General features: G+C 40.5%; 1 long non-coding RNA gene and 1 pseudogene across 1 annotated transcript; both read right to left on the bottom strand.

Annotated features, from left to right (window-relative positions):
- Window positions 1-17,333: 17,333 nt before the first annotated feature.
- LOC141332885 (uncharacterized) lies at window positions 17,334-44,507 on the bottom strand (annotated as a pseudogene).
- Window positions 44,508-53,106: 8,599 nt separating this feature from the next.
- On the bottom strand, window positions 53,107-56,171 carry LOC141333903 (uncharacterized). Its single transcript, XR_012355439.1, has 3 exons — window positions 56,013-56,171; window positions 55,559-55,662; window positions 53,107-53,557 (listed from the first exon to the last, which is right to left on the bottom strand). It is a non-coding gene; the product is annotated as an uncharacterized lncRNA (long non-coding RNA).
- Window positions 56,172-72,089: the final 15,918 nt, after the last annotated feature.

Genomic DNA, 72,089 nt, shown 5'->3' with positions numbered 1-72,089 from the left:
CTAGTTAACAGTAGAATACCATCGATTCAGTGAAGATAGCAGTAATGTAAGAAGTACTGTGAGTGTCAGTAATCAGCATTGTCTTGTAGAAAATTACAGTAACTTCCAATGTATTGTAGAAAAAACAATAACTAGTTACTGTAGAAAATCACAGTAATTACCAATGTATTGTAGAAAACAAAATAAGCAATTATGTACTGTAGAAAGTTACAGTAACAAACAATGTGCTGTAAAAAACAAAACAAAAGAAAAAATCAGTAACCTCCAGCTTACTTTTCACAAGAGAGCAGGCATTATCATTTGTACCTTAAATGTGTTTGGCTTCTAGTGTCATTCGCTTACCAACCTGTACAAAACCAGCTCATTATACTCCTTTAAACAAAACTTAAAATATTATCATATTATTTTGACTTCATTGTTATAATCATAAATACACCCCAGAACACGATTTCACCACATTGCCATACACTAAAACACTGCAACTGGGATAGAGATGTCACGAGCCGGGTTTGACTCTCATCTAGCCTTTTCTATCTGTGTCATCTCTCTCTCTTCCCAAGCTGTCAGCTATCGCAATCTGGGTTCGCGCTGATTGCTTCGGCACCTGATACCCTCTCTACTTCTACCTGTTCGTTTCTGGGCTTTACTGCCAGATTATTGCTCTTTATGTCTAGATGCTGTTCTACGAAGACCTCTTCCTAGTATATGTTTCTGTTCGAGTAAATTTGAGTCCTGTTCAGTCTAGTCTAGTGCTATCGTGTTTAATGTCTGTGTCACCGTCCCGGTTAGTCTCACCATTTCTGGCAACCATCAAGATACTATTTCCTTTTTAGTTTTTCGTTCCCCTCACACCCCTATAGTCTTGGGTCACCCATGGTTAACTCAGCATAATCCTCAGATTAATTGGGTTAAGGGAACCATTCTGACTTGGGATTTGTCTTGTCATGTCAAGTGTTTTGTCTCGGCTGTTCCTGCTGTGTCTTCTGTTTCTGTGTTACAGGAGGAACTTGACGATCTTTCTGGTGTCCCGAAGGAAAATCACGAACTGCGAGCTGTGTTCAGCCGGTCCCGGGCCGCTTCTCTCCCTCCTCATCGACCATACGATTGCAGTATTGATCTCATTCCTGGCAGCATACCTCCGCGAGGTAAATTGTATTCCCTGTCCATCCCTGAACGTGAAGCGTTAGAGAAGTACCTCACCGAATCGCTTGCCGCTGGTACGATCGTTCCCTCTTCATCTCCCACCGGCGCAGGGTTCTTTTATGTTGCCAAAAAGGATGGCTCCCTGCATTGATTATCGGGGCTTGAACGACATAACTGTCAAGAACCGTTACCCTTTGCCACTTACGTCGTCGGCCTTTGAGATCTTGCAGGGAGCAAAGATCTTTACTAAGCTAGACCTCCGTAATGCTTACCATCTAGTACGCATAAAAGAGGGTGACGAATGGAAGACGGCATTCAACACCCCGCTCGGTCACTTTGAATACCGGGTTCTTCCCTTCGGTTTGGCAAACGCGCCCTCTGTCTTTCAAGCGCTCGTAAATGATGTCCTGAGGGATATGCTTAATATTTTCGTCTTTGTCTATTTGGACGACATACTGATTTTCTCGTCTTCCGTCTCTGATCATGTCCAGCATGTGCGTCGTGTATTACAACGTCTGCTGGAAAATCGCCTTTTTGTCAAGGCAGAGAAATGTGCCTTTCATGTCAAGTTGGTAACTTTTTTGGGTCATGTAGTGTCCGCCGATGGCATTAGTATGTATTCGGCGAAGGTGCGTGCCGTGATTGATTGGCCCGTTCCTGATTCCCGAACTGCCCTCCAGAGATTTCTGGGATTTGCCCATTTTTACCGGCGCTTTATACAAAACTTCAGTCAAGTAGCCGCACCCCTGACCGCCCTCATCTCGACTCTGACTCGGTTTGTCTGGTCCGAATCGGCCCAGGAGGCCTATTCAATAAACTCATCCGCACCTATCCTGATAACTCCTGACACTACACGTCAGTTTATTGTCGAAGTCGACGCGTCTAGTGTCGGTGTGGGCGCCGTGTTGTCCCAGCGTTCTCTGCTGGACAACCAGGTTCATCCGTGCGTGTTTTTCTCCCATCGTCTCTCGCCAGCCGAGCGCAATTATGATGTTGGCAACCGCGAACTCCTAGCCATCTGTTTAGCACTCGGTGAATGGCGACATTGGCTAGAAGGAGCGGCTCTCCCTTTTTTGGTTTGGACTGATCATCACAACCTCGCCTATATCCGCTCGGTGAAGAGATTAAACGCCAGACAGGCACACTGGGCCCTGTTTTTCGATCGGTTCTATTTTACCATTTCTTATAGACCCGGTTCTAAGAACACTAAACCCAACGCGCTCTCCCGTCAGTTCGAATCACCAGACGACCTCCCACCCTCTGAGTCTATCCTGCCTAAGGGCCGTGTGGTTGGGGCTGTGGTCTGGGGAATCGAGCAACAGGTCAAAAGAGCTCTCTCTCACGTCACGATTCCTCGAGGTTGCCCAGAGGGCAAGTTATTCGTTCCCGAGTCCGTGCGTTCAGCGGTACTTCGTTGGAGTCATGCTTCTCGGCTAGCCGTTCACCCCGGAGTTAGGGGTACCCTGGCCACAGTCCGGCAACGTTTTTGGTGGCCTGCCATCGTCCGTGATGTACGCCATTACGTTGCGTCATGTCCAGTCTGCGCTCAGTCTAAGTCTAGTAATTCTCCTCCTGCCGGTCTGCTCCGCCCCCTACCCGTTCCGTCCCATCCGTGGTCTCACATCGCGCATTGATTTCGTTACAGGGCTGCCTTCCTCCGCTGGCAATACGGTAATTCTTACCGTTATTGACCACTTTTCGAAAGCAGCCCATTTTATTCCTCTACCTAAACTCCCGTCAGCTAAGGAGACTGCACTTGCAGTCTTTGACCATGTCTTTAAGATTCATGGCTTACCCGCCGATATTGTCTCGGACAGAGGTCTGCAATTTATCTCTCAATTTTGGAGGGAATTCTGCCGACAGATTGGGGCTACGGTCAGTCTGTCGTCAGGCTTTCACCCACAAACCAATGGTCAAGCCAAACGCGCCAATCAAATTCTCGGGCGTCTGCTCCGTACACTCGCAGCCCATAACCCCGCCTCTTGGTGTGAAAATCTTCGATGGGCCGAATATGCTTATAACTCCTTGCCGGCATCCGCTACTGGCCTCACCCCCTTTCATGCGTGTCTCAGTTATCAACCTCCGGTATTCTCCTCTCAGGAGAAGGAGGCTTCCGTTCAAGCCCTAATCCGTCGTTGTCGGCGTACTTGGAGGAAGGTACGGCAGGCTTTATGTCAAACTAGAGAGCGCACTTGCCGTGCCGCCAACCGCCGCCGTTCCCGTGCCCCTCGTTATGTCTGTGGACGGAAAGTCTGGTTGTCCACTCGAAATTTGCTTCTTCAACCGCCGTCGCGCAAACTGGCACCTAAGTTTATCGGTTCACTTTCTATTGTCAAGGTCCTTAATCCTGTAGTGGTGCGTCTAAGACTTCCCAATTATTTACGTCGAGTTCACCCGGTTTTCCACGTCTCTTTTATCAAACCGGTCATCCGCCCTCCCTCCTGTCCTTCCCCTCCCTCCCCCCCCATCATTGTCGACAACCCCTCTATCTTTAAGGTCACGAAGTTATTGGCTGTCCGCCCTCGGGGAAGGGGCTTTCAGTATTTGGTCGATTGGGAGGGATACGGTCCGGAGGAGAGAAGCTGGATTCCGGCCCGGGATATCCTGGACCGCGCGCTCATCGATGATTTCCTTCGCTCACGTCAGTCCTCTGACGGCGCTCCTCGGGGGAGGGGTACTGTCACCTAGCCTTTTCTATCTATGGCTGTGTCCAAATTCAGGGTCTACATCCTTCGGAGGACTCATTTGAAGGATGTTACGTAACAGCGCCGCGACGAAGGCTGTCCAAATTCATAGGATCCTTCAAATGCGGCCCACAAATACGTCCTCCTTTTCCCCGAATTTGAAGGATGGGTCTGGTGGATCCTTTTCCGTCCTACCTATCCCACAATTCCTTTCGGCAGAGCGCTTCCAGAATTTTCAAATAATGGCGGACGAATCAAGCGGTAGTAATGATGGAAGTTTAAAAAAAACTGGCATTTCAAAAAATATTTTTTTACAGCGGTTGTCTAGTTAGGCCTTTGGTTTTTTGCGTTAAGCTTTTTTTTTTACATTTGTATGTATATATGTTAAAAAACATCACTTTCGTAAACTAGCTTCTTTCTTACTGCCTGTGTGTATATCCCCTTACACACAGCTAATTTCTTGTTAGTGATTGAAGATGTTTTTAACACTTTTAGGGATGAAAGAGTAGTTATTTTGTTTTGTGCAGTACAGATAACCTTACTTCTTGCTTAGCGCTGTCACGGTTGCTAGGCGACAGGATATGAGCAACGGGGAATGGAGGGAACTGAAAGAAGTGTAGGCTGTCCAAATTCACTGACACCTACTTCCAGGTTTTGCGGTCTTCGGAGGACCCCTCCTCCTTCAACCTGGTAGGAAGGATCCTAAGGAGGATGCAGATCCTGAATTTGGACACAGCCTATGTCATCTCTTTCACTCTCTCTCTCTTCCCCAGCTGTCAGCTATCGCAAACTGGGTTCGCGCTGATTGCTTCGGCACCTGATCCCCACTATGCCCTGATTACGCTCTCTGTTTCTACCTGTTTGTTTCTGGGCTTTACTGCCAGATTATTGCTCTTTATGTCCAGATGCTGTTCTACAAAGACCTCTTCCTAGTATATGTGTCTGTTCGAGTAAAGTTGAGTCCTGTTCAGTCTAGTCTAGTGCTATCGTGTTTAATGTGCTACCTGTCGTTTTCCAAGTAACTGTCTGGAGTCTTCTGTGTCTGCCCAGTCTTCCTGTTTTGCGACTAACCAGTCCCTGGACACTCACTGCTGGTTCTCCCGTGCCTGCTGAGGAATTCCTCCATGCCGCGCCACCGGGGTCTGCGTGCACCTGCTATTCAGTGACTCTCTGTTCAAGTTTTTTCCTTAAGCGTTTTCGCCCTGTCTGCGCTACAACTGGATGTGGACGGGAGACAGCCTGAGTTAATATTGTGTCATTTCAAGACCAAATAAAGACTTTGTTTGTTTTTTCCCCGGCCTTCGCCTCTGGGTCCTTTCCTCATCTCATAACAAGAGAAGGAAATCACAGTACACTGGCAGCTGGGTTTCTAGCCAACGACTGCAATTAATTTTACCTCACTGTAAATTATTACATTTTCAGTTTGAATACAGCAAACAGGAAGCAAATGTATTCTTTAACAAAAATTATAATAAAAAAGTGTAAAAAATTATGATGGTCATCAAGATTTTACTGTTTTCAACACATCTAGCAATAGCTGAAGAATGAGTAGAAAAGTGTGTTATAATGGTGTTACATGGTTGCTACTCTAAATAAAAACACTGACAATATAGTTAATTATTATACAATAAGTTACTTTACAATTGGTGCTAGTAAATTACTGTAAATATTTTCACAGCAATTTACTTGTCACTTGCTGCCAGTTAATTACTGTGAATTCCACAGTTTCTTACCGTGTATTTAAAATTATAACTTTTAATCCAGTGAGAGATATTATGCTAATGGAGACACAGGGATGCATCTTAAATAGTGTTTTGGGATGCAGAAACATGCTATTTGATTTTGAACCCTGTTGAAAAAACCAGCATATGCTGGTTAGGTAGGTTTTGATGCTGGGATGCTGGTTAGGTAGGTTTTGTTGCTGGTTTAAGATGGTCATTTGCTGATTTATGCTGGTCCTTTTGCTGGTTTATGCTGGTCCTTGACCATAAACTAGCTAAGGACCATCTTAAACCAGCATCAAACCATACATAACCAGCATCAAAACTACCTAACCAGTATTTGCTGTTTATTTCACCAGGGATAGTATCAAGGGTGAAAGAACAATAATCAAATAATATGCAAATCCTGAGGTTGATTTTTCCTGTGAAGCAGCAAAGGAAATACTATATATGTACAGACCCCCCATTCTGTAGCACATTTAAATGAACGTGAAAAAAGGTTTTTGTTTAGAGCAGTATTTCCCAACTCCAATCCTCGCACATTGAAGTGTGCGTGATATTAAAATTTTAATTGTATTTATTTACAGAGGTATATGATGTCACACTTCTCTAGTACCTTTCGTGTGGGAAGACGCTGCAGGCATCGGCACAGTGCAAATTCATTGATGAATGTTCCAAAGTGCAGTAAACTTAAATAGATTTCCTCTTTTCAGTAGTAGGAAGCAATGAATACTGTGTAGGGATCATATCAATCGGAATTGTCTAAACTGGTTATCTAAATCAGGTGTGTAAAACTAGTTTGCGTAAATAAAATGATCCTGCCAGAAGAATTGTGTGAAAACGTATGTCTGTTCCGTCTGTGTAATCTCAGTTTTTGGATGCTTTAAGCATGCGCAGTAAGGCAAATCTAACGTTTTCCTACATTTTTGGAAAACACTTGGAAACGCTTGTGTGGGATACATTAAAAAATGTATTTTAATGTATCTGGATTAACCCTTTGAGCAGTACGGTCCCACATATGGGATTCTAATTTCTGTGTCCCTGAGAGTACGGTCCCACATATGGGATTTAGAACGTTCGGTGACGTCACGCAGCTGACAAATTCAAACTGCGCTTTGGCGCGATGGCTGGCGCTGAGCCAGAGACCGCGGAGCTCTGCACTTGTCATACAAGTTGTGTTTTTAACCACATAACGCTTATTTTAGGTTTCAGACATTTAAATACACATAAGTACTAGTAAAACGAGACATTAAGAGTTTGTAAAATACAAACATAGGTCTATGGAAGCAGCAAATAACCATCTATTCAAATATAATTTGCCGATGTGTTTTATTTCTATCACATACACATAGGCAAAGTAACTAAAAGGTTCACTCTACTCCTCTTCTAGTTCACCAGCCACTTACTTGCATGTATTTCGGGAGAAACGGATGAATGTATGTGATGTAAATGCGGCTGACAGGACTCTCTGAACTGCAGCGCGAACAAACATGGCCGCGGCCATCTCACGTTTCAAATCACGATCCAGATCATTTACATAGGGTTTTAAACGACGAATCATACTAATTCACACATATTTGTGAATCGGAATATTAGATAGTTCATGGCATGGTAAGCAAGTGTGTGAGTATTCTGGATAAAAAAGGAAAAACTAAATTAAAGCGATCTATCTGTCATACAGTGTTATTGTGGCTGTGTTGTGTCACGTGACAAGCATGGCGCGTCGCCATGGAAACAACAAGGACGAACGTTCTAAAATAACGGTCGCTTAAAAAAAACTCACTCTCGGGGGTCCACTAGAATATTTTAAACTCACCACTGAAAGGGTTAATGTACATGTAGCCTCAGGCAAGTTTATCAATAGTAATCTCAAACACAATGTTTGAAACTTTCTCATGTTATTGCCCCCTTAATGAATCGCTAGTTGATTTCCTCATTTGTAATTCCCTTTGGATGAAAGTGTATGATAATAATAGGCCAGGCCTAAGATACTCATCTTGTGGGTGTCAGGCAATTTCTGAAAGCATGGGTAATGTACGGTGGCCGAGAAGTGCAAAACACAACAACAAATTGCAACAAAACAAATCTAAAAAGGAAATAACAAATCCAGAATCAAAATAACAAATTAGAAAACGTAATATCAAATCTAAAAACAAAAAGGCAAACCATAAAACACAATAACAACTCCGGAAACAAAATAGCAAGTCGGAAATCACAACGACAAACAAAAAAAACAAAACGACAAGTCAGAAAACACAATGACAAGTCAGAAAACACAACGACAAATCCGTCAAAACGGAAAAGGTAGGTATTTTGTGTGACCGGCGTAGTCGCTGCTGATTGGACGGAACTCCTGTCAATCAAGACATACAGGAAGTACAGTTCTAGAAGAGATGCAGCAGAAGAGACCGCTGCGATCAACTTTTAAATGGTAAGACATTTATAAAACAGAACTGTATACTATCAGCACAGCTAATCAATTTAACTTGTGCATTAAAACAGATTATTAATAGATTATTTTGCACTTAATTAGTATATTTATGGTATGTTATGCATTCTCTTCCTTCCGTTTCATCCATCGTTGTGTTATTAAGGGTTTTAAACAGGATTTTTTGCGGGTAGGGAGTTATTTAATAGATCTGGATTTATTGATTGACCTAAGTGAGAATGAAAATGTTAAAATAGGCGAGCAGTTTTCATTTCAGAATTATGGTAGGCCAATTTTTCCAAAAATGTATACTGTGTATATTGTATTATAGCAGTAATCATTGTAAACACATTATTACTATATTTATTATATTTTTTATAGCCACTAAAGAACTATTGTGTGAAGGATCAGTGATGCCACAGGACTGAATTGTAATGGAGCATCACTTAACCATTTCTCCTGTTATTCTCCTTCTCTATCCTGCTTTCAGAACAAGAACCACAGTGCCAGCTCCTAAGTATGATTTCATCACAATTTGTTAATGTAATCTATAGATTGCTCCTGCTGAATATATCCAGTTTTTCTATGAAGACTTCAGATGACCAGCACCTGTGAAGAGATGACGCCAACCCTTGAGAGGACTTCAGATGAAGCAGACTCTAAATAAACATACAAAATTGATAAGTTTTCCTTGCATTGTAATCATCATGATCACATCATGCTTTAATTTGTTCATTGTTTCTGATTACATAACGTTAATTAACTGCATGATTTGTATAGCTTAATTTCAGAAAATTTCTGCCATATTAACATAATTTAAAAACGATACACTTGTTAACAGAACTCTTATTTGTAATGTAGATACATTCATTTTCTGTAAAGCTGCTAGAAACAATGTGTATACTAAAAAGTGCCATACAAATAAATGTAAATTGAACAAAACTTGATGCATCTTTCCTGTTTTCTCCTCTGCTTTATGTGACTGGAGCACAGCAAACTGTAGTGGAGACTGTTCAAGGACAACATACTTTATAGTTTATTATAAATGTCTAAATTGATTGCTGTAAATGAGTGCATAACAAAAGTCAACATACATAAAAACTATGATAAAATGTATAAAAATGTTTTAAGTTGTTTTCAATTAAAATATACCACAAATATATATTTTAGATATTAATAATTTAGGGGTGCACAAGATTAAAAACATTAAACAAGATTCATTTTCACTCAATCTTAAAATATTTATAGTTGTAAGACAACAAACTTAACATTTACCATGAGATCAGTAAAACGACAATGAACATTAAGATGTCATTGCACTTGACTAACGTAAAAGTTGTAAGAACACCCACGCGCACACGCACATATATATTTATATCATATTTATATAATTATATTTATATAGTGAGGCTGAAGTTACCTAAGTAACAGAACACAATGTTGTTTACATAGCAAAATCGGACTTTTACCATGGTAACTTCAGCCTAAAATATGTTAACAAGGCAGGTGAGGATAGCTGACCACATTAATCCTCAGATATTAGCGGATTTTATCTTTTAAAAACAACACTTATACAACTAAATATGTATATTACGTATACATGTATACATTATTTTATAAATGATGTCAATAAATTTTATCGTCACTAAATACCAAAAAATCGCAGTTCTGTCTCTCTTACTCAATGTATTCCATCCGCTATGAACTTCCTTGAACTATTTATTTGAGGCTTTGTGAATCACCTGACAATCGAGCTTTGTCTTGATTGACAGGAGTTCCGTCCAATCAGCAGCGACTACGCCGGTCACACAAAATACCTACCTTTTCCGTTTTGACGGATTTGTCGTTGTGTTTTCTGACTTGTCGTTTTGTTTTTTTGTTTGTCGTTGTGATTTCTGACTTGCTATTTTGTTTCCGGAGTTGTTATTGTGTTTTATGGTTTGCCGTTTTGTTTTTAGATTTGATATTGCGTTTTCTAATTTGTAATTTTGATTCTGGATTTGTTATTTGGTTTTCAGATTTGTATTTTGTGTTGCGATTTGTTGTTGTGTTTTGCACTTCTCGGCCACCGTAGTAATGATTGTTTTCCGCAGTGTTGTCCCACATAACTGTCACAACTTTCAAATAGATGACGCACACACAGGTCCGGTTCTACGGGGCTGCTTGAGGGTGTTAAGCACCCTCAAACAAAATCAATAGCACCCTCAGTTAAAGCTGTAATAATGGCATTTTATTGCAGATTTAGATAACAATTCAGTGTGTTATGGTTTGCGCTCTGGAGGTCGGTTTCTGTTATGTTTTTGCAGTGTAGCCAACCATGTATATATCTGTTGACTTTCAATCAGAGGCGTTAAAATCCACTCATCGTTCAAATCGTCAGAGTTTTTGTTAAGGTAATGTTATTGTGTTAAGCACTAATCATGTAATTATAACAAAGTAGACATGATCTAAATAAGAGATATTCAAACTTTTTTTGTTTATAACCAATCTTTGTGAGATCGCACTATACATACGTATAAGCACGGGGGACATTTGACTCTTGAGTCGGGGGGAACATAGTTCAGACGAGGGCGGGCATCGGTTTTATCTGTTTTAGACTTCTCCTTATTTTTATATTTTATACATCCATCACTTATGGTGAAGAAAAAAATACCACGCTGGTGGAAAAAACAGGAGACTTCACTTTTGAGACCGGCTCGGATGGAAGCGCAACTGGAACAGATCCGTGTTCAAGTGTACACAATATGCTGAAACTTGCCATAAATGTAAATAAATAACACAAATAAATAAAAATGAATGTGTCGAGGCAGAAAGAGTAAGGCTACTTTGAATTATTTATTAATAAACTATGTATTCTGAGTCAATGTAGCAAAGATCCTGACTCTCAATCTCCTTTTTGGATGTGCCTTTAGAGAGAAATACATCTTTACTGATTCCATAATGAAAGAGTTTTTTGTTATATATTTGTTTTATTTCATTAAGTAATAATTTAAAACAATTTTATACGTTTTGTTTAGTGCACACAAATAAAAGTACACCCTTTACAGTTTCAAATGATGTATTACTCTTACCTTTGTGAGTAAAAATGATGGATAATTTTAAATTGCGTGATCCGTAATTAAGTGATCGCGCTGGCGCCTCATGTTCGTGCAAAGATGCTTTAGCTTCCACTCTGCACATACTATTGGATATGCGCCTAATACCGCACATTTATCTAGGTTTAACATTTAAACTAACATTGTTTTATACTTGAACTGTTTCATATCTATAGATTTTAGAATTGATCAAACGGACTCTGGTCAGTCTTCAGTTGGGCACTGTTCGTTTAAAAAAAAAAAATCAATTATTATAGATAATTATAAATCTTTGAATATTGCACTTTATATAAATTTGCACATTATTTCTATGTTACATTTACAGTGTGAAAGATGTTTGATCATTGAAAAATTAAAGGAAGAATGTACTACTGTGTGTCATTTGCTTTTTTATATAGTATTATGATGTTGATATGGTTAAACGTCAAGTAAAATTATGATTTATGTGGTAATAAGCCTTGTAATATTTTGTTTTTCACTTTTGACAGGTAGGAAACTTGGTGACTTGAATTAACGTATAGTTTTGCCTTCCCACCCTTCGGTTGAACTAGAATAATTCTTGCATACTACATTATAAAGACAAAATTATTTTTTCTAGTTTCTTCTGACATATGCAGATATGATCCAAAACTGACTGCAGTTTGACAGAGCACACAGGGCCTGAGCTATACACTTTCAAATACAGGGTTTAGAGAAAAAAAAAACCTAAAAACTAAAAGTGCTTTGTGTTGAGGTGTTCATCATAGGACAGACAAAATACTCTATTTAATAATGTATATCACTTACAGCAGTTTTTTATGTAATTTTCTGTAAAATGACATAAAGATACTGCATTTATTCCACTGTATGTGGGTATGGGGAGACTTCAAAGTTAGGTAGGCGGAAATAAAAAAAAGAGTATTTTTCCTCCCTACAGTTGGAATAGAATAACTCTTGCATAGAGACAAATTTCCTTTTTCCTGTGTTTGCTGTATGTGCTATAAACAAATAAAATTGTTTGCAGGGAGCTGGAGCACTTTAAACTTTAGTTTACTATAGTTTATTATAACACAGACAATATATAAAATATTTTTAATCAATTTCAACATGTAACGTGTATTATGAAAATTAAAAGGGTTTCAAACTTCTGTATTTACACCTCTGCATGTGGGTATGGGAAGCTTTTTAATTTGGAAGGCCAAATTCAGGTGGAATTCCCCAAAATAGCCCCAGAGCGTTAAGAGGTAAAAAATGTACACCCTGACAAAGCTTCTCGACTTTTTTTCAAGCAGTCAATTTCAAAAATCTGCTTCTAACACACAAAGATTTGAATGGCTGAAATTCCTCAGTACTTAAGAAACCTTCCACGGTGTTAAAATCCATTATTTTATTTTATTTTTTTATCAGAGTCACAAATTCTGGCTTAATTTTTTTTTCTTTAATAGCCTTCATTGTCTAAGACTCAGGCTCTCTCAGTTTAAGTCTACACTTATTATTTAAGACTTATTTTTGGCATTTTTGCCTTTCAGGATAGGAGTATTGTAGTATTGTAGACAGATAGTGAAGCAGGAGAGAGGACGGTGGGATTGGGAAATGTCCGCAAACAGGGACTCGAACAGGGTTTCTGCAGATATGAACAAGTGAAATTTAAGACTTTAATGCCACCTTATATGAACTTTAAGACCTAAACCTGTAATGGAAATACACATTTTATTACATACATTTATGTAATATTTAAATTTTACATTTTTTATGTAAAAAATGAAGAAAATTTTATGGTTGTCATAAAATATATGCATTACTACGATATGCAGTGAACTTTTCATATCAGCAGATACTATTCCACATAAAACATCCCCATAAAAGTACCACTTACCACTTTTTTGTTGGTGTAAACAATTTATTCTGAAGCAATATTTTCATCAGTGCTCTATCAGCTTTTATATACTTAAATCTGCATATTTTCTTTTTCAACTTTTGAAATGTATGCAACACCAAAATTATTTCAATTATATAAATAAATTCTATAGGGCCTGTTAGCAGTCAGATTACATAATTTACACTGCAAAATTAAAAGTGCAATAATGAAAAATGATGTTATGAGATTAATGTTTTAAATACATTTATAAATATACAAATAAGAAATGTTGGGGGGGAAATGCAAACTTTTAAACATACTATATCAGTCATTGGCGGAAAGTCACTTAATGGGTGAGTTATTGAGCTATTTCAACTGATTCGTGCAAAATGCTGAATCATTTAGTAGTAAAACTTTGCTTGGAGAATGTGCTATACTTCTGCTGTGATCCATGTTTGGAACCATTTTCGTTGGTGAAACAGAACAAAACAGTAAATATTTTGTCTAAACTGTAAGTAACTTAATAACTACTTGACTAACTACATGTTTATTGAGCTAAAATCGATGTAACATTTGCAATCGTGAGAATATTTAGCAAAAGCTCCCTTGGTGTATTACTGAACTATATCATCTTATAAATAAACTATTAGTGGTGGGCCGTTATCGGCGTTAACGTGCTGCGTTAACGTGAGACTCTTATCGGGCGATAAAAAAAAATATCGCCGTTAATCTATTCTCAAAGTTAGGTTGGGAGCTGGGTCTAAACTACGCAAGATATGATGACTTTCACCTTGATATTTTAGCGCGGATGATGTATACCTAGTCGAATTGCACTGTAGGGGGCGAGAACGAGTCCAACTTGTGAAATTACCACATCAAATGAGACGTGCAAAGTCTGCAATGGATGCAGTTATGAAGCCGCTTCAGGGCAGGTGCGTGCGTTGCTAGACCCTTTTTACTGGGGCACGCGCCCCAGTGAAAATCTGCTGTGCCCCAGTAAAATCTCAAATTTGAGTTATAATTTACTTTGATAATCCCGAAATAAAGACATTAAACTATATGCAACAACTGAATTGACGCTTCTAAAAGCAACGCAGTTTAATCGAAGACTATGCACGCAGATAGGCTATTCCAGTGTTTTTCAACCTTTTTTGAGCCAACGTACATTTTTATTGGAAAAAAAATGACAAGGCACACCAACAATCGAAACTGTAAATAAATTAAACTCTGTAGCCTATATTAACAATATACAGTTATTCTTAGCAAAGTGTCTTGAATAGGAATCAAATAAACACAATGAAAACAGTATTTTTTGATCTTTCATATTTCTAACTTCTTAGTGTGAAAGCCTGACATGATTACTCTGCCGCAGACACTCGACAATGGCATATTATTCGCAGTAGAGCATGTGTGCGGATGTGGAGCAGTAACAATTTCCCCTCCGTGCATTTAATAATCGCTCCGCTCCAGCTCCACTCCGGGTTCACAATTTTCCACTCCTGCTCCACTCCTCGCTCACTGATATAAGAAACACTGCTCCGCCTTTGCTCCGCGTCAAAAAAAATAAATAAATATATAGGCCTATATATAACGGTCCTGTTCATAACACATATTAAAATAAAAAATACTAAAATAGAATAACAGGAGAGTTTGGAACATAGTGTTCAAACTTTGTTCCTACCACATACCAAGCTAATTGTCAACATTTTTCATTAAAAGAGTATAATTGCTGCTTTATGCAGTGCAAAGTTTGTAATGAAAATGATACGTTTTCGTGAATAAGTGTTGTAACGTTACCTGTTTAAATCATGCTTTCACCTGAAAATATTTAGTATCTAGAAGGAACGGACTAATTCCTTGTGAACTATAGTTTACCGCTCATCCATTGCCGTCATCATAGCCTTCATATTCTTTCTGATTTGAGTGATCCATCTCTATCAAGCTAACTAAACATGTTTAACATGTGAATTCTTGCTTAATATGCAGTTATATTACGGACCGTTGGCATGAATTGTAGGCTACTTATGATGGAGCGGTGGTGGAGCGCTCTTGGAGCGAGTGAAAACCATGACGCTCTGATTTTTCAAAAACCCTCCGCTCCGCTCACATACGCTGATTCGCACATAATAAATTATTACTTTTCAAAAAATGTTTTAGACCAATTAGGTGAAATTGAATAATTTCCCACGGCACACCTGACGATCTCTCACGGCACACTAGTGTACCGCGGCACAGTGGTTGAAAAACACTGGGCTGTTCTTTCCCGTGCGCGTCTGTGTATTTAACGGCAACGCGTACGTCGTGCAGCCTTTTTTGCAGAAGTACTTGGTTACACAAGTTTGTATAGGTACTTATGTTGTAAATGCAATTGTCAAGCAGTTTGTGATGCATTTTGGAAACAGGAGATGAGCGCCTGGTCTAATGCGCCACCTGGCCCGTTCTCGAAGACTTACTTTTAGTCATTATTTGGGTAGCACGCATATTCTGAATGCCTTCACCAGAATTCAAATTAGCCATTTTAATCTAGATTAATCTAGATTAATTCCAAGATTTAATCTAGATTAATCTAGATTAAAAAAATTAATCTATGCCCACCCCTATAAACTATACATTTTGAATTTTTATCTCAGTGTGTTTCTTCAGTTTTTCTTTATGTATGCGGTTCTCTCACAAAGATGAGCAGCGCGATTTTGATACCAGAAATACACACTGTAAAAAATTTACTGTAAAATTTACAGCAAGTTACTGGCAACTTTGGTTGCCAGCAATACTGTAAATCTTTACAAGTGCACTGTAAACCATTAACTACAGTTTTACTGTAAAAAATACAGCAATTTTGTATATATACAAGCAACGATGTATACATTTCTTTTTACAGCTGCTACTGTGAAATTGCAGCAATAGTTTGCAATTTTACAAGTGTACTGGAAATCATTAAATAACGTTTTACTGTAAAAATATTGCATATTTCTGTATATATACAAAAGCAGTAATATATATTTGTTACACCTGTCACTGTAAAATTACAATAAGACTGTTCAAAAGCTGTGTGTCACGGATTGGCCAGGTTCCACACCCTCAGTCACACCCAGATCACCGTCACCTGAATTCTAATCACCATCACCTGCACGCCATCATCACAGTCACCCTTAAATACTCACGCCACACACCACTCAATGTCCGGGCTCGTTCCAACGAAAGCGGACTGTAGTGTCTCTCTTCCCAAGAGTTTCGCTATCTAATCGTTACCTGAAATTACTTACCTGAACTCTGTCTCGTTCCAGTCTTCCAAGTTCCAGTCTTCCAAGTTCCAGTCCTCCGAGTTACCGTCTTCCGAATGTCCCAAACATCAGCTCAAAGTGGTGTGTGCCGTAAGCCATCATCCTCTCCGCCCAAGGGATCAGCCTTCCATTCCCCGCTGCACGAATCCTATAAGGAAGGACAGATTCATATTCAGCACCAGTTCACTCGACTCCAACCTCTCCACGTCTGCCATACTCACCAGCTATTGGGTCTTCTCGCATCACCGGCATTGCTGCTTTCAATAAACTAATATCATTGTTTCTCTTACCTTGTTGTCCCGTCTGCATCCTAACACTGTGAAATTTGCTGTAAAATTTAATGCATTAAATTACCTACAATTTTATTACCATAGTACATGTGTAAACCCTAAAATTTTGATGTAAATTTCAGTAGTGTAAACTAACATTTATTAATTTAATGTTAGCTAAACAATAACACTTAAAATCACAGGATTTTATAGATATAGCCAAATGCATTTATTGTACAATAAACTAACTTTCAGCACAGAAAAAGAAAGGATTGCACAATAAGGCTTTTTCCTAAAAAAACAAACAAAAATACTTCATTCAACAATGGAAATTGAACAATACAATACACCTTTAAAATACAAGAAACTACAGATTGTAAAATAAGGCTTTAGCCTTCAGAATACATGGAACAACTTTGTTCTGCAACAATGCAGATTGCAAAAAAGGCTTCAGCCTTCAGAATACATGAAACAACTTTATTCTGCAACAATGCAGATTGGACAATAAGGCTTTAGCCTTCACAATACAAGAAACAACTTTACTCTGCAATAATGCAGATTGGAAAACAAGCCTTTAGCCTTCAGAATTTGCCTACAGTACATGAAACAACTTTGTTCTGCAACAATGCAGATTGCAAAATAAGGCTTTAGCCTTCAGAATACAACAAGTACTACTAAGAACATCAGCATTTCATTAACAACACTGGAACACATTACTACATTGTGACTGAACTTCAGTCATAAACTTACAGTTTAAACAAACACATAAGTAATGGTTTGAACTGTGCATAACTTTAAATTGTTTAACTTCTACATGAAATACAAACTAGGAAATTTGGTCAGTCTCTTTTTCAATTCCTTTGGAATTAACGGTTCTAAATAGCAAACCATTCAAAGTCCATTAGTTTTCTTAGCAGTGTGCATACGTTCGGGTTCATTCCATGCATTTTTTTTGTCCTGCTTTCCAGCAGCAACTTTTGATCCAGTTTCCGGATTGATGCCCACAATTCTTCTGTAGAAAAACAACCACAACATCTAGTTACCCGAAAACAGCATAAACTAAAACAATAAAACACAAAATTTGCTTAAAAAAATGCCTGTAGCAGCACTGCCATTTTAGTTTTTTTGCTCTGCTCAAGAGTTTGATGTGGAACATAACAGGAAATTACCGATAGAAAGTGCATTATCAATGTCAATGTGTTTCTCAAGACCCTACTATCTAATTCTGAGAAAGCATTCTAACTGGAAAACCTAGAAGTCAAAAAAACTTGCAAGTATACAATAAATATTGAAGTTTATGCTCTAACTTACCTCTGAATAAATTCGAGCGGGCATGAAGCTTCCTTCTGATAAGCCAGGTTCAAGTTGTAATAGGCCGCAAACAATGCTGCCAGACCCTCAACAAATGCCTCTGAACATGGGCCCAAGACAACTTCCCTTTCAACTGACAACATCCATTTGCTTGGGGTCATTGATTCACCTATACAGAGTTAACTTAGATTAATAAGGGTTGTAAAAGTGCATTATTTACTAGATAACAAAAATGGCAATATATTTAGTCTGGTTTCCAGGGGAAAAAATCTAAAATTATTTTGCTGAAAACAAGTAAAATGATAGTAAGATAAGTAAAATAATCTTTTTTCAGATTACTTACTAAAACAAGCTCTTTTGTTCCAGTGTGGGTACCTCATGTAAACTCAAAATAATACTAATACTATAATACTACAAAATAAGAGATACAGGTAATTACAGTAGAAAGCAAAGAATAGTGTATATAATGTACACACAGGGACACAAATCAAATTACCTTGGACAATCAGCCTGGGTGAATCCGGTAATCCACCTTTTGCCATGTCGGCTGCAGTTGCTGCAACCTGAAATAAACAAAATGAAAACTTAAAAATGACATATTTTATATACACAAAACATAAAAATGAAATAATACTTACATCAGCTTCAATTAGTAGGGACTCTGTTTTTTCTTTAAAATGGGCCATTAAGAGGTGCAGGAGACAAAGGACCAGAGAATTTCCCTCTTGATACTTTGAAAGAATGGCACGCACATCATTGTTGGTTGGCTTTTCTTGAAAAAATCTCAGAATCCTCTTTCCTTTCCCCTCCATGCTCTCCATGATTCTCTGGAGCAGTGCAATGTCAGTAAGCAAATTGAAATGCAAAAACATCCCCTTGAGATAAAAGAGGTAAGGCCATGATTTCTTTAGTTCAGACACTGGCAAAGGTGGATTGGCATTTATATCACGGCGCTGACGGTAATATGTGACCTCCATCAACTTGTAAAGTTCTCCTCTACTGGCTCCAGAGGATGAAGCAATAACATTTGTTTGCGCTTCTCTTCTAGTGTGTCATCATTTTCTCCTGCAGGAAGCACCTCTGGCTGCCAGCTGACACAGCCATACTGATCAGCCGGCCTTCTTGAGCTCTGGTGTGTGGCTCCACATGATGATTGTTGACGTTCTTTTCTCCGACGAGCTAAAGTGTTGTTCCTGTTAACATGTTCAACATGGGTTTTAACTTGTAAGAGCAAAGAGGCATACCCGCTACCTATTTTTGTACCGTCAGCCAGAACATCAGCAAAGCTGTCCGGATACTGTTTAACAATGTTCTTGACTACAACCTCGCACAGCCACTTTGAGGGGTTAACTTCGCATTTTTGCATGTAATCAACTAAAACCCTTACCAGCTGCCTTCGATCAGCTGGGGATGGTCTTTTTTTATTTGCAATTCCCAATTTAATTCCAGAAGGCATTACTTCCCAAGACACCGTAAATGTTTCAGGCCAGGAAGAGGATGCAGAAGAGGAAGCAGAAGAACGTTGAGAAGAGCAAGAAGAGGATGTTGACGAACTTGAAGAACTCACTGATCCTGGAGTCAGAGTATCTGAAAGAACTTGACTTGATGGTTGTTGGGGAGTCAAGCAGCTGTCTTGTTCTGAACACAACCAAATTTGAACATTTCAACATTAGTAAACAGCAGTAAAACTTTAGCAAAAAGGACAATTTGTTTCCACCATGTCATGAATAAAAGGGTAATTGCAACTTCATCTTTTACAATCATAGTTACACTGTGTCTACACCGTGCCACATTCAGGGTGGACAACCTTTTAAATTATAATTGGTTCTAATGTATTTCTAATGTCTCTGTCATGACTTTTGTTGTTCTTTTTTTTCATTTATTTTAAACTTGCAGTTGCAAATTATCAAGTTTATATAACGATCCTCAATTTATAACTGACAATTATGTATATAATGTCACAAAATTCAGAGAATAGTCGCAATAACCTTTTTGCATAATGGTGGAACTTGTGGAAAAAGTTTAAGTTAGTTTTCTGTTTAGCTGAGAAGAAATTAAAATAACTTTATTTTTCCATGCATCTAGGAGTTTGTGACATTGAATTGGTCTGAGGTATTCCATAAGATCCTCTTCCTTCACATAGAGAAGGTTAGCTTTTGTCTCAACTCCCACAGCAGTAAGGCCATGCATTAATTTTTGAAGTGTTTCATCAGAGAGTTTTATCTCCTCCAAATTAGACATACCTTAAAAAGAAGGAAAAGAGTGGTGTAATGCAACCACAGTCATATCACATATTTTGTACTCCTGGAGAGGGTAATAATCTAACAGCGCCTCTTGAAGTATACAGACATTTCACCAGTTCGCCCTTACATCTAATCTGCTTGAGCGAGTAATAAGCATATTTTGGCGTGCTGTTCTGGGGAAGGGTTCCGGGCCCGGAATACAGGCCGGACCCAGAGAACTCCCCCTGCTAGTTTAGGATTGAAACAGATTAGAAGTGGGGAGTAGGGGTGGAGGAGGGATGCCAAGAAACTGTCGCTGGATGGAGGTAAGACGGCTGGCAATATATAGATGATGCGCTAATTCAATGATTGGTTAAACAAGTTGCACCTGTGCCGAATGGATTGATTATCTGATCGTGCTCCTCCCGAACCTTGTTAATAAAACATCATTTCACGAGTTCGCCCTTACATCTAATCTGCTTGAGCGAGTAATAAGCATATTTTGGCGTGCTGTCCTGGGGAAGGGTTCCGGGCCCGGAATACAGGCCGGACCCAGAGAACTCACCAAAAGAAGCTTTTATGCATGGGACAGCTGCCATGAAGCAAGAATTTTGGTTGCCCCCCAAAATATGCGTAGAACTAAATTTATGTAAAGAAAAAGGAGGAGAGCGAGGAAATTATTATTATTTTATTTATTTTTATTTTTTTCCTCAATTCGATGTGTCGGATGTGGCCCCCCAGCTGCGACCGAAGGGAGCCGCGACTCTGCTGCACCGGGAGGGAGAGCCCACCGGTCGTCGAGTACCCAGCGTAACTCAAGCGACGGATAGAGGGCTCACACTGCGACCGAAGGGAGCCACGACTCTGCTGCACCGGAAGGGGGGGGCCTAGTCCGACCCTGAAATGGGCAAAATATGAGGCGATTGGTGGAGGGACCCTCACTGCTTCCGAAGGGAGCTGCGGCTCTGCTGCACCGGAAGGGAGGGTCTCCCTTGCGAGGTGCCTCGGATGGAGGGCTCCCCCTGCAACTGAAGGGAGCCGTGACTCTGCTGCACCGGAAGGGGGAGCCCAGTCCGATGCTGAATAGGCAATAAGATGAGGCGATTGATGGAGGGACCCTCGTTGCTTCCGAAGGGAGCTGCGGCTCTGCTGCACCGGAAGGGAGAGTCCCCCTTGCGAGGCGGGTTTTTTTTATTTTTTTTTATATATATATTTTTTTTAAATAAGGCGATTGGTGGAGGGACCCTCACTGCTTCCGAAGGGAGCTGCGGCTCTGCTGCACCGGAAGGGAGAGTCCCCCTTGCGAGGTGCGTCGGATGGAGGGCCCCCACGCTACCGAAGGGAGCCGCGACTCTGATGCCCCGGGAGGGAGAGTCTGTCCGCTGCCGAGTACGCAACGTAACTCGTGTGACAGACGGAAGGCCCCACACTGCGACCGAAGGGAGCCGCAGCCCTGCTGCACCGGGAGGGGGAGCCCATTCCGATGCTGAATGTGTAAAAATAAAGCGATTGATGGAGGGACCCCTGCTGCTTCCAATGGGAGCTGCGGCTCTGCTGCGCCGGAAGGAAGAGTCCCCCTTGCGAGGCGAGGGTTGGCGCGTCGGATGGAGGGCTCCTACTGCAACCGAAGGGGGCCGCGACTCTGCTGCACCGGGAGGGAGAGCCCGTCCGCCGTCGAGTACGCAACGTAATGTGTGACAGACGGAGGGCTCACACTGCGACCGAAGGGAGCCGCGGCCCTGCTGCACCGGAAGGGAGAGCCCCGTCCGACGCTGGATAGGCAATAAAATAGGCGATTGATGAAGGGACTCTCACTGCTTCCGAAGGGAGCTGCGGCTCTGCTGCACCGGAAGGGAGAGTCCCCCTTGAGGGGAGCGTCGGATGGAGGGCTCCCATTGCGACCGAAGGGAGCCGCGGCCCTGCTGCACCGGAAGGGAGAGCCCCGTCCGACGCTGGATAGGCAATAAAATAGGCGATTGATGAAGGGACTCTCACTGCTTCCGAAGGGAGCTGCGGCTCTGCTGCACCAGAAGGGAGAGTCCCCCTTGAGGGGAGCGTCGGATGGAGGGCTCACGCTGCAACCGAAGGGAGCCGCGGCTCTGCTGCACCGGAAGGGGGAGCCCAGTCCAATGCTGAATAGGCGATAAAAGATAAGGCGATTGATGGAGGGACCCTCTTCCGAAGGGAGCTGCGGCTCTGCTGCACCGGAAGAGAGAGTCCCCCTTGCGAGGCACGTCGGATGGAGGGCTCCCACTGCAACCGAAGGGAGCCGCGACTCTGCTGCACCAGCAGGGAGAGCCCATCCGCCGTCGAGTAGGCAGCGTAACCCGAATGACAGACGGAGGGCTCACGCCGTGACCGAAGGGAGCCGCGGCCCTGCTGCACCGGAAGGGAGAGCCCCGTCCGATGCTGGATAGGCAATAAAATAGGCGATTGATGGAGGGACTCTCACTTCTTCCGAAGGGAGCTGCGGCTCTGCTGCACCGGAAGGGAGAGTCCCCCTTGCGAGGCGACGAGCGTCGGATGGAGGGTTCCCACTGCGACCGAAGGGAGCCACGACTCTGCTGCACCGGGAGGGAGAGCCCATCCGCTGATGAGTACGCAGCGTAACTCGAATGACAGACGGAGAGGGCTCACACTGCGACCGAAGAGAGCCGCGGCTCTGCTGCACCGGAAGGGGGAGCCCCGTCCGATGCTAAATAAGAAATTGAATTTGACGGCTGGTGGATTCTCTGTGACAATATGATTAAATTTAACATACAACGGGGTGATTGGAGTCGACAACAAATTGAGGATACAGTGCAGATTTAGCTTGCGAGTCCCCAAATTGAAAGTAATAAAAGGGGTGTGATAAGGTTAAATTAGAGAAAGGAGGTTAAATGTCAATGTAGTAACCTTTCCTTCTTGGTTTGTCTTTGTTTAATCAAATAAGTGATAATTTCGTTATCCAGAATGGGTAAATCTGATGCCGTTGAATTTAGACGTTATTGCGGTTTCTGAAAATCTCCAAGCCAAAGAAATTGCTTGGAGGATAAAGTCGAGTGACGTGTCAAGGAGCGGTTTCAAGGGATGAGTAATGGGAATATGAGTTGCGAATAGTGAGGTACTGGGGTTGGCGATTGGCCCGCCTCCAGATCCAGTGCTCTGAATTTTTGCAAGAATCTGGAACTTGATGATATTAGGCCCAGGGGGTGGTTCCAGAGCAACAGCATTCAGTGGAGTAAGTAGTGGGACTGCTGTGAATAAAGTGTACCAAGGTTTAGATTGAAAAGAAGGATGAGAATGAAGATAGGACGGTGCCATAACAGTTTGCGGAGGCAGCCTCGCGCATGGATTAGCCCCTGGTTACTGATAGGGAAAAGGAGTAGCAGGAGGGTAAGAGTAAGAGGTCTTGAGCGGCCAGCAGAGGCAGCCTCACTCTAGCGTCTGCTGCTGGAGATAGAAGGAAAGGCATGGGAAAGATAGGAGGAAAGCCATGATAGCGTGCAGTGTGAGGAGTGGCCGAGTCTGGGGCGCGGCCTAGGCTTGCTGATGGCCTGCTGCATCCTGATGCTTAAGAGCCAGAACTTGACCTGGAGAAAGACAACATTATTTTGAATTAATTAGAAAGCTGTGAGGGAGAGGAGCATGGGCCGCAATTGTCAGGGAGGTAGCCTCATACTTAAATAGGGCTAGTGTCTGCTATGGGAGCTGGATGCCACTGAAAAGAAAGAGGTTATTAGTAACAGGAGGAAAAGCCTGAGATGTGTGGGCCTAAGTTGCAAACAGAGACAGCCTCATGCCTCCTTCAACGGGAAGCGAGTACGGTTTGTGACATCTTGAAGAGCCTTTGTAGCCTGCACAGCAAGTGAAGGCGGCCTCGCACTAGCGTCTGCTATGGAAGCTGTAGGCCACTGAAAAGGAAAAGGATTAGAAGTAACGGGAGGAAAAGACTGAGATGTTAAGGCTTGTTGCAAGCGGAAGCAACTTCGCTTTTGTTTCGGCTGCTGTAGCTGTAGGTCACTGAAGCTTGAGATATGCGGAAGAAAATGCTGGAGAGTCCTGCAGCCTGCACAGCTGGCGGAGGCAGCCTTATGCTTGTTTTCGCTGTTTTAGCTTTGGGTCACGGGAAAGGGGAGTGGTTTGTGGTGCTATGATACATACCGATGTTTTACTTCTACAAAGAGCAAACAGTTCTTCTAAAACTTTGTCGGCTTTGGGTCATCATAGATACTCATAGATACTCATAGATGTCTATTAATTCTGAACATGGGTGCTTATAATCAAGTACATTATTTATTTATTTATCGTTCTGTCTATTTGTGCTGGCTGTGCATTATGACTCATCACTTTTTTTTTTTTAATTAAAATATTGTGTTTTGTACGAGCTCTCCCTCGCATTATTAACGTGACAGTGTGAATGTACGTTGAATAATGCGCCCAGGAATAAACATGACAAAATCATAATAAAATTTGTTAAGCTTATTTCTTAAATTTATGCATCGACAGGAGAAGTATAATTTATTCTTTGGAAAAATGTGCATTTGGATATAAATGCTGTAATAATTTAACGGAGTAAATTGAGAAAACACGCTCAAATTGACCAGAGTTTGAAAACAGAAACCAGCTGGCGCTATTGAGCATATTATTTTGTCAGCGGTCAGCAGCCTGAATGACCATATATATTACAAACAAGTAAAATGTGTCTTTGTTGATTATAACAACACCTTGAAAAACAGAAAAGGTAAGAAGCATTATTTTAAACGAGGGCATACGACAGGAGCAGACCTGTAGCGGAACAAACTTTACCCTGAGATTGTGTGTGTGAAAAAGTCTAAATACCGGTAGGTTGCTAGTTGAACTCAACAAAAATATTAATGGTTGCCTTATGATGCGCCTTAGTTGTTAGTTTGTCACTTCAAAATTGTTAATTTAAGAACACAGTTGAATGTATTTTCTATAATCTTTATCTTATTTATCTCGGAGTACAATGTGTAATTTAAAAACCCAGCTACAATACTACTGAAACATCACACACAGAAAAGTTTAGTAATTTCATTTGTGTTCTGGCTACGAAATGACATGAACATAAATTATGCATCGCATTGTTTATCGGCTTTTAGCAATAACTGACCTGCCTTTAGCGACTTACCCAGTGGTGTAGTAATGCCTGGAGAAGTGGCCATATGCTTCATTTATGAATTTAGTTTTTAACTTTCTATCTGAATGCATTACTGGATCCTTGGACTAAAATGTTTACAGGGGTTCGCTGGTTTAAGAAACTTTTGATCGTAAAAATCTTATTAGTTTTCTTTGTAAGGTGTTGTTTTCGTAGTGATTCAAATGACTAGGGAGCGGGCGTATTAGGCGCAATCATCAAATACATTTCAAAGCAAGCCGGCGCCACGGTCCTGACTGCATTATCACTGTCTTTAGCGAATATTTACATTTATTCACATATGACTGGATGTGGTAGACTGTCATGATTTTGGCTAATGCGGGACACTAACGTTACTGAATAATGCACATCAAAAGGGGTTTTAAATAGTGGGTATACGCCGTATACCTGCATATATCGTCCACTAAACCACTGGACTTACCTAAAAATAATTAACACGGCCCGTCTCTCGCTAGCGACTGCTACAAGAGCTGGTGGTCTGACTACATGCAGCGCTGCGGCCGGAAAAGGCAGCGGTGAATACTTGAACCAAAGCGGGAAGCGAGTCGGGTTTGCTGCGGTGAGAAGTAGGGCGCGACCCAGGCTTGTCTGAGGCTTGTCGCTGCAACCCGACGCTCGAAAGCTGGGTCTCGTGCGGTACTAGTGGTGTCGAGCGAGGCGAAGTGAATCTAAGGCCGGCAGATTGCAACGGATGATCCAAAAAACCCCGGTACAGGTTTAGTCTTTGACTGTGATATTTTGACCAACGCCAAACCGAATGCCAAGAAACTGTCGCTGGATGGAGGTAAGACGGCTGGCAATATACAGATGATGCGCTAATTCAATGATTGGTTAAACAAGTTGCACCTGTGCCGAATGGATTGATTATCTGATCGTGCTCCTCCCGAACCTTGTTAATAAAACATCATATTGATGGTCATCATCTGTTATGCAGTATACACCCAAATACACCAAATGCACAGCACGCCGTTTCTCACACACAAAGTAGACTACTGAATTCTGATGAACAAGGATTAGCCTAATTCTGCCAACCTCCAAGCCCTCATCATTACAGGCCAAAAGGACAACCATGCCTTTCCTGTACTTTGTTCCTTTCAAAGTGATTTCACTAGCTACTAATGTATTGACAGGCTGAAAATGGAAAGAATCAATGGATGCCTTAATTGCTTCATTGTAGTCATCAGAATAAAATCCAGAGCCTCTCTTAACTTGCACAGAAAGCTGAAAGAGATTTCCTGCACTTAAATAGGCCCGGAGAAGTTGGTGCCTCTCAGCCAAGGTTACACACAAGTTCTACCAGAAAGACTCGGGAGAATTTATACTATACCGATTACGTTTATGTAGAAGCTCAGCAAGCAATCCGGTTCTTTGGCGTAGGCCCCGTTCGTAACTCGCATTCCGAGGGTACGAAAACAGCGAGTCCCACCTGAAGATGAAGGCGGGGGTGCCGTTAACCCCCTGCGGAGTCAGGAAAGGGGCCAACTGGTGATGGTGGGGATTGAGGAAGACAATCTGAAGTCTTTGCGAAGGAGGGGATAGCCTGATTGATGGATGTGGTAAATAGAGGGATGACCCAGCTTGGTGGAATAGAGGAGTTGGAGGAGAGATTCCATCTTGGTGGAGGTGGGGAGGATGGAGGTGCAGGAGCGACAGCATCTGCGAACTCAGACATGGTAAGCACTACCCTTTAAAGCTACAGTAATGATATGATTGGAAGATGAGGAGGTAATTAGTGACGCGAACGATTGAGTCTTCCTGCCAGAACTTGCGCTAGCTTCATTTCTTGAAGTTGTGCAATTTTCTGGCACATTGCTTGAAATAGGTGTGTTTGCTTTCAAACCGCATGGTCCATAAGCGAATGAGTGGCCCAAATTGCATTATAAGCTCAGGATAATGGCTTAAGTAGTGATGTTTGGGCTTGAGAGGCTCTGAAGCAAAAGTCACAGACCTATAATGAATGTACTGATCAATGAGCACTTTCAGATAAGCAACCTGATCATCCAGTATTGCTGGTGCACAAATTAGCTCTACAATTTGTCTTAAGAGTGGGACAAGCTGCCACACTTCTGATTCTGGATCCTTAACCCTTTCAGTGGTGAGTTTAAAATATTCTAGTGGACCCCCGAGAGTGAGTTTTTTTTAAGCGACCGTTATTTTAGAACGTTCGTCCTTATTGTTTCCATGGCGACGCGTCATGCTTGTCACGTGACTCAACACAGCCACAATAACACTGTATGACAGATAGATCGCTTTAATTTCGTTTTTCCTTTTTTATCCAGAATACTAACACACTTGCTTACCATGCCATGAACTATCTAATATTCCGATTCACAAATATGTGTGAATTAGTATGATTCGTCGTTTAAAACCCTATGTAAATGATCTGGATCGTGATTTGTAACGTGAGATGGGCGCGGCCATGTTTGTTTGCGCTGCAGTTCAAGAGAGTCCTGTCAGCCGCGTTTACATCACGTACATTCATCCGTTTCTCCCGAAATACATGCAAGTAAGTGGCTGGTGAACTAGAAGAGGAATAGAGTGAACCTTTTAGTTACTTTGTCTATGTGTATGTGATAGAAATAAAACACATTGGCAAATTATATTTGAATAGATGGTTATTTGCTGCTTCCATAGACCTATGTGTGTATTTTACAAACTCTTAATGTCTCGTTTTACTAGTACTTATGTGTATTTAAATGTCTGAAACCTAAAATAAGCATTATGTGGTTAAAAACACTGCATAGTTGTGATTGTATGACAAGTGTAGAGCTCGTCCTTCTCTGGCTCAGCGCCAGCCATCGCGCCACAGCGCAGTTTGAATTTGTCAGTTGCGTGACGTCACCGAACGTTCTAAATCCCATATGTGGGACCGTACTCCCAGGGGCACAGAAATTAGAATCCCATATGTGGGACCGTACTGCTCAAAGGGTTAATCCGGTGTCCAACAATAACTGGCAAAAGTCTTAAAAGACACCAGTTCTAAACAGCATGGCCACAAAGCTTCTCACTTCTGAAGTAAATCTCTGCTGGTTTATTGGCAGCATCATTTCCTGTGTACTCAAACTGCTTGATATAAGAATTGAGCTCTGTGTATGTAAAGCATTTCTCTTGATTTACCATGTAATCAATGAACATCTTAAGATCAAATGTCACAACCCCCTCAAAGAGGTCATGACCAAGACAGGGGGGCAGGCCAGGCTGACAAACATGAAAATAACTCAACTGATTTGGAAGGGGAGTTAAATTTGACCCCATCATCTGCATTATCACCACTGACAGCCAGTTCCTGAATATTTCTCTCATAAGACTCTACAGTTCGCTTCATAGCAGATTCCAAAGGTGTGGCATGAAATGCCTGTCTGTCAATTAAACAGTACCTGCAGAAATGTAGGCTTCGGCTGAAGTTCTCGACAAAACCACCGATAGTGTGGGATCCCAGGTTGTCACCTATGATAGAACACAAAGAAGCTTTCAAAATGTTGCCATCATTAACAACAACACCATTTTGTTCAAGATCTTTGAGATCTTCAATCAGTGATCTAAAAACATGAGCAGATCCAAACTGCTTAAAATCTTGCTCATTACACAGAAGCACAAGTTGCATGTGATCTATGTTTGATCTGTTGTGAGGTAAAATATCACTGAAGGTAAGATAAACTCCCAGCAACTTGTGTTTCTTTCTAGCTGAGCCCAAAGGATTCACAACCTCAAACGAATCCTGATACAAGATCAAACCGAGAGATGATGGATCAGTTTGAAACAAAGAATTTTCAGAAAAAATCTTACCATCCCTTACATCCCGAAGCAGACCATGTTCAGTTGTTTGTAAATGCATCTTTTCATATTGATCTCTCACAGACTGGCAATGAAACAGGGAACGTATAGTCTGCTTTACTGGGATGTACTGAGCAAAGCACTCTTTCCCATTTCTTTCACTAACTCCTAGAAAAACAGGGACTGGCTCAACATAGTGGAACTCTTCCTTGAAAAAGTCTTTCTTCTCTGTTCTGTACTTAGAACACCACTATTACAAGCGGTCAACAAATACTCCCTAGACAACTGTTCAATCACTTCATTGATCCTCACCTCTGGTAATTCAAGCAAAGCAAGCTGTTCTCTTAGTTTGCTAAGAAAGTAAGACTGACCAATATCATGGATATTCTGAAATTCTTCAACAATGTTTTGGATGGTAGACTCCGGTAATAGCAATTTCGATTGGAGTTTCAGATAGAAAAGGGTTAAATTTCTTAAAAAAAGAGATTCATCCACAACTTCAGAAAAATATTGCTCAGCAACCTGTGACATTTCACTTTCAGACACAACATCAGAAATGTGTGCTTCAACTGCCACAGCAGGCTCTTTCAAATGGTTTACAGAGCACTTTTTGTGTTTCCGTGACACATGTGATGCGAATGTAGATCTTACCTTAAATGTCTTGTTGCAACCAAAAGGGCACTGGTTCCCTTCCGGGAACTCGAGCCGCGTCAGGAACGCTATGGGGAACGCCATTGGCGGGCCGCACTCTGAATCATGTCTTGCAACCAATGAACGACGGGGGTGACGTCACAGGCGCGGTGACGTCACCGACCAGGAAGTATAAAGCACGTGCGTTTGAAGCCCGCGGCAGCTTTTAGCGCTCTGTGTCTGTGTCTGTCCCGGTCATACTGCTGTTTTTTCGTGCCAGTTTGCACGGCTTTTATTTGAGTAGTGTGACCACTTAAAAATGCAACCTAGGGGGAAAGAAAGTTTAGAAACTAAGGCAGTACAAGCAGCCACATAGATAGTGTGTCCCTCCCTGCCAATCCTTCATTGTTGGTGGGGATACACACAGTCTATGTGTGGTCTGCTTGAGTGTAGAGCACGCACAGTCAGCCCTCGAAAAGGCTGACTGTCCACAGTGTGAGCGTAAAAATCTCCACTGCGGGTGCTCCACGGAAGGCTCTCTTCGAGGAGGGAGCCTTCGCCAGCGTTTCTCGCGGGTCTGGCCCCGCTTCCGCCGAGGCGGAGCGGTAGCTGCACTTGTTGGGATCGCAGTTCGATCTATTAGAGGGACGGGAGATGGGTGTTTAAAAATACCCTATCTCCTCTCCTATCTGGTGGATCGGTAAACCTCCTACTGGATTAGGAAGCCCGCAATGCGGTTACTTCCCTCCAGGAAAGGTTTTCGACGTTTTCCATGTCTTCCTCCGAGGAGGTTGATGTGAAGTAAGTTGTCAAAAGTATTCAACCACTCCCCCCCCCCCCCCCTGATCGCCTCAGTATGATGAGCTGGTGGTTGTGTTGACTGTGCATTAGCTAAATAAGCAAATATGATCCGCAGGAAAGCAAACGTTCTGCTTCCTGCGGACTAAGTCAGCACTTCCAAATGGAGCTTTCTGTCCTTTCCGATCTACATTAAGTTTTTTAGATCTAGGAAAAACTAGAAAGTAAAAGATGATGCCGCGGGTTGGACAGACGCTATCAGCTATCTGTCGCCCAGTCTGGCATCATCCTTGAAAGCTCCGTCTTTGCTCTTCAGGCAGCCTAATAAAACTTCAGGCTTGAAGAGCAAATGAACACGTGTCGGGGTTCCTGACGGGAAAAAATTAAACCCCAGCCGTGTACCAGCTCCCCACATCAGAGGCGCAGAAACAGAGCGTTGCCACCCGCGTTCCTACGGCTATGCCTAGAGGACCCGGAAAGCAACGCTCTAAGTCGGGGGCTTCCAAGAAAAAGAAGAGGTTCGACCTGAGGGTCGTCCTCCAACCAGGAAGTCCTCGGCTAAACGGCCCTGAGCCACAACCGTCAGGGCCGTTTAGCCGAGGACTTCCTGGTTGGAGGACGACCCTCAGGTCGAACCTCTTCTTTTTCTTGGAAGCCCCCGACTTAGAGCGTTGCTTTCCGGGTCCTCTTGAGGGCAGCCCCGCTCGAGGGGGTTTGCACCGTACCCTTAGGTGCGGGTTTCAACCCCCTCGGGGCCCTCAGGAGATTTGTCAGCTAACCCTGCCAGTGTTACAGGGCGCGGCGATCTCCCGCGAACATCCTCTAGCTGTCCCGCCCGGAAACGTAGCGGCCCTGGAGAGTTCGCAACCCCTGCGGTGGTCCTCAGAGGAGCTAGCTCAGGAGCGTCCTGCCAGCTCGCTGTTACAGGTCTCCGAGTCAGTTCCTCGAGTAAATCCAGACACCAGCCTCGAGAGGCTGGTACCCTTAGTAGACTTTCTGGCAGCGTGGAAACTACTGCCAAATGTTTCAAAGTGGGTCCTGCGTACTGTAGAGAAAGGTTATGCTATCCAGTTCGGCGCCAAGCCGCCACCTTTCAGCGGGGTATTTCCAACCTTAGTGAGCCCCGAGCAGGGTCTGGTAATGGAACAAGAAGTAGAAACTCTTCTGAGGAAGGAGGCCATCGAGGTGGTCCCTCCTCAAGACAGGGAATCCGGGTTCTACAGCCGGTACTTCATTGTTCCGAAGAAGGATGGGGGGCTTCGGCCCATCTTAGATCTCAGGCTTCTAAACCGCTCAGTCAGAAAACTGAAGTTCAAGATGCTTACTGTCAGACAGGTCGTGTCACAAATCAGGTCCGAGGACTGGTTCGTCACGATAGATCTAAAAGACGCTTATTTTCACGTCTCCATCCTTCTTCAGCACAGGAAGTTTCTCAGGTTAGCTTTCAGGGGCAAAGCTTACCAATACAGAGTACTTCCTTTCGGCCTAGCTCTCTCACCCCGAACTTTCACGAAGTGTGTGAATGCTGCGTTGGCTCCACTGTGACTCCAGGGCATCCGCATACTCAATTATATAGACGACTGGCTGATCCTAGCCAGTTCAGAGCAGTTAGCGGTTCAGCATCGAGGTGTTGTTCTCGCTCACATGCAGAGTTTGGGGTTGAGACTCAACGCCAAGAAGAGCGTCCTCTCTCCATTACAGAGGACTACTTATCTGGGCGTGGTATGGGATTCATCCACGATGCGGGCACGATTGTCACCTGCTCGGATCGAGTCCATACTCACTGCAGTAAATGCGGTCAAGCTAGGCCAGTCACTCACTGTCAAACAGTTCCAAGTACTGTTAGGTCTTATGGCAGCCGCTTCCAACGTGATACCTTTTGGACTGCTGCATATGAGACCACTTCAGTGGTGGCTCAAAACCAGGGGGTTCTCCCCGAGGGGAAACCCATTCCGCAAGATCAAGGTCACGCGGCGCTGCCTACGTGCCTTAGTCATATGGAAGAAACCCTGGTTTCTCTCTCAGGGACCGGTCTTGGGGATGCCATGCCGCCGCGTCACGCTAGCGACAGATGCGTCCCTTACCGGATGGGGAGCGGTCATGAGTGGCCGCTCAGCCCAAGGCCTGTGGAGCCCTCACCACCTCTCATGGCACATAAATCGCCTAGAGATGCTGGCGGTGTTCCAGGCCCTGAGGAGTTTTCTACCAGACCTAAGAAACCGTCACGTGCTGGTCCGTACAGACAGCACCGTGGTAGTTTATTACATAAACCATCAAGGAGGGATCCGCTCACGCCCCTTATTCAAGCTGGCGTACCGGATCCTCCTGTGGTCTCAAGGAAAACTCCTCTCCCTGAGAGCAGTCCACATTCCTGGACATCTGAATGTGGGAGCAGACGTCCTGTCGAGGCAGGGGCCAAGGCCCGGGGAATGGATGCTTCACCCAGAGGTGGTGAAGCAGATCTGGAGAATGTTTGGCCAGGCACAGGTGGACCTGTTTGCGACTCGAGAGACATCGCACTGTCCCCTCTGGTACTCTCTAGTTCCTCCAGCTCCACTGAGGCTGGACGCCATGGCACAGACGTGGCCGAGGCTGCGTCTGTACGCCTTTCCCCCGATCGCTCTGCTCCCGGGAGTTCTGGAACGGGTCCGTCGGTTTCAAGTGCGGCTGCTACTAGTAGCCCCGCGCTGGCCGGCACGAGTATGGTTCTCGGACCTGGTATCTCTCCTCGACGGCTCTCCATGGGAGATTCCCGTCAGGAGGGACCTCATGTCTCAGGCTGGGGGCGCAGTCTGCCACCCCCAACCAGAGAAGTTGAGGTTATGGGTGTGGCCCCTGAGGGGGCGCAACTCATAGAAGCGGGTCTCCCTACTGAGGTGGTTGAGACCCTCCTCCAATCCAGAGCTCCCTCTACGAGGAAACTGTATGGCCTCAAGTGGAACTTGTTTGCGAGATGGTGCCACGTGCGCCACTTAGACCCAGTCAACTGCCCGGTCGGTACAGTTCTGGAGTTCCTACAGTCTCACCTTTCCGCAGGGCTAGCTCACTCCACCTTGAAGGTTTACGTGGCGGCTATAAGTGCCTACCACGCACCTCTAGGTGGCCTCTCAGTGGGCAGAGAGCCCCTGGTCATACGGTTCCTCCGCGGTGCGCTCAGGTTGAGGCCTCGAGTGACACCCAGGGTCCCCGCGTGGGACCTCGCTGTGGTGCTAGAAGCTCTATGTGAGCCCCCATTTGAGCCCATAGAGGAGTCTACAGATCGCATCCTCACAATAAAAACAGCGCTTCTGTTAGCACTCACCTCCCTCAAGAGAGTAGGCGACCTGCAGGCCCTGTCAGTGGCCCCGTCTCATTTAGAGTTTGCCCCAGGGATGGCCAAAGCCTTTCTGTATCCCAGGGTCGGGTACGTCCCGAAGGTCCCCTGCCTAGCACCGCAGCCGATAACGCTGCAAGCGTTTTATCCTCCTCCATTCGTGGAGCAGAGTCACAGGAAGTTAAACTGCATGTGCCCAGTCAGAGCTTTAGACGCATACGTCCACAGAGCTGCCATGTGGCGTAAAACAGAGCAACTGTTTGTCTGTTACGGCCCCCCTAAGAGGGGGAGCCCGGCTTCAAAGCCCACTATTAGTAGATGGATCATCGATGCCATAACTACTGCTTACGAGTCCTCCGATCTCCCTTCTCCATTGGGACTCAAGGCTCACTCCACTCGAGGTATGAGTGCCTCGAGAGCTCTGACGGCAGGTGTCCCCATACAGGACATCTGCAATGCTGCGGGTTGGTCCTCGCCCCTGACATTCGTCAGGTATTATGAGCTTGACCTCAGAGCCGCTCCAGGCTCTGCTGTGCTCTCGGCCTAGTGCGCTAGGCCTAGAGAGTCAGCCACCTCCCTAGCCAGGAGAAGACTTCTCAAGGCGCATTCTTTCTGCGGAAGGAAGAGAAGTTAGTTTCGCCAAACTAAAGAGATCTGCAAAACAAACAAAGAAATACCTAGCCTGTTGTCCGTGGAAAACTAGACAAAGGCTCTTACTCTCGCGTTCTGATGCTGTTTACAGACCGAGCCTTCAGTCCCTCTTGTCATGGCTGAATCCCCAGACAAAGTACTAAGACTCCTCGTGTGCCCGAGGGCCGAGGGGTGCCTCCTGCACTGGCTGGCGAACCAGGCGGAGGTCTTTATTCTCGTGTGCCTGCGGGCCGAGAACCTTACAGCCCTCTTGTCTGCGGAATGCTAGACAATGGCTTACTTGTCCTCGTGTTCTGATGCAGGATGCTATCAGACCGAGTGTAATGCGGTCCCTCTGGTTCCGGAAACTACCTTGACCAAGGACTAAGACTCCTCGTCTGCCTTAGAACAAGGCCGAGGAGTGCCTCATGCACTGGCTGGCTACCAGGCAGAGGCCCCTACTGTCTTCCCCGTGAGCCCGAGGGCCGGGGATTGCAGTGCCCTCTTGTCCGCGGAATGCCGACAATGGCCTTATCTCTCGCGTCCTGGCGTAGCACAGGCCGAGCCTTTGATCCCTCTTGCTCTGGCTGCACCCCCAGGCAAAGGATCACCCACTCCTCGTGTGCCCGAGGGCCGAGGAGCCTTGTGGTCAAGCTCACAGTCCGCGTGGGTCTACGGACCGGGGACTTCACACACCATCTGTCCGCCGAGTGCTAGACAGTGGTCATTCGGTCCCTCTTGCTCTGGCTGACTCCCAGACAAAGGACTAAGACTCTGCGTGTGCCTGAGGGCCGCGGAGTACCTCTCGCTCTGGCTGGCGACCAGACAGAGGAAGACTACCATTCCTCGTGTGCCCGAGGGCCGAGGACTACAGGGCCTCTTGTCCGCGGAATGCTAGACAAAGGCTCTTATCTTTCCACCTGCTGGCACAGACACTGCGCAGGGTTCGGAAATTATGGGGACGTAGGTAGTCTCGTTCCCCATAGCGTTCCTGACGTGGCTCGAGTTCCCGGAAGGGAACGTCTCGGGTTACTATTGTAACCTTAGTTCCCTGAGGGAACGAGACGCCGCGTCTCGGACCATAATTCCCGCCCCCTGCGGCGCTCGCTTCATGCTAGAGCTGCCGCGGGCTTCAAACGCACGTGCTTTATACTTCCTGGTCGGTGACGTCACCGCGCCTGTGACGTCACCCCCGTCGTTCATTGGTTGCAAGACATGATTCAGAGTGCGGCCCGCTAATGGCGTTCCCCATAGCGTTCCTGACGCGGCGTCTCGTTCCCTCAGGGAACTAAGGTTACAATAGTAACCCGAGACGATCTCCAGGCCTGACAGAATATGGTTCTTTAAATGAGACAGAAACTCTGTTAGGGACCCACATTGAACTTCACAAAAATCTACATGGCATTTTAATGTTTTATCACATAACTGTGCCTGAGAGTCCTTTTCAGACATGTGACGGTCACTGTGATGTCTGTATACATGGGACTTTAATGAGGAAAACTTAGCAAAAACATGTGGGCAGTCAGGCATACCACACTGAAATCGCATATTAGACACATTTCTATGCAGTTTCATATGCTGTACAAAATTTGTGATTGTACTGCTCTCGTTCTTACAGAACTGACAGGTAATGGTAAACATGTTAATCAGAATGATGCTTAACGTTATCAAAATCCATTATTCCTTAAGCTTATTACAAGCTCAAAGCAGGTGAACGGTAACTTTTTAAGGAGCACAAGTAACTTAACTTACAAATATAACATCATACATACTTACAAGTGAAGTTATAAAAAAAGAAAAACATGTTAGCATGTTCATTGAAACAACACGTGCTAATTACACCATGTGCTAGATGTGCCTAATAAATTCGGCGGAGAAACTAACGTTAAATTAAACACACTCTTTTCAACCTGACAAACGATGGAAGAATTATCTGATGTAACAAGATTTCACTTTTAAATAGAAGTACTGGGGTATACACACCACTTCTCACTCCCCACTGGGTCCACTGTCGGAAGGCGCAAAGTCGCAATGCGCATGTGCAGCGCGCCAAATAGCCACTGCTGATGACGTAATCACATGAGACGAACTGATCTACGGCGTCATTTAAAAAATTTATTACAGTTGAGAGTTTTTGTGCTATTATTAAGAAACAAATGTTTAATTTTAAAACTAGTGCCAAAGTTTACTTTTAAAATATAAAAATAAATACAAAAAATAAAGGCAGAGTGTAAATAGACGGTAGATACTATTGTAAGGATTAATCAGCTCAAATTTATAATGATTCAAATAATGAATCGAATCGAAAGATTCGGAACTTGATTAAATTGATTCAGAGTTAATGGATTACACTTCTTGACCATTCGTCCGGCGAAGTCGTCAATTCAGTACACTGTATCAACTCAAAAAGGTTTATATTAGGATCCTGGCCAAGATCACAAATAAACCAAAATATTACGTTAGGAAATTTTAAAGCTGAGGTAGCTTGATCTAAACACAGATAGAACTTTTGTGAACATAAAATTCAAGACACTTCTTTTAATGAAACAATGATTTATTGACTACTCTAAGACACAAAACTAATCTCTACTAAAACACAAATAAACACACACACACACACACACACACACACACACATTCACACTCATACAGTTCCGGGGATGAGAAATTACTGAGTTGAAGGGAACCCCAAATGTTCTAGTATCTTAACTAGTTCTTAGATCGCAACCTTAGAAAATCACAAAAGCAGAGACTTAGCTTTTAACTACTTAGGGAGTATTTTGCACCAGTTTCAGCGAAGTAAAGAGAGATCCTGTTACTTGCGTTAGTGCCGGGAACGGGGGTTCCGGGGGCTCGTCTGAGCAAAAGTTCTGGTTGGTTGCTTGGTCGATGACGTACTTTGGGAGATCCTTCGACGTGGAGGAGTGGGCTGGTTGCCGGGAGGAGCTTCGGTTGCCGGGTTGCGCAGGTTGATGCGCTGGAAGTTCTTTTGAGTCGGCGTTGCGAGACTTGGAAAAGTTCGGCCGTCACGAAGCTTCAGTTCTGTAGAGTTTTGATGGCACCGTCGCTTGCTTGGTTGAGTGGTCGAGCGCAGATGGAAAGGGCACTCAAACCACAAGAGGCGAAAGGCGTGAGGCGAGAGCTGAGAGCTCTGAGTTCGCTGAGTTCTGGTAGGAACATGAAGTTTTAAACGGGCCGCTAGGGCACATCCCACGATGCTGGGATCCAATGGCATTGCTTAAGGGGCGGGTCACACCACCCCCTTTCCGTCCTGTAATTCCTTCTGGTACGTAACTTATTAGGATATGGATTTCTCTGCAACTTTTGTTATTAACTTCAATAAACTAATGCAATGCATAAAGTATACAAAATATCATTTTCTCATTCACTCGTACAAGCTGCATTCATCATGATATTTCAATGCATATGAAATAGTGGTATCTTGCTTGCATGCTAATACATTGGACAACTTCCTTTTCTAAAGGCATATAATGCATAGATTAAACTCCAATGATCACATAAAACACATCGAGCATATAAACGAAAACATGAAAACATATGATACTGTTTGCCCTAATAGTAACACTAATAAGCTGATTGTTTCTTAAAGAAATGTCTCTGCAGTGTACGTATCTCTATTGAGAGACGGGGTGTGTTGGAATGTCAGAGGAGAGGGGGACAGGAAATCCGAAAAATCATGTGAATCACGCTGGACAGATCATGTGCCTTGGATGCTCTGAGACAAAGAGCGTTTTTCCTCCTCTCAGGATGCGTAAGACGCAGATCTCGACAAAAGCGGTCCGGACAATTAGCGTCTGGTGATCGTCATGTGATGGTCATGTGTAAATTTTGTGGCTGAGAAAGAGGGTCCTTTTGTTTCTTTGGAATGTGGCCATTTCCTACACTATTTAAACTATCCAAACTGATCTCTTGTCTCTTAGTGCAAATAGACACTCCGAAAAAGGCAACATCAAGTGTCATTACATACATGTTGTCATGTAGCATTTGCTACGTAGCCTGTTTTAAAAAATACAGTGTTGTAGACATAATTGTAAAATTTACAGCAGTCTTTAGCATGCTCCCACAATACATAGCGAAAAACAGTAACACTGTAATTTTTAAATTACAGTGGTCTATTGTAAATATTTACTGTAAAAATTACAGCAATTTCTTACAGTGCACTATCCATTATTAATCGCTGTTTACATTTAACATATTAAAATAATAAGAATCTTTCTTGTGTTTTGATGCTTCGCTAGTTATTTTTGTCACTTCAGTTTTAATCAGGCTTTTTGTCTGGTCGGGTAAGTATTACATACATAGTATATATTAGTATTATGCATAGTATTATTTGTATAAAAGTGAAATAATGTCCCTCAGGGAAAGCACGTACAAAGGGAAAAGCAGAGGACCTAATATTGTGCCCAGTGGCTCTCCATATTTGCGTTTGATGAAACGTCTCTTCATTCACAGTTTTTGTACTATAATGAGGCTTAAATCCTGAAAGGTACAGTTACTATGCAAAAGTGAACATATTTGACAGGACACTATATTTCTAATATTTTAGAAATAAATTATTTGAAATTGGTCTATAATTAAAGCCTGTTTGGGGTTTGATTGTCAGTTTGAAGGTTTCTGGAACATGTCCTGAAGAAAGTAAAGAGTTAATAATAATGAAAAGAGGTTTTGTGATTATATTTAATACCTCTTTTAGTAGCTTAGTGAATTTAAGGTCTAGTATACATGTTTGTTATGTGCCATTACAACTTGTTTTAACTTGCATTTCTTTTTTTGGTTTAGACTTGACGTCACTGAAAAAGGAGAGTCAAGAACTCATTGAAAATGAAGACAAAGATCAGTATGAGAAACAGTGTGATTTCATAACTGGAGAAAAATCATTTAGTTGCTCACAGACTGCAAAGACACAAAAAAAGCTCATAAGACAGCAAATAGAAGTTATTTCACCTGCCAACAGTGTGGAAAGCGTTGCAACAGATTTGGAGACCTTAAAGGGATAGTTCACCCAAAAATGAAAATTTGATGTTTATCTGCTTACCATCAATGCATCCAAGATGTAGGTGACTTTGTTTCCTCAGAAAAACACAAACGAAGATTTTTAATGAAAACCGGTGCAGTCTGCCAGCCTTATCATGGATGTGGATGGGCACCAGACCTTTAAAAGTAAACAAAAACATGCACAGACAAATCCAAATTACACCCTGCGGCTCGTGACGATACATTGATGTCCTAAGACACGAAACGATCGGTTTTTGCGAGAAACTGAACAGTATTTATATCATTTTTTACCTTTGATACACAGCCACGTCCATCTCTCCTGAGCACGAGTTTGGCATCAGTCACGTCACATGTGCACGCGCTCTGTCGTAGAATACGCAAACGCCGGAAGCGATCTGTCGCATGAATACGACACTCATTGTTTCCACAGTGCACAGAGATTGTGGGTATAGCGGCTATTCAAAATGGTAATTACTTGCGCGTATCCTGATTGTTTAAACCGATTTAAAGCTAAAAGATTACGTTTGCTTGCACAAACTCATCCGGGACTTTTCACTGATTTCCCCTTACGGCGTTTGCGTATACTACGCCAGAAGCGCGTGCACATGTGACATGACTGATGCCAAACTCATGACAGATGGACGTGGCTGTGTATCAAAGGTAAAAAATGATATAAATACTGTTCAGTTTCTCGCAAAAACCGATCATTTCGTGTCTTAGGACATCAATGTATCTTCACGAGCCGCAGGGTGTAATTTGGATTTGTCTGTGCATGTTTTTGTTTACTTTTAAAGGTCTGGTGCCCATCCACATCCATGATAAGGCTGGCAGACTGCACCGGTTTTCATTAAAAATCTTCGTTTGTGTTTTATATAAACATAAAAAGGCCAATATCAAAATTTTTATTGAAAGAGATTTGATATTTTATCCATTCAATAAGCTATGAAAGTGATCCAAGTTCCACACACACACACACACACACACACACACACACACATACATATATATATACAATTTTATATGGGTAAATCTTTGTTTAACAAACCTGATTTTTTTTTTTTTTTTTTTTTTTTGTAAACTGTCTAAAAATAATGTCATCTAGCCCATATGTATATTAACACCACTGACTGTACAAACTCCTATTAAAACAAGCTTCTTCAGCGGGTATCCATTATAAAACACATGCCAGGTGTGCTTGTGCAAAAAGCTATTAGATCATGTGCATACACGGTTTGTTTGCACATGAAAAATAACAGACTTTTGTGCGTATAATAATGCACAAGTTACAGTAATGTATGAAGATGAAAGCATGTTAGTGCTATCCCTCTCTGTACTCATAGAGATTGCATTCTAGTGCCTGCTGTATAAAAAAAAAAAAAAAAAATGTATTGAGGTCTATCAGAACACTCAAATCGCCCAAAAGGGGGTGACATAACCCTGATAGCAAACATACATCACAGAGACGTCCATTTGACGTCTGCATTTACATCTGCAAGACATTTTTTTTTTTAGATTGTTTGGTCATCTGCAATATGTCTATTAGTGTTGGGCGATATGGGACACAGATAGGTCATATCTAGGGCTCTTATGGGCCACAACGGGTATATATATATATGGGCTACCATATTTGTCTTTTTGGGTTACCTTATTTTACAGTAAACCCCTAAATACAAACATATGTAATCAATGAACAGAAACCATTACTTCATGCTTTACTTTATTAATAGAATATTTATTAACATATTATGTGTATTAACAGACAAGTATCAAAAGTAAAAGCTTTTGACAAACTTTATATTTCACAAACAAAACAAAAGTGCAAGAGTGCAGTTTTTCAGTCCTCTGTCAGAAAACTATATTTCACAAACAAAAACAAAAGTGCAGTTTTTCAGTCCTCTGTCAGAAAACTATATTTCACAAACAAAAACAAAAGTGCAGTTTTTCAGTCCTCTGTCAGAAAATTCTATATTTCACAAAACAAAAGTGCAAGAGTGCAGTTTTTCAGTCCTCTGTCAGAAAACTATATTTCACAAACAAAAACAAAAGTGCAGTTTTTCAGTCCTCTGTCAGAAAATTCTATATTTCACAAAACAAAAGTGCAAGAGTGCAATTTTTCAGTCCTCTATCAGAAAACTATATTTCACAAACAAAAACAAAAGTGCAATTTTTCAGTCCTCTGTCAGAAAACTATATTTCACAAACAAAAACAAAAGTGCAGTTTTTCAGTCCTCTGTCAGAAAATTCTATATTTCACAAACAAAAACAAAAGTGCAGTTTTTCAGTCCTCTGTCAGAAAATTCTATATTTCACAAACAAAAACAAAAGTGCAGAATCTCAGTCCTCTGTTGTCGCTCTCCCAACGGCCCTTTGAAAAGAGAAAATAAATAAATCAACCATTTTTCAACTTTTGCAATTCCTTTTCACAGTTCAAACAGATGCGACAGGTTAGTCTTTGGCTATTTGCCGACACCGATATCAATCTGATATTTTTATTTTATTCTTTAACTAATACTAATAACAATAAATTATATATAAGCACTTTGCTTACTAGCCACCTAAAAACATCTCACTCAAATGGTGAACAAATACTTCTCCAATATAGTCCACAACAAGAGTTGATAATTAAAGACTGCAACCTTTTATTCAGAAGAACTTAAGATGAGTTTGGTACTTGTTTCTGAATGATTTTAACATTTATTTGCTATATTTCAGATCAATATATTTGTTTTCCTTAAAATTTGAATTAACTTTAACTTTATTCCAATGCAATATGATGAATGATGGGACCACCGTACTGTTTAAATAGGGTTGGATAAATATTTTTTGCTTTTAAACAGTGTGTGTGATTTTGGTTGGGTGACAGTTGTAGGTAAGCCTACAGTTTGACAAGAGTTTATAGTTTGACAAAAGCACAATGTTGTGTTTACACAAATATAAGTAGGCTAAACACTTTTTTACAGTTTTAATGATAATGACTTTTACCCATCTTGCTCTCCACCACGTGCCCTCGCTGTACGGTTTCCTCCCCTGTCCCTGGCACCAATTAGCCACTTTGACACTGCCTTTTCAGCATCTCTTCTATTAATCTGGTTTGTAAGGGCATTTTTTTTTCAAGCTTCCTGTAAAATAGATAAAGAGCATTAGAGTGAGATTAAATTCCTCATTTGAGCCCTTGCAACTAAGCAGAAATCTCCACCATGTTAATTTTCAGGTAATACAATAATGGTATTGGTCGGATATAATATTCTGTCATACACGACATTTTTGTTGCAAAAGTTTATTAAACAAACAAACAAACAAACAAACAAACAAACAAGGAACTGGTTCTGTACCTGTACCTGAAAACTACAGTTAATTTAATCTAAATTTGTAACTTTTGTCCAATTGTATTTACCTATGCTTGTAACTAGTGTATTTTTACTTATTTTATTTGTAGTACCTCACTTGTATTTAATAATGATTACCTTTATTATTTATTATAAACCATGAGTTGTGTGATTGCTACACCACTAATTAACAGTTACTTATCACTGAATTGGCAGTGTACCTGGTCCATATTGTCATAATTAAGGTATTCTCTATCCTGGTATGGACAATTATTTGCATACAATCAAATTGATTTATGAAGAACTCAACTCTACAAAATAACCTTTGTTTGCACATTAATATGTTTAAACAGCGAGTAAACATACCATATACAACCTCAAACAGTTTGAGCCCCCGAAACTCTCGCTTTCCATGGCGGCCAAAAAAATTGTACTCTCTTGATAGGGAGTGGTCTAAAAGGAAGGCCATCATTCTTCTGGTGGCTTCATCCAATGTTCTTCCTCCAATTTCTGCCACCACGCCAACCTAAAGAAAAATAAGATTATCATAATGGGAATTAATTACGATTATCATCGGAAGTAGTAATCTACTATTTGCATAGTGTATCGAGTACCTAAATACAACTCTGTTTTTCATAATTCCCAGGGAACACTCCCATAATACATGCAGTTGCCTCTCTAACAGATGTTTTATACTTGTACTTGAGTTATTAGCAAAAAAGCTACAGTACTGTGCAAACGTCTTATGCCACCATTATTGTATGATATAATGACCATATGCTAATTGTGGTAAGTATTTAGTGTGACCTCCCCTTACACTTGAGCAATTGATGGGATCATGAATAAGGAAAAGTACAGACAGGTTTCAATTTATAATGCCATTCCTTCTGGAAAGTGCCATATTGGGAATGTTTTTATTTTTTCAGCATGATAACGATTCCAAGTACACTGCTAATACGGTGAAATCATATTTGAAGAGAAAAACAGCTTACCTGAATTTATAGAGGCAGTATGGGGTCAACTAGACAGGAAAAATAAAATACGGCCTAAATCTAAAGATGAACTCTGGGAAGTGCAGTAAGCAGCCGAGGTAAAATAAATATGCCAGACGATTACTTCAGAAAACTTAAGGACAGTCCTCCCAAAAGAGGTGTGAGATGTGCTCAGTGCAAAGAGAGATTACACAAAATACTGACTTTTGCCTGAAGAAGCCTTTTTGTTATTATTTTGTGTACATATTTCCTGTACTTTCTGTACATATTTCCTATACTTTCTGCATCTTAATAAAGAAACCGAAAAATAAATGTGGGTGGTAATTAAAACTTTGCTAAAACAACTAAGCTTGTGGTGGCCTAAGACTTTTGTATAGTACTGTATGTGCAAAAACATTAACGATCAGCCCAGTAAATTTGTTAAATGGTCATATTAGAACATACCACTTGTTTGTGGAAGGTGGGGTCTGCCAATTTTTGCTCCATTTCAGCAAAATCCGAGACTGTCCTCAGGGGGAACACAATATCTGCTGGAAGTGCTGTAACTGCACTTGCATCCCGTTGTGTGAGGAGTGACTGTATCATCCTCCCATGAACCCTTTGCATCTCCTTTATTTCCTCCAGGACGGTTAGGAGACGTGCAAACATGGCATCTCTAAATGCAGGACTGGCACCTTGCAGAACTCTACAGGGGCGGTCTGGTGTAACAGCTGTTAAAGGTGTTGAAAGTGGAGAGGGCTGAATAAGTGCACGGGTCCTGTCCAAGTGGGTATCCTCCGGTTGGAGGTTCTCTGGCACTGGGGGAGGTAAATGCTGATCTCTAAATGCAGAACTGGCATCTTGCAGAACTCTACTGAGGCGTTCTGAAGCAACGGTCATTAAAGGAATTGAAGGTGGTTGAATAAATGGACGGGTATTGAGTGAGTGGGGAGCCTGCAGTTGGAGGTTCTCTGGAACTGGTGGAGGTAAACTTAAAATAATCTTCACATAAAAACCCATTATAATAAATGTCATATTTACCTGTAGCCTAGCCTTCCTGTCTAATAGGAAATATAGATAAATAGAATAAACACTTTACAGTCTTAACTGCATAATTTATCAATTAAATTTAGATTAATCCTTATTAAAGATAAAATTTTCTGTTACCTTTGTTTTTTATATTAACATTGATGACAGACATCACACAGCAACTTAATTACTAGGCTGCTGTCACTTTAAGATCTGCCGCACGTGATGCAGATCTGACACAACTCATTTCCTCACAACTCTTTACAGTCATTTAACGTTATTTAACTTAAACTAAAATGCTGACTAGGTCCTTTGAAACACTGATGAACAATATGGTGGCATATGTGTAAACAAAGAAAGAATCATGATCATGCGTAATAAATCATATTTCATGATGATGTACTCATCTTAGTTAATGTTTTAATTAAGGTGTTGTTCATCCAAAAACGTAGAACTCGTGTTAGTTCCTGATGATTCAAGAGATATTAATGCATGAATGAATGCATAATTCATGCATGAATCTATACATGAATTCATGATAATTCATGTACCCTTACCGTAAAGTGTTATAATAGTTAATATTTTGAGTAAAACTTTAGAACACTCTTCCATCATCAATGAATAACTACACAGGAACAAATGAGTAACACACTATTAACATTCTACTAACTAATATTAACTAACAAGGAACTCTGATTAATGAAATAGTAATAGCACTCAATTGAATGTGGTAACTGTTAGTTCTATAACTAATCAATAACTGCTATGTATTTCATACCTCCCAGATAACTACTAAGATAACTAATATGAGTTCATAATGCATAAATTAGGAAGGGATTGGAACCGTATTCTAAAGTGTAACGTTAACTCTATTTGGTATATTTTGTGCCATTTGTTATTTGAATTAGCACTAACGTTAAATAAAAAAAGGGAAAAATAGCACAGGCCGCGGAGATGGTGTTAAAGCTTCTCGAATCTAACGTTAAGCGGTTAGTTGTTCTGTGACGAATAGACATTTATTAAAGATTTATAAAAAATTTAACATTTGAGAAAGGGATGTTTTCATTGAATGCGCACACTTTTAAAATAACAGCTTAGCTGCTGAAATGGTCGCTGTATGGCGTTGTTCTGTGATCACAAAATAAACGGGAGCAGACACGATTAAACAGGCTTGTTTAGTAATTGCATTTGAAAAATTAATAAGGCAATGCTTTCATTTTGGCTGTTTGATGTGCACATCGATCTTTTACAAATTAAAAATTGCTGTCATTGTGGGATTTATCGTAAAACAATTGGTAAAATTGTAAAGCTGGAGTCTCAACTCCAATCAATTTGTCATAATACACAGTTGGTGTATTAACAATAACATAAAAAAAATAAGAATGTTATAATAGCGTACAGATCGCTTTGGTCATGGCGCCAGAAATATGGCGCGATCTGGGGGAATTCGAAATTCTAAAGTGACAAGAAGCTTTTGGATAACATCGTGTTTTGAAAACAATGTATTTTAATTAACATTTATATTGTGAAATGTAACTTTCTTACCTTGACTTAGCCTTGACTACGAAGACAGCGAGAATCTTCCAAATCTCCTCCCGAAAATTACAGCAGAGAGTGAGTGAGACTGAGTCGCGGGCACGAAATAGACCTTTCTCACAACTTCCGTATTTTGCACCGGAAATACGTAATTGCTGTGTAAACCTATTTCCGCCCCGGTATGCCGGTAACCAGTTAAACAACGTGAAAAACGCTTAACGTGGCTTAATGTATGTAAAAAACGACCAGGAAACCCCAAGTTTCTGTCAAACCTTACGTGGAACAAACATTAACTACTATCAAAAGAACGAGCCCTTATTCCACAGATAAGTGAATTATATCACGTTAAGTGTTTTCTCCCCCATAGAAGCCCATTATAAGGAAACAGCTTAACGTGGTTTAACGTACCTCAACAGCAACCAGGGAAGACCAAACTTCTGTTACATTTTACTTATAATAAATACTTTCTGCTCTCAAAAGAACGAGCTCTTATTCAGCATATAAAGTGATCGCCCCCCATAGAAGTCCATTATAACAAACTTTTATCAAACAAGCTTTTTCCTTAATGGAGTTCTATAGGGAGAAAACGCTTAACACGATATAATTCACTTTATATGATGAATGAGATCTCATTCGTTTGACAGCAGCAAGTACTTTTATATAAGTATTTTTTGACAGAAATTTGTTTTTTTCCCAGTCGTTGTTAAGATACGTTAAACCACGTTAAGCTGTTTCCTTATGGGTTTCTATGGGGACGCTTATCGTGATATTATTAACTTTATATGCTGAATAAGAGCTCATTCTTTTGACAGCAGAAAGTGTTTATTATAAGTAAAATTTTAAGCCACGTTAAGCTTTTTTTTTTGTATAATGGACTTCTATGGGGGGCGATCACTTTATATTATGAATAAGAGCTCGTTCTTTTGAGAGCAGCAAGTGTTTATTATAAGTGAAATTTACCATAAATTTGGTCTTCTCTGGTCGCTGTTGAGGTAACATAAGTTAAACCACGTTAAGCAGTTTCCTTATAATGGGCTTCTATGGGGGAGAAAACACTTAACGTGATATAATTCACTATCTGTGGAATAAGGGTTTGTTCTTTTGATAGTAGTTAGTGTTTGTTCCAAATAAGGTTTGACAGAAATTTGGGGTTTCCTGGTCGTTTTTTCGTACGTTAAGCCACGTTAAGCGTGTTTCACGTTAAGCGTTTTAGAACGTCCCGGATAAACTCTTCGTGGAAAAATGTATATCCTTTATCCAATTTGTTCCTCTTTGTGACGGAGTTTTCCTCCACGACTCTTATCACGTCGGCAAAAGTTATCTTTGGCAACAGTGAGGGAAGTTGTGTAGACTCTCTCCATTTTAATTTTAAATTACCCGGCTTTCTGCTGTGTTGACATTACACAGGAAGTCTGCATACCCTGCGATTGCGTATTTCCGGTTTCTGTGAAAAAGGTCTATTGGCGAAAAGGGTGAGGGGGATGTCTATGGGGGAATGGGGAGTGCTGAATGAAATCTCGCGAGATCCATCCTGCAAAAGTTTTTTATTTTATTTTATTTTTTTATCTGTGTCACCGTTAACCCTTGTGTGGTGTTCATATTTTTGTTACTCAGCCAGTGTTCGTGGGTATTTTTGGGTTTTTAATTCAACACAATCAAAAATGTTATGTTAAAATACTCAACAGATGTTTACTTCATCCCAATTACAAGCAATATAAACAGCATATATGGTTAATATTTTCTCTTTATCTTTGTTAGATCACATTTAAGAATTGCAACCTTGTGTGGGAATGGCAGGAGTAGAAACACAAAACTCACTCTTGCACTCTTTCACACTTACACACAATCGCTCTCTCACACGCACACACACACACACACACACACACACACACACACACACACACACACACACACACGCACATGCACACACACGAACACACACACACACACACACACACACACACACACTCACTTATGTGGTGTACGGTCACTCTCCATAGGTATAATGGTTTATCTAATGTACAAACTGTATAATCTATCCCCCTGGCCTACACTAACCCTACCCCTAAACCTACTAATCACAGAAAACTTTTGGCATGTTTTGAATTTCAAAAAACACCATTTTGTTTTAGTATGAGGACACAGATGTCGTCATATGTTTACGTTGTAATACCCATGTCATTATACACATTTGTGTCCTCATAAACCATATACAAGAACATACACACACTAACAGCAGGCCCTGACAGGAGGAGGACAGAGTAAAGGTACACAGAACCTTCAATTTCCACACTTTTATTAGCCCTGGGTCCAGTGGACCCGAACATCCTGTGTGTAATATAAATGTGTAGGGGGGGTGTACAGTGTGTTTTCATTGAAAATGTGTTCTGATATTCCTCACAGAAAATGAGCCAAGGCCAATGAGTCTCAGTTTGAAAAAATAATTAATTGTATCATTTTTCTTTTAATACAAAATGAAAACGGGTCCAACAGACCCGAACACCATAAGGGTTAAGTGTCTGTACCTGTAGGTGTCTTTTTGTAACTGTTTAAATTATATTGTGAGTAAAAGTGTGCATACTTTTGACTGCACCACTATGACAGTATCTGCAGGGTCTTGATCCTTTTAATTGGCAGAAAATCGGTTAAAATGGCAATTGTGCTGGCATTTGTATAGATAAAAGTTATTTCAAAGGTGCATACGTGTGTACTATCTATAAAAAAAAAAACTTTGGGTTGGACTGTTTGCACTTCCTCTGTAAAATGAATTAGCCCATTTTCAACCCATGCATTCATTTCCCATTAGTGAACCACCTAGGCCCCACAAAGGGAGCCCAACTGGGTTTGCCCATGTTGGACTTACTCAGTTGACCCAAGTGGGCCCCTTTTGAGCCCATGTCCATCTGTACCCCTGTAGCCCATTTGTAACCCATATGGGCCCCAGATAAGAAGCCCATTTTGAGCCCATGTCCATCTGTACCCATGTAGCCTAACCCATATGGGCCCCAGATAAGAAGCCCCTTTTGAGCCCATGTCCATATGTACCCCTGTAGCCCATTTGTAACCCATATGGGCCCCAGATAAGAAGCCCCTTTTGAGCCCATGTCCATCTGTACCCCTGTAGCCCATTTGTAACCCATATGGGCCCCAGATAAGAAGCCCCTTTTGAGCCCATGTCCACTCTGTACCCCTGTAGCCCATTTGTAACCCATATGGGCCCCAGATAAGAAGCCCCTTTTGAGCCCATGTCCATCTGTACCCCTGTAGCCTATTTGTAACCCATATGGGCCCCAGATAAGAAGCCCCTTTTGAGCCCATGTCCACTCTGTACCCCTGTAGCCCATTTGTAACCCATATGGGCCCCAGATAAGAAGCCCCTTTTGAGCCCATGTCCATCTGTACCCCTGTAGCCCATTTGTAACCCATATGGGCCCCAGATAAGAAGCCCATTTTGAGCCCATGCCCACTCTGTACCCCTGTCGCCCATTTGTAACCCATATGGGCCCCACATAAACGTGTTGGCTGGGTCAGTTCATATTGAATGCGGAGAAGTGATGCGCGTGTAATACACGTGCATATGTTTAGCGCCATTTGATCGCATCGTAATTCTAGTTAACGCATATAGATGTTAATGAGATTAATGTTTGTTTACTATATACAGACTGATTATGATTCATTGTAATTAATTCAGCCTGAACCATGTTTTACTACCTCTGTTATCCTAATGACTGCAATGCTAATATAACACTCCCGTTAGTATCAGTGAATCTATCACCATTCTGTATGATGAAAATCTCCCATTTTCACTGCACGCGGTGTGTTAAGGCGACCTGGCCTCTCTATGCTTGTTTATACCGCGGCAACTTTCTGAAGCATCCTAGAACAGTCTCTCTGTGCTGCATTGCTAAAGTTAAGTTCTTTGTTGACGGATAATAATAATAATCGTCTACCTATCGTCAAAGGCATCAGCAACAGGCAATATCTCTGACTATCGTCTAAACACGATACTATCGTCTATCGGCACAACCCTAAAGTCTATAGGACGTTTTTGTGTCAATGTTAACTCCCTGAGGCCGGCTGTATCGCCGGCGATACGAGCTCATTTTTTTTTAGATCAGCGCAAAAGACACTAAAAATGCTCTGTCGGTTTTAGTCATACAAATTAGAGATATACATCATTGGAAACTGTAGAGTGTGTACTTTTATTTGTGCACACTCACAAGAACAGCAGAAAGTTGTGCTTTTTTATTTAGAATAAAGAAAACAAACAGGGTGATTTCTGTTTTCTCTGTCTCCGCGAACTGCTTTTAGAAATGCGTCACTTAAATCATTCAAACTCGGTGAATACTCAGCACACAAACAGAAAAGTGCCCAGATAGCAAACTGACATAGAATCAACGTAGAATCGACGTCTCCCGTGACATCGAAACGACGTTGATCTCCGACGTCGATCCAACATCAGTTTTGCTCATCGGGGTAATGTTGAATCGACGTCAGGCACGCCATTCAAAACTAACGTAAAATCGACGCAATTGGTTCACTTACCCAACGTTGAATCGACGTTGATTTTCAGTTGGTTGAAACGACGTTATAGAATCAACACATATTCCACATAAAATCGATCTAATTGGTTGGCTTACCTAACGTTGAAACGATGTTGATTTCAGGGGGGTAAAACGATGCTACACAATAAATATTGTCTGCTTGTTTCTTACATACTTTTTAATAGACAAATTAGCCTGTATATACAATAATTTATGGAACACACATCAAATTCAGTCATAATTTATTTATTATTTACACAAAATTCACAAATACATGTTTAGAGCACAATCTGTCTATAAGACTAACATAGAAAATGCTTTGACACTCAAATACATACAAAGAAATCAAATTATAGGAAGTAAACACAAAGAAAGTAATTTATAGGCTAATAAAGAAGTTACAAATTAAAAGCTATATTCACTTCAGAATTAAAAAATGTAAAATGTGCTTGAATTTTGTTTAGTGGGGCACAAAAGGAGATGTAAGGCAGACAGCCTCAGTCACCATTCACTATTATTGCTATCATTCTATATAATTACTGAAACTATGCCACTATCTCCTTTTGTGTTCCACAAAATAAAGACATATTGGTGAAAAGATGATTTATAAAGAATTCCTACCCTTGAAAATAGAAGACAGAGGTACATAGCAGATTAATCGATTTTCTTTTGCAATTAAAATGTAGGTTCCTTGTGATATCAGGGGTGTGAACTAATCAGGTCAGGTTTGAAAAGGGTGATCCAGACATAACCCACAATATCAGGCATAGACAAAGTTAATTTCAAATTGCTGTTTTATGTAATATCACTCCATATACACATTTTTAGAGGATTTTTTAGCATTTGCCTAAAAATATTATTTTGTGTATATATTCATATAAAACGGCAGCATTTTATTTAAAATGTACATTTCTAAACATTATTAATGGAAATAATATGTAAAATATGCTATGTGTTTCTGTCCCTTGATGGAAAACAAATACTTGAGTAAATGAAATGAATGAAAATTACCTGAAATTACCACTTTCAATGGCAGCAGTGGAACACTCATGAGCTCATTTACCATTTTCACTCCCTAAAAGTTTTGCATGTTTTTCTTTTAGATGTATAATCATGAGTTTTGATACATTTGCATCCCTAAATATTTTTTAGTTGTTTATGTCCCTTTGTTATATTTGCATACCATACATCTATTGTATGTGGTATTATTATTAGCAAAACTGAGCACCTGTGACAGTGGAATTTGTATTTGTAGAGAATATATAAGTATGTTTTAGGAGTTGCAAATGTGTATTTTGTTTCTTTCACAAACACAACAAAACCTTCTCAAAATATATATATTTTTTTTTTTGCAGGAGCAAAAATCCTGTTTCACAAATGAAAAAATTCACACACCCTGTTATACCAGATTTATGCAGGACTATATTCCATTTTTTCTGAAATGTGTATTTATTAGAACTTCACATATTTACAGACTTTATTAGAATTTAGCATAGAATCTAGCACTTACCTATTGTATTCTATTCTATTCGCTCCAATTTATTAAAAAAATAAATAAATAAAAACTTGCTAAGTGTACTGTGCTAGTAGAAGCGGTCAAAGGCCACAAGTTGTATTTATCAATGGAGAGAACGCAAGTGTGTGAGTGGGATGTCACATACTGATTCGTCATGTGAGATACCAGTTCTATTTTACTGTTGTGGTCACAATTTTTAGCACCCTCAGTAAATATGATCAAAGAAACCTGTAAAAAAGTACTTTAATCGAAAAGGATTAAAGGCTTACTCCACCCTAAAATGAAAATTTTGTCATTACCCCCATTTTGGATGAAAACCAGGGGCTTTGTGGCTGTCCCATTGACTGCCAAGTAGATAACACTGTCAAGGCCCAGAAAAGTATGAAAGATGTCGTCAAAATAGTCAATCTGCCATCAGAGGTTCAACCATAATTTTACAAAGCTACAAGAAAACTTTTTGTACACAAAGAAAACAAAAATAGTGACTTTATTTGTCTCCTTCGTGCCACCGTAGCGGCATTTTGGAGAGTATCCACTGGGCGCAAACAGCATAAGCTGTTTTCTACATTTATTGGATTAGAACAAAAACAACATTTCCACGTGACGCAGCTGACAGAGAACAGCGTATGGCAAAATGGCGCTATGGTGATGCAGAGGAGACAAATTGTTGAATAAAGTTGTTATTTTATTTTTATTTTTTTTGCGTGCAAAAAGTATGCTTGTAGGTTTGTAAAACGGCAGATGAACTATCTTAAATTGTGTTTGGAAGACAAACAAAGCTTTTATGGGTTTGAAATGACATGGGGAAAAGTAAAAAATTAAAAATAAAAAAAAAAGTTCATTTTGGGGTGAAGTAACCCTTTAACAATGCAGTTTTATTTTCACAGGCTTCATATTTACCTAGGGTGCCAATAATTCTGACTACAACTGTATATGCAAATGTGCAAATTTTGTTCATGACTTGAGATTTTTATCTGTGAGCATATAAGTTACTTAATTTGTGAATTGTAGAATAGGATCTGTGCACCTGAGAATTTGAAATGGTATAACTGTTGTGTTATGTTTGTGAGAAAAAGTACAAAAAAAACTCCTATAAAACGTATTCTCTGTGGCTTTAAATTTACAGATACGCATGTGTGACTATTCCTTACAACTACAAATTCCACTGTCACAGGTGTTCAGTTTTGCTATAATAATACCTTCATAGAACATGTTAGTAGTCAGCATCTATGCAAAAGCAGAGAGGTCAGTGTGGTGTACTGTAGGTACATCTGTCCAGGCCAACATCTGGTGTACTGATGTATTCAACTGGAATCCCAGAAAATCTGCAATAAAAATATTACAGTTCAAAATCCATCATACATAACCAATATAACAGGACTGCCCATTCCTGGAGATCCACCTACTTGCTGAATTCTGATCTAACCCTGATCCAACACAACCGTCTGTAATTCTCAACTGCTCCTGAAGAGCTGAACTATGCAGGAAGGTAGATTTCCAGGAACTGGACTGGGTACCCTGCATTATAAAGTATCACAACAGGGTTTCTGCAGATATGAACAAGTGAAATTTAAGACCTTTTTAATACCACCTTATATGAAATTTAAGACCGAAACCTGTAATGGAAATAGATATTATATTACATGCATATTTGTAATATTTAATGTGTTTAATGTAAAAAGTAAACGCAATTTCATGGCTGTCATAAATTAAATTTATTACTACGATATACAGTGAACTTTTCATATCAGCAGATACTATTCCACACAAAATATCCCCATAAAAGTACCACTAGAAATATCTGATGTAAAAAAAAAATTCTGAAGCAATATTTTCATCAGTGCTCTATTAGCTTTTACATCTTAAATCTGCATTTGATTTACCTTAATAAAGGCCTTTTTTTTTTTACTTTTGAAATGTATGCATTACCTTTGAAATTTATTTTATGAATTTATCAATAAATTCTAAATGGCTGTTAGCAGTGAGATTACATAATTTACACTGCAAAATTAAAAGTGAGATTAATGGTTTAAATACATTTATTGATTTATAAATATATACATTAGAAATGTTGGCTGTGGAGGCATACTTTTAAACACACTAAACTACCAGCAGGTGGCGGTAAGTCACTTCATGAGCGAGTTATTTCAACTGTTTCGAGCAAAACGCTGAATCATAGCAGAACGTTGCTAGGAGAATGCTTCTGCTAATGTTGCATATTGTCTAATATGTAAGTAACTACTTGACTAACTACTTTTTTATTGAGCTAAAATTAATGTAAAATTTGTAATTGTAAGAATTTTTAGCAAAAAGCTCACTTGGTATATTACTGAACTATATCATGTTATAAATAAACTATACATTTTACATTTTTACCTCAGTGTGTTTCTTTAGAGTGCTGTTACATTCATTTGTTTTAAAGTATGTCACAAATAGACCAGAAATACACTATCCATTATCAATTTCTGTTTACGTTTAATGTATTAAAATATGAATCTTTCTTGCCTTTGGATGATTCACTAACGTTAGTTGTTTTTGTCACTTCAGTTTTAATCAGGCGGTTTGTTCGGTCGGGCAAGTAAAAAAAAAAACATTTTAAAAGTATCTCGAAGGCTGGCGGTCAGCTAGCTCCACCTATATTTCTTATTATTATTGATAACATTATATACAGAAAAAGGTAGTTTGACCTGTATTCTGCTACTGCAATTCTGAAGACGCAGTAACTTCCACAGAGGGATAAAAAAATCTAGTTGTTAGCAACTGGCCTTAGCCAAGCCCTATATTCAGTTTTTTTCAAGCTAAGTATCGCTAAACTTGCACTTCCCCATAGCTAAAAAGTTAAATCCATTTTACTTCTGCGGTACAATCCGAGAGAGACTCGCGCCAATAACAGAAAGCTGATTGGCTATTGCATGCTGGTCTCATTTGTAGTTTAAATACAGCAAATTATATTTGGAATAGTGAAATAAAGAACTACAACACAGAAACAACAAAAAGAGAATTTAAATGAGCATTAGAGGTAGCGTTACATGGACATCGGAAAAATAAGACCTGTGTAAAATTATTTAAGACCTAGAACAGCGAATTTAAGACTTTTTAAGGCCTAAAATTTTGATTTTTAAATTTTAGACTTTTTAAGACCCCGCGGAAACCCTGTACAAATTATCAATGTAAATTTAATTTTAGTTTAACTAATTAGAAAATATTTGTGGCAAAATACTGATGTTTTGTGAGAAGTCCAGTGACCTTGTTATGTTTTTTTTTTCCATGTGTTTTTCATAAAAGACAAATGATGCAAAATATAAAACCCCCATGTATTTACAAACCTGATATGGATAAATACAATGGTGGAAAACTTGAGTCCATGTTTGTTACATAGGAAAGCCTTCCACTGATGTGCTGTGAAGTAGATTTCTTGACAAGTTCCTCCCTAAAAGTAGATCAACAACACAGTAACTGTGTTGTCATAGTGGGTAATTTAATAAAGTCACTTTATTACTTTTTAAAAGATCTCATTAATACCTTTGCTTAACAATATTATTAGAGCTTATGACAAAGGCATATAACACCTTTTTAGGTTCATTTACAGTCATTTACATCTGCATCAAAAATACATACTTGGTCCCAAACTGCTGTTTAGTAAATGTGGTAAAAGATGTCCAAACTGCTAAATAATTTAATAGTAGTAGTATATAAAAAATTACAAATATGCAAAACATTGTTCATTTACATATATTACCCACACTGTAACAATACAAAGTTGAAAATCTGCAAATTTACCTTTTTGGGCAATGATTACAATATAAGGATAATATTTGTCAGGTTTGTATAGTTGCCATCATCTCAAGTCTTTGTAAGTGCTGGGCCTGCTGGCATCTTCTGAAGTCTTCACAAGTGAGGCTGGATCCAAACTGTAACTGGTGTAATCTAGCAACCTTGGGATGGGCATCCTGAGATTGAAACAGGAAAGCAAAAAGAGAAAGATTAGCATATCTGCTGTTCATATTATTTCAGACAAACGATTATTCATTTCATAACATACGACTAAAGTGCAAGGTCACAAGATGTTTTTTTTTGTGTTAATATATGTTAAAATGTAATTGATTGCTGTAATCAAAGCTGTAATTTTTAGCATCATTACGGTCTTCAGTGTCACATGATCATTCAGAAATCATTTTAATATGCTGATTTTGCACAAAAAAAACAGCTGTGCTGATTTATATTTTTTTGTGTGAACCTTCTTAATGTTGTGAAGTTTATTTATTTTTATCATGATTCTTTTAAAGAAATTAATTTTGTTATTCAGCAAAGATGTATTAAATTGATCAAAAGTGAGTGTAAAGATTTGTTTCAAATAAATGCTGTTCTTTTGAATTTTCTGTTCATCAAAGACTCCTGAAAGAAAAAAATAGCAGCACAACAGTATTCAACATTGATAATAATAAAAAATGTATGTAAAGCATCAAATCAGCATAATTACTGAAGGATCATATGACACTGAAGACTGGAGTAATAATGCTGAAAATTCAGCTTTGTTCACAGAAATAAATTACATTTTACAATATATTCACAAAGTAAACAACTTTAAAATGGTAATAATACTTTCCAATATCAACGTTTTGACTGTTTTTTAATCTTGAATTTTTAAATAAATCCAGTCTTGCTATGCAAAAGAAACTTAATTGAATGAAATAACTAATTGAGAACTGTTTTTTCTCTAAAAAGGTAGAAGTCAGTACAAGGTTTGAGTGTTCAAGTGGATAATGGGAAAAAATAACAGTTAACAGAAATCAGTTTCATACAATATTGCAGCTACTCCAACTCCAACACAATTGACCCTGTTTATTTTCTTTAAATAAACAGTATAACTGAACTATATATATATATATATATATTACTGAAATCTGAACATTAGTGTTTGTTTAAGGTTAACTTACTAGCCATATGGTTTACTGTGCCTAGAGTTGCTGTCCGACAGGAGGTTTGCTCCAACTATGGGGTGCAGGCCATCATCAGGGGAAAAAAATAAGAACATAAGAAGTAATTTGTCACAGAGCCAACACTATTTAGTATAGAATGCCAGGTTTATTACGAGGAACCAAACCAGAGCACATGTGAAATGTAGAAAAGATAAAGAAGAATATACTGAACATAAATTCTTAACATACAATAATTTGCTTCTAGGTTTACTTTTTTGATATTGTTTATACTTCTTACTTCGCAATATCATTTGTCTACCATGAGAGATCAAACTGCTTTTGAACTAGATTCTGTTACGTCAGCGACGTCACCGATTAACGGTAACGTTACCATGTATATGTTTAGGTTATCTGAGCCTATTTCCAATCACCCATTGATAAAATACCAGTAAAACTACTACAGACCTGTCAAAACTTCTTGTCTACATATAAAGATGTGATTAAAATCAGAAAATTTCATAAACTGCTCAGTTAATGTTCAGTTAACGTTAAGTTACCTCCTCTGACACCAGTTAATATGCTAACGGACTTTTTCCGAAGACACTAAACCATCTCTATGAACTAAAGTCAACAGAAGCGAGTCAAATACAAGCAAGAGAAGTGTCAGGGACAGCTATATGTAATATTTGTATGATTTTAGCAACTGAACTTACCGAAAGCAGAGAAAACAACAGCGAGAGACCAATGCTGCCTTCATGTGATATGGGAAAGATGATGCTTTCCACTTGTGAAGTGGAAATTACCAGTGTGTCGTATAAGGATCGCTCATGTGTCGTCATCATGACGTATTCTCAGTGGGGAACGCAAAGCATTTTGGGAATCCGCGGCACAAACATTAGGCGCCAGACTTGATTGCATGGAGGGAAGAGTTCAAGATGCCGTCTACCTGCTGTGTTATATACTGCAATAGTCGTTCTCACGATAGAAGTGGCTTAAAGCTTAAGAACGGAATATCCTTTTATCGTTTTCCAGCGTGGAATAATAATTGTACAAGCCATGTTTTAGAGGTGACAAAAATGCGACGAATGGCATGGATAACCGCAGTAAGGAGACCCAATTTGTTTCTGTGATCAAAGCTGAATTTTCAGCATCATTACTCCAGTCTTCAGTGTTTGATCCTTAAGAAATCACTCTAATATGACGATCTGATGATCAAGAAACATTTATGATTATCAGTGTTGAAATGAACATCTTTGATGAATAGAAAGTTCAAAAGAACGTCATTTATTTTAAATCTAAAGCTTTGTAACATTAAACACTACTGGTCAAAAGTTTGGGGTCAGTAAGAATTTTATTTTATTTTTTGGGGAAAGAAATAAAATAAATCAATACTTTTATTCATCAAGTTAAACTGATTAAAAGTTACAGTAAAGACATTTATAATGTTAGAAAATATTCTATTTTAAATAAATGCTGTTCTTTTGAACTTTCTATTCATCAAAGAATTTTAAGAAAATTTTGTACACAACAGTTTTCAACATTTATAATAATCATAAATGTTTCTTGAGCATCAAATCGTCATATTAAACTGATTTCTGAAAGATCATGTGACACTGAAGACTGGAGTAATGATGCTGAAAATTCAGCTTTGATCAAGAAATAAATTAAACTTTACTATATATTCACATAGAAAACAGCCGTTTTAAATTGGAATAATATTTTACAATATTACTGTTTTTTAAATTGTTTTTATCAAATAAATGCAGCCATGGTGAGCAGAAGATACTTCTTTTAAAAACATTAAAGACTTTGCTGGATAAAATTGTGGTTGTGTGCTGTGCTTTGACCAATATGTGTCCAAGTATTGTTGTGAAGCCATCGTGTTAGAATTATACACCATGCTCACATCTAATATGTAAAAAAAAAATTGTTTTCCAAAAGATTTTGTAATGTCTCTTCTCACATGTAACGTTAATGATTTTTAGCCATCTCTGTAAATAAAATACACAAAGACTGAATGAAATTCTGTCTCAATTACAAACTCAATTACATAACTTGAATAGTAGTAACAACCAACTTAATTTCAGTTTCTTTACATATTTAACATGTTAATACATTTAGATCAAAACATTTACATTATAAAGAATCCATAGAAAAGAACTGGAAATGTATGAGGGTAGGTTGTGGGTGATAAGTTACAGACATGTGCAAGCATCGCATTGCCATGACTCTTCTCTGGCTGGTGCGCTGCTGAGTCCCACGCAACCTAAATGGATCCACTGTATAGGACAGTTCTGATTATCGAAACTTCGTGTGTGTATGCACTAACACTTAATATCATATAGTTGTATATATATATGGGTGCTGGAAGTTGGGCAACAGTTTGACGTCCCTTGACCAGTCGCTCTGCTCGTAAGGATCCAGTCCTTTGATTCCCTTTATTTTCTCGTCATATCTCGTTTTTGCATAAGGATTTAGTTTTAGGCGGTATGGTCCGACAATGTTTTCTTTAGCTCGCTGCATTTAGTAGGATTATATTCTGTTTTCACGTTAATTTTTCATTATTTTCATGCCAGATTACTAGCCTGCTATGCCAGCCGGGCCAAACATACCCATAATTCTTTGCGTTCTGAAGAGGTTGCCGCCCATTTGGTCACATGTCTTAGCGATCTCTATTCAGGTGCTTTTGTTGTCGTAGTGAAGAGAAACATGGCGAACTCGGAATTTGTCCTCACATGCTACTTAGGTAAAAGTTTTAAAACGGTTATAAACTCCTGTAGAGAATTTTGGTTAGCTCAAAGAATTTAAGATGATCAATATATGTGTGTATATGTATGAGACTGTTCCTCTCATCACATATACACTGCAAACTCCACCAGGTCTTACGACCAATGAATAGGATGAAATGAGTTATTTAAAACATACATTTCAGTCAGGGAAAGTAGTTTAACTCACAGGAAATCGTGTATAATAATCGTCATTAAATATACGCAATTTCCAGTTTCTGATCAGTAACAGTAATAACGATATCGACTGGTTTCTTTGTCCAGCAAATTATTCAGCGATACCCATTACTCTGACGTTGGCCCGTCGTCACGGCAACGCGTTTTTACTAACCAGAACGGAGTTAAAACAATTGAACAGAATAGGGCTTAAGGTAGCAATATGAGATCGAAACAGTTTAAGTGACTTTGTAATGTAAGCATTCAGCACAGAGAATCATTATATGTGAATATATGGTTGTTTATTAAACTATTCTACTTACAAACGATCGCACATAGACAAACGTACATAAAACACAAATAGACAGAAAACGCGTGAGAGAGAGAGAGTAAGAGAGAGAGAGAGAGAGAGAGAGAGAGAGAGAGAGAGTAAGAGAGAGAGAGAGACAGAAAGTGAGTTTGCAAAGGGACAGGAATGAAACGGTTCTGAACATCCTGAAATCGTTTCTTTTATAAAACGCCTTAAACGCAGCTATCTACGTTTGTAGAAAGGACGGATACTTGCAAGCTTGTTGTTGTTGTGTATTGGTTCCGTATGTGTTCAGTTCAGAAAGTCCTTTCCAGTTCCTTGAGAGTATCGCAGGCCTCATCATCTCCTCCGCTAGGTGAGACCCCCCCCCCCCCCCATGGATCTGGGGGGAGGTGCGGGTGACGTGTCTTTGTGTCCCGAAGGCAAGAGCAAGAGAGAGATGAGGGAAGAAGGTTTATAAACCTGTAGGTCGTTCACGCCCACAGTTGGACCTTGTCCAATCCGGTTGATCTGAGTTTTGGAGGGAAGATTGAAAGTCTTTGTCTCTCACAATGGGGTTTCGCATGTGAAAGCTGATTGGTTGTTTGGCCACCAAACTTTCAAAAGTTCAATAATACATATAAAGCAAGGAGTTATTAAGATGCCACAAACATTAACATTTAGGGAATAATAAATGCTGCTCATAGACACCAAACATGATCTATGAATCTTCTCGGTTGACTGAGTGATTCTAAACGTGAGTCTTAGCATGCACAATGATTCACCTATTGCGGATTAATGTTTGAGGCCGACATACATAACAGAAACAACGATATAAGAAAAGGTAACACATTGATATGTGTACATTTCTATATAACTGTATGTGGGACTGTATGTCTGAATAAGGAAAGTGTATCTGCATTTCTGTAAGAGTCTTATCTTGATGGTGGGGGGATGAGTTGGATAGTGAACAAAGGTCTGGCTCATAGCACATAGGTGTTAATCATGGGGGAGAAGTCATTTAAGGAATATAACTAGTTATTTCATGTCTGATTGGCTCCATGCACTACATATCCCCTCTTTCGAACGTTGTTGTCCGTCCAACAGACAACAGCGAGCGACGTCAAAGGTGCGGAACAATCAGGCATGCACCCGGCACTCCTGGCTGGAAGAGAGAGGTGGCTCTCTGGAGGTTGGTGCTTCAAGGAGTGGCTGTGGTGCCGTGGTCGACGTTATCAGGTGTGATAATATAGACAGTGGCAAGGTATGGGTCCTCGAGCTTTGTGCAGCAGGTGTCGAGGCACTGTCACTTGTCATCCTGACCCAGGTTGGTCTGTGTCAGGTGGTTGTTATCTAGTATCTGTGGTCCCTGCAGTCTGGAATCGCTGGTTGGACTCTCACTTGTGAGAGGGCAGGTAGTTCCAGGGTTCGCAGAGAATTGTCGTAAAGATTTTGTAGTGTAAAGAAGTTTCCGACGGACCCGGTTAGGGTGCAGGAGGGCAGCAGGTGTCTGTTATCCCGCTGTTTTGCTCAAATGTCATCAGGCGTCTGATGTTGGGGGTGTCGACACTGACTTGAGCGGGTCTGAGTTGTGTTTGTAGGGGTTTTGCTGTTGGGCCTGTGGGCCCGTTGCTCCATTCAACATTGTCTGGCTGCTCCTGAGGTGTCGGCTGGTCTCATGGGATGCTTTTTCCTTTTAGGAAGTCTAATGCGGTGTTGCGTTGGGCAAGGAGTCAGAAGTTTACCTTTCAGTACTTCTCAGTGGAGTTTCATTCAAGGAGCTCTTTGTTAGCATCAGAAACTCTGTTCTGGAAAAGCAGGCGTGTCCAGCTGTCCTTGTGGGTGTCGGTTAATTTTGGTACTCGGAGACTTGCAGGTTCAGTTCATTTACCTCCTGTCTGAGGCCCTTGAGGGTGTGGGCCAAGGAGAAGACGATGCTGCTCAGCTCCTGGTTGTCCAGGCTGGATGTGAGTTGTCCATTTGTCGCGGTCCTGCTGTTCCTTTCTCTGCCATTGCAGGCCGTTGGCTGCTTTAGGCTGAAGGATGCCGTTCTCTGTACTCTGCTGAGTCTCCAGTTGGTCCTGGTGAGTGGCAGGGCTGGATGTCCGAGACACGCTGGTTCACAGTTCCTATTGTGAATCTCGCTGGCTGCGGCATGCTTTTGGCTTCCTGCGCTCTTTGGATGCAGGTGTCGCACTCGGGCATGTTTCACTGAAGTACTGGTGAGCAGTGTAGGTGGTGACACGGGTGGTCTCTTAGTTGACACGGGTGTCGTTTCTGGTGCCATCTGGTGGTAAACGTTCACAGATGTTTCTCGTCGACTGACTGCTTTGCATCGTAGAGAGGCTGTGTCGTTTGAAATCCGCTGGTTTCGAGCTGGCATCAAACTTAGCATATTCTGATGTCCTCTGTCACTGCATGCTTGGCAGTGCGCCACTTTTGCGTTGGTAGTGGCTTTGGTACTCTGGTGTATTCTGCACGGTGCATCTTGGGCATACATCAGCAATGACCCCCCTTTGTTCCTGGAAAGCTGGGAGCTGTGGCGGTGTTTGGTTATCAGGAACAAATGTGAGGATGTGTCATCTAGATGCGGCATGTGTGTGACATCACTGAGTTGTTTTTGGCTTAGTGCCTTAGTGTGGTCGGACAGTGCAAGGTTGAGTGTCAGCATTGGCAGAGGCTGCTTTAGCAGAGCTATTTTGTAGGTGGAGCCAGTGTGCATGGGTGTGATGCAGGCGGCGTAGCAGCGTGAGGGGTTTGCTTGTGGCTTAGAAGCGATGCTTGGGTTGGGTGGGTGGGTTTTTTGTTGTTGAAAACCTTAGGCAGCCACAAAATCCCTCAGTTTTTCTGGGCCTTTCACTGTTTTTCCACGAATAGCATGTAAATGTTCTTATTGTGATGGCACTGCTTGTCTGGAACAGTTGTTGATGCTCGTCTGTTTCAAACTGAGTGGTGTTGTTTGAAACTGAGCTTAGCCTACTTTGAGTCTATGCAGGTTAGTAATTTTCAGAGGGAGTTCTTGCGACTTGCTGTGACACAAGGGTTGATCCGATTGCCGTCACTCGTGCTGTGATGTCAGGTGGCCCGGCTTAAGGTGTTGCAGTGGGACAGGCTTGTCGTTTTCCACTAGGTACCTGCTCTGGGCGTGTCTTGCCTCGCTCTTGGGTCTATGAGCACATGGGTTTGTGTGCGTGGGATCCTTGGTCTGCAGGCATTGACAGTTATAAACATCACACAGTGGTGGCAGGTCTCTGTGATTCCCTTTGTCTTCTGGTGTGCTTGGCACATCGCTGGATGGCTTGTGCAGCGCAGCTGTTGTCATCTGGGTGCTGGGCTCTGCTGAGAGCCTTGTACATGACATTAGTTCTGCATCATCGTCATATGTGGAGAGCAGCTTGGCACCATTTCTGAGTGGCCATTTTCCTTTAGGCTCTTCATGACGGAATTGTTTAAAGTCTTTGAAATACCTGAATGGTATGTACACTGCAAAAGATTACTTTTCAGAAAGGGGGTGTGGCTTCTAGAGTGGGCACTGCTTCACGTATTCCATTGAATGTGTGTGCAGCATTAGGGTTTTAGCCACACTGTGTTTTGAGCCGAACAGTGACCCCTTTTGGTGAATGCAGGTAGTTCGTTCGCCAGAGTGTAAACATCTGGGAGTAATCTTATCTAGCAAGGCTTTCTCGCAGTTGAGGGAGTATCGTAGGGCTGTGAGAAACAGGACGTAGCAGGTTTTGCATTGTCTATTCCAGGTTAAGTTCAGAGCACAGGTGTCCTCAGTGTTGGCCTGCACTGATCTCAGATCACTCCCACACAGTGATGTCGCTGCGTGTTCAGCTCCCATACACCACTGTATGTTTGTTCACCTTGGTCAGTCAGACGTCCCCCCTTGGCATGGGGCAGCTGGACAATCACTTTGCTAATCTTTATTGCCTTCTGGTGCTTGGCTGTTTTCCGGCGGTCTGTAGAGTCCGCTGAATCGAGCAATCGCTGTACGGAAGAAGGCTGTAGCATTTGGGTGGTGACTCACAGTGTGATGTGGATATCTGAGGGGAAAGATTTTCTGGCGTTGATGCCATCTTCCCTTGGTGCCTGTCGCGTTGTCTCACGTAGGCTCAGATGCTGGTCGTAGCAGTCGTGTTCTTAGCTGCTGTATTCAGTTTTGACAGTTTTGACTGCTGGGACAAATGGCTGGGGTCCTGTTAGCTGGAGGTGGAGCTAAGCAGATCTGTCTCGTGGTCACACTGGGCAATGTTCTTGCTTAAGAGTCAATGTTTTGCAGACAGGCATGTGTTGTAGCCTACTGCAGTGTTCAGGAAGACAGCGTTTTGTGGTGACAGCTGTCAGATTCCCGGCCAGCTTGCTGGCGTGTGAGGTGTGAACGGTGGGCTGTTAGGCCCGGGAGAGATTTTGTGTTGAGCTCTCCTGTTTGTTCATATTGTTATCTGCAAGCATTTGAGTTCTTTAAGGTGTGCTGGGTTCAGCTCACTTTGTGTTTCTTTGCGGAGTCGTTACTTGAACTTCGGCGTAGGCTGCTTGCAGGAGGCCGTAAAAGGCTTTGGCCGTGGCATGAGTGTTGCTGTCTGCCTGGGGCCATTGTAAAGAGAGCTTCCGCTGTTTAGGAGTGTTCCCCTGTACTGCTCTCTGCGCTCAGTCTGTGGGGGTGTTGCAGGCGTGTCTTGAAGCTTTTCTCCTCTCTCCTCGTGTAGGTCCTTGTCCTCTTCATCCGCTATCTCTGAACATCCAGATGGTCTAGGCGGTTCTGCGCGCTGTCCTGGTTCCGTCGTGGGTGAAGCTTTCTCCGCTGCGGCTTTAGTCAGACGATCTTGTTGAGGGCGTGGTCACTGATGGTCCGGGCTGTAGATGAGTTGATTGGTTCTCTGCAGCCGTAGCTCTTGACTGGATCGTGATCCATTCGCCTGTGTGCGTGGTCGTCCGGCTGTTCTCCGCTCAGGGGCTGGATGGCATCTTTGCCTTGTCTGGACTGGATGGCGAGACTGGATGGTGACATGTTGACACAAATAGAGAGGGAGAGACAAAGCACAACGAGCCAATGCAAGTCCGTACAGAACTAATGAGCTAAAATGTTGCTATGTGATGCGCACTTAACTGATGTCATCAGATGGTGACGCAAACTAAACGCTTATTATCCTAGCTGTAACGAAGGGGTCAGATAGTTTGTGTGGGTAAACACAGGAAACTATGAGTAAACTTAATGATGAGCGATTAACTTTAGAGCTATTCAGTTCATCGGTGTAGTTACCAAAAGATTTCACTGATGTTCAGACAGGTTCAGTCTCTAATAGGGAGAAAAATAAGAACAAAATCCATCCGAAAGAGAGGTATAAAGGGTTAAAGCAAAAGAGAGAAAGTGAGCTGACTGCCAGCCCTGAGGTCAGTGACGGGGCCCACCGTGTGGGGGCGCTATGGAGTCGTCACACCTGGGAAATGGCAGAGCTGAGAGAGCAAAAGAGAGAAAGGCCCCCCTGGGATGGGCCGAATTACCCGGGGTAGAGAGAGTGCAACTTGATCGATTTGGTCAAAGTTTAAATTTAAATCAAGACTGTTTAATCAAAAATTTAAAATGAGCAAATACAATTATAATTGCTAAAGGGAGAGTTGAATCTAAGGCGGTGAAATAATTAAAATTAAATCACACACACAAAAAAAAACATACATTATGTTAATTATCATTATGGTTTAAATAACAATAATTAATAATGTAACATCAAAAGGAAAAGAGAAGGGAGAGACTGACTGGGACTATCTATAAGCGTTGTTGCTCAAAGAAAAAAAAAAAAAATAAAATAAAAAAAATAATATGAAATCAGGCATAGGTATTGGAAGAGGTTTTAGACAGACTTCTATCTTTTAATAGAAGGAAATACCTTTTATGCGGGATTTCAGATTCCACCTTGTGTGGATTTGAACGCGCATCTAAGCGCAGTTACCATGGCGATGCGTGATCGCGGGTGTATCTTTCTTGTGTCCGTTTTACTGAACACAGGTACATGTGTTTTGCAAACTTTAACTTAATAGGATGCTTACACTATTAAAAGGTTGCTTAGTTACGATGCGTGCACCTTGATCTTGAGTCAGCCTGCTGACACAAGACTTGTGTGTGCTTTGCACAAAACAAATAAATAACACTCGATCAAGATTTGTACAGTAATAACGCGAAGTTGTTTACTATATTAAATCTATTCGACGAGCAAACGGGGTCAACCTGATCAGTTAGCTAAGCTGAGGTTTTAACCCAAAGGAGCAAGATAGCTGATTAGCATTGGAGTGCACATCAATGGCTAATCTATCTACACTCAAAATATAAAGATATGGCCATTGTAAGGTGAAAGAGGAACATCGCTCAATCAGCTTCTTCACGCAAAAATAGAGGTTTTCTTCGCTCAATTTAGGGTGGCTTTAGGACGCTCTATAAAAGATTTCTTCGTTTTATAGGGTCAATATATAAACTGCAGTTAAGTTACATCTTCAACAGCGGTTTAGTTTCTCTGTGCGAGAGGCTCAAACATCTGTGAAGGTGTTAAAGGTGGGCTTGGCCACACCGTTCTAACACACACACACACAAACAAAAGAGACGCGAGTCGCGAGCCGAGTTTGAATACACAAGCATGCAGACACACAAATTATTCCTGAGCTGCTCACATCACATAGTTTAAAACTGCCCCGCATTCTAACGCCAATTAATGTAGAGAATTTTGGTTAGCTCAAAGAATTTAAGATGATCAATATATGTGTGTATATGTATGAGACTGTTCCTCTCATCACATATACACTGCAAACTCCACCAGGTCTTACGACCAATGAATAGGATGAAATGAGTTATTTAAAACATACATTTCAGTCAGGGAAAGTAGTTTAACTCACAGGAAATCGTGTATAATAATCGTCATTAAATATACGCAATTTCCAGTTTCTGATCAGTAACAGTAATAACGATATCGACTGGTTTCTTTGTCCAGCAAATTATTCAGCGATACCCATTACTCTGACGTTGGCCCGTCGTCACGGCAACGCGTTTTTACTAACCAGAACGGAGTTAAAACAATTGAACAGAATAGGGCTTAAGGTAGCAATATGAGATCGAAACAGTTTAAGTGACTTTGTAATGTAAGCATTCAGCACAGAGAATCATTATATGTGAATATATGGTTGTTTATTAAACTATTCTACTTACAAACGATCGCACATAGACAAACGTACATAAAACACAAATAGACAGAAAACGCGTGAGAGAGAGAGAGTAAGAGAGAGAGAGAGAGAGAGAGAGAGAGAGAGAGACAGAAAGTGAGTTTGCAAAGGGACAGGAATGAAACGGTTCTGAACATCCTGAAATCGTTTCTTTTATAAAACGCCTTAAACGCAGCTATCTACGTTTGTAGAAAGGACGGATACTTGCAAGCTTGTTGTTGTTGTGTATTGGTTCCGTATGTGTTCAGTTCAGAAAGTCCTTTCCAGTTCCTTGAGAGTATCGCAGGCCTCATCATCTCCTCCGCTAGGTGAGACCCCCCCCCCCCCATGGATCTGGGGGGAGGTGCGGGTGACGTGTCTTTGTGTCCCGAAGGCAAGAGCAAGAGAGAGATGAGGGAAGAAGGTTTATAAACCTGTAGGTCGTTCACGCCCACAGTTGGACCTTGTCCAATCCGGTTGATCTGAGTTTTGGAGGGAAGATTGAAAGTCTTTGTCTCTCACAATGGGGTTTCGCATGTGAAAGCTGATTGGTTGTTTGGCCACCAAACTTTCAAAAGTTCAATAATACATATAAAGCAAGGAGTTATTAAGATGCCACAAACATTAACATTTAGGGAATAATAAATGCTGCTCATAGACACCAAACATGATCTATGAATCTTCTCGGTTGACTGAGTGATTCTAAACGTGAGTCTTAGCATGCACAATGATTCACCTATTGCGGATTAATGTTTGAGGCCGACATACATAACAGAAACAACGATATAAGAAAAGGTAACACATTGATATGTGTACATTTCTATATAACTGTATGTGGGACTGTATGTCTGAATAAGGAAAGTGTATCTGCATTTCTGTAAGAGTCTTATCTTGATGGTGGGGGGATGAGTTGGATAGTGAACAAAGGTCTGGCTCATAGCACATAGGTGTTAATCATGGGGGAGAAGTCATTTAAGGAATATAACTAGTTATTTCATGTCTGATTGGCTCCATGCACTACACTCCCTAATGCATCTGCTACAGGATGCATCAAAACGCAAACGGTAAATTATAGGCTGTATCTTATTGATCATGAATAGTAGAGTTGTTTTAAAGACAATACTTACTAATGGTTATTTTAGCTAGCCTATATATACGTTTTTATATAAGCCTATATATAGTATATATATTTTATATAGCCTATATAAGTTTTTTTACTTTTAACATCATGCAATGTTTACCATTCATTATGGTTTCGTTACTGTCCGCCATGTTGAAAGGTCAAAGTTTATCCCATCTCGGCAACTCGGGTATCATAAAAATTTTCGAGCTTTCCAGTGGAAATTACAACGTGAGTGGGTGTTCATGTGCAATTTCGATGTCGGATTTTGGTATTTACCATAATTACGATAGCACATGAAGGCAGCACAAGTTTCGTGCTTGTTAGTTGCCGTGTTGTCGTCCCGTTTCCATGACAACTCCCTCCGCTGTAGTGTTTGAATGGGACTCGATCGTTTGAGCACTCATTAAAACACGTCAGCAGAAGTTACAAAAAATAAACACATAAAATTAGTGTCAGGAAGAGCTATATGTAATATTTGTGTGATTTTAGGTATTAAACTTACCGAAAGCAATACAAACAACAGGGAGAAACGCAGTTTCCAGCTTGTTAGCCGTTGTGTTGCAGCCCGTTTCCATGACAACTCCCTCGCTCCAGTGTTTGAAAGCTACGCGAATGTTCAGCGTGCACGCACACGTCAAAGTCACGCAAAATTTACATAAATAAACAATTTAAATTTTAATTAAACTGTTATTAAATCATACATTTAAGTTTTTGTTGTGCAGTTCTGTGACCCATTTACAGGTGCAAAATGCCCTGCACCTGATAGTCAGATAAGCACCTTTTATCGTTTATGAAGTTTTATAGGTTTAATAGTTTTATTTAATAGTTTATTTTTTTTATGTAATATTTTTTATTATTAATTTATTATTTTTATCTTTTTTTTTTTTTTTTTGGTAGAAGACCGGATTAATACACCACCTCTTTGAATTTAAATTATATTTCTTATTAAAAATAATAAAACAAAAATATAACAAAATAAAACAAACAAAAACAGTAAATGAAACAACGACAATTTGGAGCACAATATTTTATGAATGTTCACAAAATTTTAATTGTGCTTTTTTTTTTTCTTCTTCTTTTTTCAGTTATGTCAAAGCATTATGGACATAACATTCGCATGCAAATTCAAAAACATACGGCTATATTGAACCATCTCTTAATGCAGACTTAAAAAAACATGTTTTATGACATGACAAAAAAAACGAGGTTTCGGGGAGACAACGTACTTTAGATTCAGAAAGATCTATTCATAAAACATAAAATATCTTTTTATGTCCATTTTCGTTTTTGTTTCAGATGAAAAATCAATGGTACGGATATCTCCGTTACGACTTGACATTTCTGAAACCACAATTCATGTGTCTATGAAAACGCAAATAAAATGCTAAAAATTGTAACAGACATCCAGCATATTTTACAAGGCACAGGCAAGTTGCCTAATGATTATAAATGTGTACACATTGTAATTATTTATTGTTATGAGTTAGGCCTATTATGAGTTTATTTGTTTCATAATCAGAAAAAAATTGCAAGCGATCACACGGGCGCCTCCATATTACGCACCAATTCGTGCCTGCTATTTTTGCAATTTTAAATGAGCTTTTATTTTAATGTTGTTTTTTAATTTTGATATAAAATTCCGGTTTTATTAGTTTCATTTTTTTTTCTTAATTTTAGACACATTTCTAGTTTTCAGTTGTATTTATTTATTTATTTATTTTTTCAGTATAAGTTATTTAAACTGCAACGCAAAATTAAAGCATGCAAATATGGTAAATAAATTTCCCTCTCAACCTCAGATACATTGATGGTCCCTTTTCACAGTGCACCGGATTAGAACGAAATGATTAAGAAAACGATTATTTATTTTTGATAATTATTATTTAATTTCAATTAGGTTTTCCTAACTTTTGTTTCGTTTTTTTTTTTTTTTGGACATTTCATTTTTCGACATTTCTTTTTCTTTTTTTTCTTTGCCTAATTGACTTTATTTTCGTTAAATACAGTTCTTAATACAACATATAGTACCGTTTTAACATGTATACAATATTTCTTACATTTAAACAAGAATTTTAGAAGTAAAAATTAAATAGTAAAAAACCCAATGTGTCTTGTTTAGGTGACTGACACCACGCGTCTCTTTAATTTGCTTTGTATTAAATACAATTTTTAAACATACAAAAAAAAAAAAAAAAAAAAAAAAAGTTTTATAGATTAAATAAAACATTTACCAAAGAAATGCAAGGCAGCAGCACTGAGAACTACTCCTGAAGAGAATACAAAATATCTGCACTCATTACAACCACTGTTGCGACTGTCCTGTCCTATTCTTCACCAGTCTAAATTCAAGACAGATGCAATTATAGTCTAAAACTGATTATTGACAAAATGATAACGGACCTCCAATTCGTTTATTATTAGTTGTTGTTGATCAAGATTAAAGGGATGTCGCTGTTATAAGAATTTATTTAAATTACTAATTTATGGATTAAAAAATTATGATCCCAAGCAGATTAAGAAAATATGATTAATTTATTTTACAAATATTAATAAATGAATAGACTGAATAACGTTTTGAGTCTGCAAAACAAAGTATAGGCTAAATTATTTTTAATGTTTAGTGACACGAAATAAAACAAAACGTGTAATGAAGAAAAATATTTAAACAAGTTTTTTATATAGCCTATATATACAGCCTGTGTGTAAACACTGGACCGACTATTGCTAATGGCAGAACAAAACAACAAAATGAATAAAACATAACTTCATTAAACATTCGACAAAAATGTTAAAGTCTTGTCAGTTATTGTTTTTAAAAACTTCCATAATCCACTTTAGAGTTTAAGTAGCCTATATTCAGCGAAAGACGGCCTAAATAAAATAATAAATAAAAATACATTTAGCCTAGTTCCACTCTAATAAGTGCATGCCCAGATCTCCGATTCTTCTAACCAAGTTTCAACCAATATCCGACGTTATGATTTCGATCAGATGCGTCGGCTGTATCGGTTGATAAGCCAACGTGATTTCGACGTTGAATCGACGTTTTATTTTCGACGTAATAACGTTCTGATAAACCGACCAAATAATGAACGTTGATTCAACATCGAAATTTGATTGACGACCGACACTGACCTTTACAACCAGAAATCGACGTTGAATCAACGTCAGCTTGCTGTCTGGGTGATATCTACTGAAAGCTTGAGATTTATGCTTTTAAACGAAGTAAGTTTGATCAAAAACAAATAATCTGTGATAAATTAATCTATATGAAACCAAGGAGATGTCTAGTCTATCCAGTTCCAACTAATTATCTCTAATGTGACCGCGCCCACTAGCGAAAAATCCTTTAGATATGCAAATTAGCCATGTGCCACAAGCGCGGCAAGGACCGGA

Source organism: Garra rufa, chromosome 4 (genome assembly GCF_049309525.1).
Source record: "Garra rufa chromosome 4, GarRuf1.0, whole genome shotgun sequence".
Lineage (NCBI taxonomy): Eukaryota > Metazoa > Chordata > Actinopteri > Cypriniformes > Cyprinidae > Garra > Garra rufa.
The sequence above is the reverse complement of the archived record's forward strand: the minus strand, read 5'-3'. Positions and strand labels throughout refer to the sequence as shown.